The sequence below is a fragment of the Pan paniscus genome, chromosome 1 (assembly GCF_029289425.2).
Source record: "Pan paniscus chromosome 1, NHGRI_mPanPan1-v2.0_pri, whole genome shotgun sequence".
In the NCBI taxonomy this organism is placed as follows: Eukaryota; Metazoa; Chordata; class Mammalia; order Primates; family Hominidae; genus Pan; species Pan paniscus.
The window spans coordinates 125,699,682-125,771,770 of NC_073249.2; the positions used below are offsets into that span (position 1 = coordinate 125,699,682).

The 72,089-nt window shown below is 42.0% G+C and overlaps 1 long non-coding RNA gene and 1 pseudogene across 1 annotated transcript; both read left to right on the top strand.

Annotated features, from left to right (window-relative positions):
• The first annotated feature begins 20,554 nt into the window (after positions 1-20,554).
• Positions 20,555-33,588, top strand: LOC103784423 (uncharacterized). Its single transcript, XR_001338402.4, has 5 exons — positions 20,555-20,663; positions 22,041-22,242; positions 28,763-28,864; positions 29,713-29,928; positions 31,099-33,588. It is a non-coding gene; the product is annotated as an uncharacterized LOC103784423 (long non-coding RNA).
• Positions 33,589-47,476: 13,888 nt separating this feature from the next.
• On the top strand, positions 47,477-58,063 carry LOC117979840 (peptidyl-prolyl cis-trans isomerase A-like; annotated as a pseudogene).
• Positions 58,064-72,089: the final 14,026 nt, after the last annotated feature.

Genomic DNA, 72,089 nt, shown 5'->3' on the forward strand with positions numbered 1-72,089 from the left:
GTTCCCCTAGGCCCAATTTGTTATCTATTTTCTTCTTAATGTTCAACATCCTTTCCTGGCAGGATTTCAGAGCAGAAAACATGGTCTTCCTTGTACCAAGTCCTCGGCAGTTTAGGACTTACTTAGCTCAAGCAAGTTATCAAAGGCAAAGCCAAGTCCCAACCCTTAGTGCTTTGACTCCCAAGTCCCACACTCTTCCTCCGAAAAAAGTCACATCGTGTGAGATTGATTTTACCCTCTACTATGCTTCTGTTCGCACAGTAAATGTCAACATTTCTGTTAATTCGGTTCGTGCATTTTTGAGCACTTTTTCTGTTCTTGCAAGACATTGTGATGAAAGTGAAGGACTGAGGTAGCTAATCAAAGGAGAATCAAAAATAACTCCAAAGTGCCTCTTGAATCTGCCTGCTTCTTCAGAGTCACTGCCCCTGCCTCCATTGAGATCACACCTCAAATATTGCAAGAATCTCCTAAGTGGTCTCCATCTCTAGTTGCTTCAATCCTCCATCATTTGTAAACACTTCAAAAGTTGTCATTGACTTCATTAAAAACCTTGATGGCACCTCAGTCACTTTGTCAGGGTCTTCCAGTCCTACCTATACAGTAGAATTACCAGGGCATTAACTGTCCAGACCCTATCTCAGAGATTCTGACATTAATTGGTCTGGGTGGGGCTGTTATCTTTTTTTTTTTTTAATCTCCAGATGATGTTAAAGTGCAGCCAAGAGTAAAAATTCCTGGCCTACCAAACAGAGCTAGACTTTCTGAACATTGCATTTGAGGCCCTTTACAATTAAGCAACAACCTACTTTTCTCATCTTATCTCCCCCTATTTTATTCCTACCACAACAGCATTTGCTATCATAACCATTTCTTCAGGTCGGCCAGGCGTGGTGGTTCATGCCTGTAATATTAGCACTTTGGGAGGCCAAGGCAGAAGGATCCCTTGAGTCTAGGACTTGGAGACCAGCCTGGGCAATGTAGGGAGACCCTGTCTCTATAAAAATAAAAATAAGTAATAATACTACTAGTAATAATAGCCATCATTAAGGTATCGGTGGTCTTCATTAGACTACGAGCCCAATAAGGCCAAAAACTATGTCATTTATGTCTGCCTCCCTAGTATCTGTCACAGTGCCTGAAAAATAAGAACTGCTTAATGAATATTGGTTGAATGGACAGATGGATAAATGGATGAACAGACAGATAGGTGAGTGGATAGATGGATAAATTCTGAACTAATCTGATCAGGGTCCTATGGGACTGCTCTTCTACAACTGAATTATCAGGCCTAAAAATGAAGGTTCTTATGTCAATATGCCTCTACTATTTATTTCAGAAAATTCTTGCCCAGGAAAGTAAAAGTGTGAATTATTGGTCTACAAATCCTAAAGTGTTATAATCTGAACTTTGTCTGATCCAATCAGACCACTACATTGAAAGTGAACCTACTTTCAACCAGACCTCCAAACCCTATAAATTTATGCCCCTAAGCTCTATCTTCTGAAACCTTAGACATTGTCAAGGGGGTGTTCTCCCTACATCAGCAAGTAATGAATTCAGCTTTGTTTGATCAGTAGGTTATTCACTTGTCTTTTGGAAATATGGAAATAAGCATCTACATTCTTTCCTTGTAGTGCTTTGACTAAGTCAGCTACATTGTCAAATGTCTCTACCTGTAAAATGAGTCCAATAGTATTTGTCACATGTCTTCCTCATATTCTTCTTTGGAAGAATTAAATATGCTATAATTTTCTACAGCACGTTGAGATCCAAGGATCTCAAAGCCTTTTCTTTCTGCCAAGTGCTAAGTATGTTACATGAATAGCACTGCTTCTGAGAGTGGCAGAGAAAAGGATTTCATAGCTCCAAGTACTGTGCTGTCAAACTGGTCATTCTCCAAACACAATGACTTTATCATACCATTACATAAGAGCAATACGATGGGAAGGACTGGATGAAAATTATGACTGTTAACTTGCTGCTAGTTTCCTAATTAAGAACTAAAGAATGCTTCCCAACTGCTGATTTCTTTATTTGACTTCATTAGAAAATCACTCATGGATGGATTCATAATTACTCTTAAATTACAAGTACTTGTTTATTAATGTTACCAAACTCAGAAGCAGTACAACTGTCTATGATATGTCAATTTTAAAATGCTGTGAAGCAAACTGTTACTCTGTGTTAATTATGTTGAACTTTTCACATTTTGGATTCTAAATGGCACTAATGCTTTAACAAACTTGGAACATTCTATCCTTATGCTTCACAGTGAGAAAGAAAAACTACCTACTGTTCATTATCTAACAAATGGGTAGATAGAAAATAGTTAATACCACTAAAAAAAGATCGTAAACGAAGCTGCATTCCATTTCAATAAAATCTGACTAGAGAATAAATTAGCATTAATTTTTATTTTTTTTTGAGACAGAATCTTGCTCTGTCACCCAGGCTGGAGTGCAATGGCACAATCTTGACTCACTGCAACCTTCGCCTCCCAGGTTCAAGCGATTCTCCTGCCTCAGCCTCCCGAGTAGCTGGGACTACAGGTGCACGCCACCACGCCCAGCTAATTTTTTGTGTTTTGTTAGTAGAGACGGGGGGGTTTCACCATGTTGTCCAGGCGGGTCTCGAATTCCAGACCTCAAGTGATTTGCCCGCCTCGACCTCCCAAAGTGCTAAGATTACAGGCGTGAGCCACCGCGCATTAGAATTTCTATGCAAGAAAAAAAATGCAATATTGGTTTCGACAGCGACAGGAGTTAGCCAAAGGTCCCCGGTGAAACCCCTCCTTAAAGCCTAAAGCAGCTTGAAGCTGAAAAACCAGACTGCTGGTCCGGATGAAGCCTGCCCTTTCCCAGCTGATTCTTTCTGAATAATGCCCGCCTGCGCACTGGGAGGACCGGGAGGAGCCTGGTCTCTCCGGTTCCCACGTAGTAACCTGGGATTCAATCTGTGAGATGGGAAACCTGCTAGCAGGACTTTCTCTAGCTTTGCAGAGAGTTATTTTTCCCTTTCCTTTTTGTCCAATACATTCCGTTCCCCCTCACACTTCAAAGTGTCTTCGTGCCTAACATTTCCTGGTCGTGTGACAAGCACCTGGCTTTTTCTACAGTTTCGTAAGTGTCTCTACCAATTCTTGTTGCCTGGGTATTTAAGATGCAAAGAAGAGGTCTAGAGATTTAGTGAATAAGTCTTTGGAGAAGGACTCTACTAAGTTTCTAAGTTTATCCATGCATGTTGGGGTGTGTATAATTCAAAAGATATAATTTGACATTAAAATTATAATGCAGAATTTACTGGACAATACTGAAAAACATGAGAACTGTGAGGTTTTCTACGAACTTGAAGTAATTGCTTTTATCCTTGTCAAGATTCACTGAAACTGGATTTATAATCACCAAAGAGGGTCCTGTAGGAAATAATTATGTACTCTATAAGACCTTTCCAATTTGTACTAATTAACTAAAACACCCATGGTGAATTATAAAATTTTGTGAACTGGAGAAATAAATAATATGATTAAGACCCCAAGGCAATGAATCAAGCCCAGTATCTTCATTGTACATAGAACAATGCCCTTCAATGGTGACCAGACTGTGTCTTAGCAACACAATAAGCTCTTCACTGGTAACAAAGAACATATAATAGTTAAAGCAAATAATTGCTCATCCCCAGTTTTGTATTCTAGTCTTGGTTTTGCTACTAATTTGTAGATCTAGTAAATCACTAATCTACCTTCATGTCTCTAGGTCTCTTTCCATAAAATTAAAGGAAATGTTGTAGGATATTTAGCAAGGAGAGCAAAGATCTGGACTACGTTAAATAATATTAATGTAACTCAAATTTGAGGTCAATCAGAAAAGAAAGAAAGGTAAATGTTAAAGAAAGCTCAAATGTCCCCTTAACATTCGACATGGTTTCACAAAACACTGCTTGTTCTTTGGATAGTCTCCAGAGAGCAGCCTTCAAATCTTTATTATAAAGTATTGTCAAAACCCAGCCACATGGAACAATGGTGATTTTTTCCCCTCTCTCCACTACCCCTTTTGGCTCCGTATTTCCTTCTTCCTGCCTTGACAGTGGGATAATTTCAGGAGCAAATTAGGGCCAAGGGAAAAGATTTTGGTTCCTCATCTACCTCCCTCCAAGCTCCTCTCCTAAGTATCTGTCCCACTCTGAATACCACCTTGTTACAGAAAGGGCAAGCAAAACCCTGGAAAACTCCCACCACTATTACTCCCTCTGCCCCATACCCATCCACCTAAGGAGGCCAGGAAACCCCATTGTGTTTGGCATCCACTCCTAGGCATGTCATAAAAACACACTCTCAGAAGGCATCAGTGACTTCTTTTCATGTCTATTAAACGAATATGAAGTATTTTTAAAACAAAACAAAACAAAGAAACTTCTCTTTGCCCCTCTCCAGGGTGTTATTGGTGGAGGGTGTCAAGGTTCTTGGCATTTTGAACAAAGAATTGGACAAAATGCACAAACAAAGCAAGGAAAGAATGAAACAACAAACGCAGAGATTTATTGAAAACAAAAGCACACTTCACGGTGTAGGAGCAGCCCAAGCAAGCGGATCAAGAGTGCTGGTTACAGAATTTTCCAGGGCTTAAATAGCCTCTAGAGGTTTCCCATTGGTCACTTAGTGCACACCCTATGTAAATGAAGAGGAAATGAAGTTACAAAATTATTTACTCACTGTACACCCTATGCAAATGAAGAGGATGTTTTCTGCCATAGTTAAGGTAAAGTTACAAAATTACTTACGTGGGTGAAGAAGGTTGGGATTTAGTTCTAGGAAGTCCTTAGTTTCCCTGCCTCCAGACCCTATTCCCCTGCCTCAAGGGTATTTATCTTCCGCTGCTAAAGAATCCAAGTCCATACATTGCAATGAGCCCCAGACAACGCAGCTACTAAGAACTACACTCAAATCTTACCAAAGGTGTCACCGTGGTGGCCATTCTCGTGGTCCTTTCATCAGATGAAAATCCATCTCAGAGACAGGCAAAGCACTCATTTACAAATTAGTTCCCTTGCAGTTAATATATTGTTGCTAGAATTTAATGCTATCCTTATCTTTCATTACTTACAGCCAATGTATTAATATCCCATGTTTCTTCTAAAATGATTTCAATCTTCTTATTTAGCTTGTTCTAAACTCAACCACTTTGCAGTAATAAACCTGCTCCCCCTAATTAACTGCTCATGGGGGGCCCACACTACCCTGCAAGGAAGTGATTACTAATGTGAAGTGTTCAAATGGCCCCAGTGGGGGGCCAGGATGCCAGCAAGCTCAGTATTCACAGTTCCATCAATTTCTTCATAATTATGAGCTTGGATTCTCATAATTTGGAGTAGCAAAAACCTTCTAACTGGTACCTTAAAATCCACCAAATAAACATTTACATGTCGCTTCACTTCATGGCCAGGACTGCAACAATGAACACTAGAAATGTATTTATTATTACTAAATTAAAGAGCTCTTATTGATATGCTTACCAAAAAACATCACTATGCAGGGCACTGAAGATTAAAGCACACATAAGCCACAGTCAGTTCTCCAAATCTCACTGGCAAGCAGGGGAACTTCACAGGAAAGGTATTTCCAACAGAAGATAACATTAAAAGTCCTGTGCACATAAAAATATCATAAACCGTTACAAGATTAATTGCCAAATAAGTAGATTCAATGATTCACAATAGTAAGAGATCATTTTGGGATAGAACGGACTGGGAAGGTTTCAAAATTTTGAAGATGCTTAGGCAAAATATTGACTAAAGTGTGGGAGTTGAGTGGTTACCAATGGAGAAAGACATTCTTAGTAACTGCAAATTGCTCATTTAATAACTATTATGTGAATACCAATCAACTCAGGGCATTATTTATACAAACTTATTTATACTTCTAAACATGGACAGGTAGGTTTTATACCTTGATTTTTTTTTTTTCGAAAGAAAACAGGCATAGAAAAATCACACAGCTAATTAGTGGCAGCACCATAATTTAGACACTCTGACCCCTAAGTCAGTTTATTCACTCAGCTATAATATGTCACCGTTTAAAGTTAGGTGGAAGAAACTGAGTGAGGAAGAACCTGAAGACCAGACACTTTAAATAGATCAGTTTGACGGTACAAAAGGGCCCATGAAGTTGAATCAAGAGAAATAAGAATATAGAGGCAGACTTTGGAGAGCTCTGAACACTATGCAACATGGAGTCACTGAGTAAGTTGAAAAGCTCACTTTGGTTGTTGGATCAAAATTCATTACAGGGGAAAAGACTAGACATAGAAAAACAACTTAGAAGACAAATCATTCAGCAAACATTGTGGTATTCCACATACAACACGATAACGGCTTGCACTAGTGCAGTAGCCATGGAAATGGGCAAAGGACATGGATGGGAAAGACTACAGAAGAACAATCTGCGTGATTTGGCAACTGGAAGAGACTGGCCAGCTTCCTTGCATTTGTTCCTCTTCCAGGACACACAGCTAAACTATACATTCCAATCACCTTTACAGTTACATTGGTGAGGTGCCTGAGTTCCAGCCAAAGGAGCATAACATAAGTGAGGGGCAAGGCAACACCTCCAGGTCTGAGCCGAAAACCTCCCACACCTTACCCTCCTTGTTCTTTTCCCCTTCTATCAAGCAGCCACAGAGCCTAGGACATGATAGAGTGAAAGGATGGAAGGAGCTCAGGTCCCTTCTCCCTGTTTAAAGGAGAGCTACCCAGTGACTAGGGACTCTTATTAGGGATGTAATATGATTGAGAAATGTGCTGCTATCACGAGCTATTATCCATGTTTTTACTTATTTTCTATATCAATTAGCATTATCTTAACTAAAACTGCAATAGATCAGATATAGATATGAGATTAAGTGAGAAAGATAATTCTAATAATTTGCACCTAGTGCCAGGAATGATCATTTTAAACACAGAATTGATAAAAGGTAAATAAAGAAGTGGGAGCATTAATTAATTAATTGACAGTTTCATGTCAAAGAGAAGGCAACAGCGGAGCAGCTAAATTGAAATATCCACCTGATTGTTCATGTTATAGGTAAGATAGAGCAAGGCTAGACAGAGATATTTGGGAGTTGCTGCAAAAGATAATGGTTAATGTCCTAGGAGCTGTTGGGCTCCCAAATATGTGTAGAGAAGAGGATAAATGAAAGATAGCATCCCTGGGGCAGAGGTAGGGAGGGTGACAATCAAGTAAAAGTTCCTGAGAGGCAAGTGAGGAGAGGTTTAAGAAGGTAGTTGTGTTAGTCTGTTCTCATGCTGCTAATAAAGACATACCCAAGACTGGATAGTTTATAAAGGAAAGTTTAATGGACTCACAGTTCCACATGGCTGGGGAGGCCTCACAATCATGGTGGAAAGCAAAGGAACAAAATCATATCTCACATGGCAGCAGGCAAGAGAGCTTGTGCAGGGGAACTCCCATTTATAAAAACCATCAGATCTTGCGAGACTTATTCACTACCATGAGAACAGTATGGGGGAAACTGCCTCCATGATTCAATTATCTCCACCTGGCCCCGCTCCTGACATGTGGGAATTATTATAAGGTGAGATTTGGGTGGGGACACAGCCAAACCATATCAGTGGTTAAGTGCTGGGGTGGGATGAGAGGCATACACAGATCTTACATAATAAAAACAAGACTTGGCCGGGTGCTGTGGCTCACGCCTGTAAACCCAGCACTTTGGGAGGCCGAGGCGGACAGATCATCAGGTCAGGAGATCAAGACCATCCTGGCTAACATGGTGAAACCCCATCTCTACTAAAAATACAAAAAAAAAAATTAGCCGGGTGTGGTGGCGGGCACCTGTAGTCCCAGCTGCTCGGGAGGCTGAGTTGGGAGAATGGCGTGAACCTAGGAGGCAGAGCTTGCAGTGACCCCAGATCGCACCACTGCACTCCAGCCTGGGCGACAGAGCAAGACTCCGTCTCAAAAAATAATAATGATAATAAAAAATAAAAACAAGACTTTGCTTTCTACAAGGACTGAATTGCATGCAGGAAGGAAGAAGGCTAGGGCTCACCAATAAGTTTCTGGGGTCACCATACCCCAGTCATTCACACAACAAAAGCAGAGGGTTATTTTTAAACACATGAATACAACATAAGACCCCCTCCAGGAGCTGCCTTTGGATCAGAAGTCGGGGAGAAAGTATGAAACCTCATGACAGGTGGTAGAGATGAAGATGGAACTCATAGTCACAAGCCAGTGGAACCTCAGGAGGGGCTACTTGACAAGGATCCAGTACCATCTGAGAGAGATCATGGTATTTGTTCAATATAGGATCTCTAATGGGATTACAATATTTAATCATGGGAGAGAAACATTAAATATCTCTTTATTAAGTTTTTGCCTTTTATGGCCAAGCGCGGTGGCTCATGCCTGTAATCCCAGCACTTTGGGCAGCTGAGGAGGGCAGATTACCTGAGGTCAGGAGTTCGAGACCAGCCTGGCCAACATGGTGAAACCCTGTCTCTACTAAAAATAAGAAAATTAGCCGGCAGTGTTGGTACTCACCTGTATCCCAGCTACTCAGGAGGCTTAGGCAGGAGAATCGCTTGAACCCAAGGGGTGTAGGTTGCAGTGAGCCGAGATTGTGCCACTGTACTCCAGCCTGGGTGACAGAGTGAGACTCTGTCTCAAAAAAAAAAAAGAAGTTTTTGCCTTTTAGAATATATGATGCACAGTTCTGTTAATAACAGGAGTTGCTTTCCTTATCACAAGAGGTCACAGATGAACTAGCAATATTTTATATTAAATTTAATGAATCACATGAAGACATAAGTTTAATATTACTATGACTTTTTTTATTTTTTTAAAAAAGAGGCCATTGAAAGTTGTATTTTATTTTTTTCTTCTATCTTATTTGCTATATCATTAGATTGGGCTGGTTTCACAAAACAGACTTAAGACTCTTAGATTTGAATTCTATCATTTATTAGGCAAAATGCTTTAAAGTTATGCCAGGCACAGTGGCTCATGCCTGTAATCCCAACCTTTTGGGAGGCCGAGGCGGGCAGATTACCTGAAGTCAGGAGTTTGAGGGCAGCATGGCCAACATGGTGAAACCCCGTCTCTACTAAAAATACAAAAATTAGCTGGGCATGGTGGCGTGTGCCTGTAATCCCAGCTATTCGGGAGGCTGAGGCAGGAGAGTTGCTTGAACCTGGGAGGTAGGAGTTGCAGTGAGCCAAGATTGCTCCACTGTACTCCAGCCTGGGTGACAGAGTGAGACTCCATAGCAAAAAAAAAAAAAAAAAAAAGTTATATGATATTATCAACACTAGCCTAGAAAAGGGGTCACTACAAAATAGTCATTGGATTTGGTAACTGTATGTCACTAAAGAAGGTACATAGCAAAAAGGCGGTAAGGAAGGAACCTGTCTATAAAGGACAGGTAAAGGAGTGAGATACTCCAAAACCCTAGTCAGTGTACAAGTGTTGACATAGATAGAATTGAATATTTGTGTGTGATAAATATACAAGAAAGAATACATGCAAAGGTGTTGACATGGGAGTGATTGTGGGGAAGCGAGAAACCAAGACAAAAAGAAAAAAGTTTGCACCAACAAGAAATCTATATTTTTGCATTTAAACACTTAAGAATAATTATCTATGCATAAACATTGATAAAACTAAATTAAACTTACCTTGGAGGCAGTGGCACTCATTGCAAATGTTTTCCAGATAAAGAAAATGGCAAAATAGGATGTTAATTATAGGGGAAGATTGGGTAAATTGAAGGGTTTAGCCTTTCAACAGATGAGCTGGCAATATTTTATATCAAATTTTATGAACGTCATGGAGAACATAAGTTTAATATTAATATGACTATTTTTCATTAAAAAAAGAAGTCTTCAAAAGCTATAATTTATTTTTTCCACTATCTTATTCGCCATATCATTTAGACTGAGCTGGTTTCACAAAACAAGCTTAAGACTCTTAGGCTTGAACACTATCATTTATTGGGCAAAATGCTTTTTAAGTTATACGATATTATCACCACTAACTTAAAAACGGGGTCACTGGCTTGAGTCCCATTTTACAGATAGGCATACAAAGGTCATTTAATAATTTGGGATCCTTCAGAGCATCTTTGCCCCATCCTTTGCAGAGTCTGCTCTGAAATCTTGGAACTAAGAAGTTTCTCCAGCTCTGAGCCCTCAAGCAATGTTTGCTACTGCTAATATACTTAAAAATAAAAAGGGGTGAATTGAGGAGATGAAGTCTTTTTCTGAGCAGACCCATAACACACGATTATGGAATGAAGTTCCCAAGAAAGTTCCCAAGCCACAAGTTTTCCAACCAAGTGCAGGTGCCATGTAACTTGTGTAACTTTGCTATTATTTCTGCTGCAGAGGAGAAAAAAATAGTATCTTTTCCTAACCCATCCCAAAGTTCACAGCTGAGAACCCTATAACAAAAGACAGAGTAACACGAGAAAAGCATAACGAATTTAATAAAATTTTTACATGATATGGGAGCTTTAGAAATGAAGACCCAAAGAAACAAGGGAAAGCTGTATTTTTGTGGACAGGTGTGTAGAAGTTTGGAAGACAAAAGGATATGATCTAATGGTAATAAGCTTAGGAAACATAGCAAGGCCTGTTTGTTCAGATTCGTCTTGCCCTCTGGGTATAAGGAAGGAACCCTCCAGAACAAGGGTCTTAAGACCTCCTTTTAGAGAAGATAAATAGATAATTCTCTTATGGTCTGCTTCAGGGGAGAAAGGCAGAAGAAGGTCAGAGAGTGACCATCCTGCTTCTGCAGTTTCCAGCAGCTTAAAATAATATACCAAGGTGCCATATTTGGGGGTAGCATGCTCTGCACCCCATCACTGCTCTCGAAGCCCCCAAAAGCAATCAGCCTAGATAGTTTAAAGGTGCTTGCTATATGATACAAAGCCTCAGAATATCAAAGCTAGAAGGACTCAGAGAGATTCTCTAAGTCAAGTCCCCTTATTTCTGGGTTCTCTCTGTCTCACGCAAACCTCTACATTACCTGCTAGGGTCAATAACTAGATGCAAGACTATTCCCCACACTGCCCCTTTCTGGCCATCTGATCTTGAACCCAGGACTTATTTTTTACCTAAATCTCTCTATCTATAGTGTGATCTCTATACTTGCTGCCCAGACAGCTTACGCAATCTCTAAACACCTCTTTAGACGTCTGATACCCTAGCTCCCAAAATGTTCTTGAAACTTCTTTACCCATCTGGGGAAACTACAGAGTACAATTTCCAAGATATTTTGCCTACAAGAACCCTTACCTAACATTAAAAATTGTTGATACCTCTCCCCCATTATAGCAGATGTTTGTTTTGTATCTATTGACTGAAAAAATAATGGCCAGAAGCTTCTAGTAATTTAGCTACTTTTGAAAATACATTTGCAGCCAGGCGTGGTGGCTCACGCCTGTAATCCCAGCACATTGGGAGGCCGGGGTGGGCGGATCACTTGAGGCCAGGAGTTCGAGGCCAACCTGAGCAATATGGGAAGCTTCGTCTCTACTAAAAATACAAAATTAGTCAGGTGTGGTGATGCACGCTCGTAATCCCAGCTCCACGCCTGTAACCCCAGTTACTTGGGAGGCTGAGGCAGGAGGATTGCTTGAACCCAGGAGGTGGAGGTGGAGTGAGCCGAGATCATGCCACTGCACTCCAGTATGGACTACAGAGTGAGACCTTATCTCAAAAAAAAAAAAAAAAAGGAAAAGAAGAAAATACATTTGCACTTTGCTATTTGAAACAGTATCTAGTCACAGTTCAAAAATAAAATGACCCATCTGTGGGAGTCATTGTATTTATTCAGACCGTCGACGTAGTGATTGTCTAATAGATTTGCCACACCTCGCACTGACGTTTATGCCCTTCCAAAGATATTCAGCCCTCTCACTGGGAACCACCAACCAGAAATATTTAACTTAATTAGGTAATTATGATCTTCAGAAAGTTAATTTTTCCTATAGATTCCTCATTCACTGAAATGGGATGTTAAATGCCACTGCTGTTACAGGAGCCACGCCATCTGACCTGTTTGACGTAAGGCACCGTAAATTACAAATATAGAAATTCTTTACTCACCTTGATAGTACAACTATATTCTGATAAAGAATTTAGAACGCAATTGCTTAAAGGGCAGAACTCATGTTTTGCTGTTTGCTAGTTTTCCCTTCTGAAAAGCCTCATTAAGCACAAGAAGCTGAGCAGCAGTTTAGAAAAAAAAAAAAAAGGGGGAAGCAAAACTGCCTTCCCAAATCCAAGAGTTCAAATGAGATTGCATACAAATTGCTGGGGTCTCTCTTCCTTCAGCCTAGCAGCTATTATTCCTCCTTCTATGTGACTTGCATGGCAAACAATGGAAAGAACTCGGAGACAAAGAGCCGCGACTGGTGAAGACAATAAAATCGCGGTATACGTTGCTCGGGCAGTCTACCAGGCTAGTCACTGCCTCGCACATTTCTTCCACATGCTGCTGTCCATCATACAGGCGGCTTTTATGAAGTGGGGGAAAAAAGCCATCAGTTGTCATAGAAACAATAGCAATTTGTGCCACCTTTGTGCAAGCAGATAGGAGAGGCTTGCTGCTGCTGTTTGACCATTGTCCAAGGACCCAGATTGAGAAACATCAACCGGCTTAAAAGGGAGCCCCTGAATTTCTGCCAAGCAAGCAAATCTGCACCCTTCAAGTGGGCTATCACATATTTGCTTAGGATTGAGGGTTAATTAAAATACAACCCTCGATGTGGGAACGCTTTGAGAAAGACTCAACCCCCAATTCCCCTCTACAAGGGCCATTGAAGCAATGGTAAACTTTTTACACCAGCGTCATCCTACGGGGAACAGCAGGGGTGACTGCTGTTAGAATTGTTAGAATATATAGCAGGGGTAACAACAACAGAGGTGTGGACCTCAGCCTGATGGGATCTGTTCTCATCAGGAGAAGCTATAATCATCTCTAAGAAACCATAATTAAATTGGTGATGAAGGCTAGCATTGGGAAAGGAACAGTTCCCAAGGGTGAGGCTGAACGGCCAAGGATCACGCTGATAGAGCCCAAGGCCAGGTGGCCGTGGCTTTCTCTCAACTGATGGCCTCTTTGCGTCTGTTGCAGAATGGTTTCCCCATAAATCAGTAACCCCATCCTTCCACAGCAGGCTCTAAATGGCTGGCAATCCCTGGTGGCTCACCCAATACTGAACGCGTCTGCCTGAGAGATGGGACAGAGTGGCCTTAACTATATTAACCTCATGTCAAAATTCAGGTCTCTTTGACTCATGGAGAAGAGATATGTTAGCAGACCTTCTGGGAGTCTCTCTCCTGCTCTTTATGCTGTTTTTATTTGTCAGTACTGAAGGAAGCTGAGAGTATCCAAGGTATGTACATACAGATCAGTGAGCCAGGAGTGGAGACTTAGGGTTTGGTGTTAAAGCCATGGGTGACACAAGCTGGGCAGTGGGTCTGTCACCAGGCAGAAAGTCAAATCCAAATGAAGGGCAGAAGAAACTAGAGACCTGAGGGAATGAGGTTGGGAATCACATGGAAACAGTAGGAGGCAGGAGGGCAGCCATTCACAGGGCAAAGTTTCCAGAGGCTACAAAACAACACAGCCTCACACCAGGCAAGTGGGTTGGTTTGAGGCTCGATTCTGAGCCATGGTCCAAATTCATTCAGAAGCTTTTCGCATGCTCCTGCTAGGACGAGAACAAATTGCACACCAGATCAGTCGGATTTGGCTTAGCTGCATGAGACAGAGAGTCAAAAAGAGCCCTATCTTCTTGAATTCTAGGTGTTTGGTAAGAAATAAAATATTAAATTAAGTTAAAAAGAGCCCTGACAAAAGCCAGAAACTGGCAGACCTGGGCTGCTATGGGAGTTTTGCCGTAGTTGGGGACCCAGGCTCCTTTCAGCTTTCCTTTCCACTTTTAGGCTGAGGGCCTCAGCCTCAGGGTCCACAGTGGTTGTTATTTCCACAGCAGTCACAACCACATTCCAAACAGCAGGAAAGAGGGAAAAAGGCACACTCTTCCCTTTCTACAAAGGTTTGCCAGAAGTACCAGCCAACACTTCCATGTAAAACTCACTGGCTGGAATCTAATTATATGGCCATACCTAGCTGCAAGGTGTATGGAAAATACAGTCTTTAGGCTGGATTCATTGCTACTCTGAATAAATTACTGCTGCTAAGTAAAAGAGGAAAGAGATATTTATAGGTAACTAAATGTCTCTGACAATCAAGGTATTTCTTCTAGCACTTCTGATGAGCCTCTGAGAATAGCTCAGTCATAGTCACACATTCTACAGCAAGAAGGTCTTTGCACAGTCCACAGAACAAAGCACCCTCTCCCTGAGCTATGGAGGGCAGTGCTGGAATCATGGATCCAATGGGAGGAAAGAAGTTTCAGAAAATCCCGTCTATCAGAAGAGGCTCTGGAAGGTAAAGCCCCAGCAGTGAGTCATCACCACCCAGGGACTGAGTCAATGTCAGAGCAGCTCCCGGCTTGAACCACTCTGGGTCATGCTAAAGGAGGGTCAAGCTTGGCTCCTTTAATAGCTGAGGAAACCAAGGTCATAATCATAACTTTACAAGCAATGGAATCCTTTCACTGAATGAGTATTCACTCTCTGCAAACACTGTTCTAGGTGCTGTAGACTCAAACACTGAGAAGCATCCCTTCCTCTGAAGATGACTCCTGTATTGCAGGTGAAACAATAGGTCAATTACAGGTTAAAAGATGGCGTGATAGTAGATGTTGCTTCTGCAGTATGGTAGAATCATCTAAATCATATAGGAAGCAAAAGAAGACTTCTCCTAAGCCGAAATCCTGCTGGGTTTTGAAAGACAAGTTGTTGAAATAACACATAAACAGGTATAAACATAAACCATGATATGTTCAAGGGGAATACTGGTGGTTCACCCTAGGTGGAACATGTGGTAAAAGTGGACAGTTAGAGATTCAATCTTGAAAAATGATAACAGCTAACAGCCTATGATGTGTCAAATTCTGTTCTAAGTGTTTTAGGTATATCAACTCATTTAATTCTCTTGACTGCCTTAAGAGTAAATATCACCATTTTATAGGTAAGGAAACTGAGTCCCAAGAGCAAGTTCACACAGCTAGTATATGACAGAACTCGGAGACAAAGAGCCACGACTGGTGAAGACAATAAAATCGCGGTATACGTTGCTTGGGCGTTCTACCAGGCTAGTCACTGCCTAGCACATTTCTTCCACATGCTGCTGTCCACCATACAGGCGGCTTTTATGAAATGGGGGAAAAAAGCCATCAGTTGTCATAGAAACAATAGCAATTTGTGCCACCTGTGTGCAAGTAGATAGGAGAGGCTTGCTGCTGCTGTTTGGCTATTGTCCAAGGCCCAGATTGAGAAACATCAACTGGCTTAAAAGGGAGCCCCTGAATTTGAATGTAGGCAGTCTGAACCCAGGATCTGTGCTCTTAGCCACTACACAAAACTGTATCATACTACAGTCTGGTAAAGGATGATTATAACTTGGAATTTGAACTTTCTTTGAAAGGGAATGAGGAACCTTTGAAGGGTTTTAAACTGAATGGTGCTAGGGACAAATTGGTGTTCTAAATCTTTTCTAAAGAAAGTGTCTCTAAGCAAGGTGCAGTGGCTCACACCTGTAATCCCAACATTTTGGAAGGCCAAGGTAAGAGGGTCACTTGAGCCCTTGGAGTTCAAGACCAGTCTGGGCAATATAGAGAAACCCTGTCTCTCCAAAAAAATAAAAAATTAGCTGGGCATGTTGGCACATACCTGTAGTCCTAGCTACTTGGGCGATTGAGGTGGGAGGATCTCTTGAGCCCAGGAGTTTGAGGTTGCAGCGAGCTATGATCTCACCACTGCACTCCAGCCTGAGCAATAGAGCAAGACCCTGTCTCAAGGAAGTCTCTCTGGAGGTGTGTGAAAGTCAGAAGGGGTGAGACTGAAGTGATGAGCCAAACTAGGACAGCTGGGACCTGAAGGCACACAGACCTGGTTGGGTGAAGTCAGTACTAGGAAGAAGCCCCTGGGAGTATTGACATCGTGAAGTCCAGTTGCATCCAACAGGGTAGACGGGCAGCTGGAGCACTGCCTCAGAGAGCCAAGTAATTGTATCAGAAGAACCCAGAAATAGACACCCAGCACAGTGTCCAGCATTTAGGAGCAAGACTCTGGTCCCAGGATAACTGGGCACGAGGCAGGCGAGAGAAGGTGATCAAAAAATGCCAGAAGGTGAGGGCAGGTGCTGTGGCTCATGCCTGTAATCCCAGTACTTTGGGAGGCTAAGGCAGGAGGATCCCTTGAGCCCAGGAGTTCGAAGCTACAGTGAGCCATGATCCCTGTACAGGGAAAGGGTTCAGGAGCTCAGGCCCTGTAGGGAACAAGACTAGGACTCAGTTACCAGAACAGCAGTATAAGCAGAGCTTAGACACAAAGAATCGGGCAAGAACCTAGTTCCTAGAACCTACTGTTAGAATTACTACAAAGTGAAAGGGAAACCATCACAGGCGAACTCCATGAAGTAACATCAAAGCTCCCAGCTTAAAGATCCCACTGTCCTAATGTTCTGGACAAGAATTTCAGGTCAGGCTGAAAAATTGGTTCAGGAGGAGGCTCAGGGGCCTTGCCCGGGCTGCTGGAGGAAGCAGCCAAGTAGCGTGTTCCTGAATTTCCAGCCCAGTCCTAGCCCTAAGCCAACCCAACCCCCCGAAACCAGAAGTTTTCACCACAGGGCATGGGACACTAGAAACACAATGACTTAAATAGATGCTAAAAGGAATCTGGGCGAAACCACTGGAAACATTCAAATGACCGAGCCCAAGAATCTTGTATTTAATCAGGGTTCTCCAGAGGAATAGAACCAATAGGATATATACAAGGGCAGGGAAAGACCAACGTCCTTGCTCAAGCAACCAGGCAAGAAGCAAAAGGTGGCAAACTCCTTCCCCTACCTTTGTTCTACTCAGGTACTCAACAGATTATTGGATGATTCCCACCTACATTGGTAAGTATGGACCTTCTTTACTTGGTCTTCTGATTCAAATGGTAATTGCACCCTCATTGACTGTTGCAGAAATAAATTACAAATACATATAGGAAAAAGGACTTCAAAAGGCTGCGGTATCAAAGTGGCAGTTAAAGAGAAGGCAATACTCAGAGTTGCAGGTGGAGCAGCGGAAACTATGTTTATCAGCTTTACCCAGCCATCCCTCAGCCCAGTCAAGTTGACACATACAATTAACCATCTCAGAACCTGTGACCAACAAATGGATTTTGGATGCTGTCATGCCCAGTAGGCTTTCTTATCCCTGGTCTTTCAAGCGAAGTTTCATCTGGCTTTTCTCAGTAGGACCATCAAGTCCACAGAAGCCACGTCTTCCCCACTTTGACATGAGCAAGGAGATCCCAGGCATATAGCCTATAAAGGGGGTCAGACAGGGAAAGAAGCTGGAAGTGGACCAGCCAGGGTATCCCACTGGGATTTTGACAGCTGGAAGGCATGAAAGAGATCTACTGTGAGCTGCACAGTGCAAGCCATCTGGATCTTGAGCAAGCAGCACAATCTTCTGACTCCCAAGAGGAGTTTAACCTCTGGGTGGTTAGTGAGGGGGAAGGTCCCTACCCAGAAAAGGTGTTGAAAAGGTGTTGCCATGTGAGAAGGATCAAGATGCAAAAGGAAGTTGGCACAGTGGAAAGAGCACAAGCCTTGGGATTGTTTATTTATTTAGGAAATGTTTCTTGAGCTCCTAATATGTGTCGCACTCTTCTGGGGATGCAGCCGCAAGCATTGACTTCTTGGCATGAAGTGGAAGGGAAATACCTTTACCCTCAATTTGTGGAAATGAAAACAAAATGAAGGTAGGAAGACATGGTTCCCTGTTATCCAGAAAGTGACAGAGAAGCTTCAGAATTTTAGACCATTGTGAGGGAGGGCAAAAACCATAAAACAAATAAACTACACAACAAAAAAAAAAAAAACAGATTGTATCACAATGACAAATCAAGAACAGCTGTGGAGTATCCCTTGCATTTTCTCTATTTTCTTTCTTATTATTCTAAAGTCAAGATAACAACTCTGCAGTTACAAACCATCATTTAAATGTGTATACACTACACACTGGAGACAACCTGGCCCTGAGGAGCACAACATCATGTGTGTTCATTGCCTTGAATCTGTCACCACAAAACCAAAACCCGTGCTCTCAACGATTTCACTCTTCCTCTTCCTGTCTCTCCTGCACAGTGAAGACTTTTCCATTTGAATTTCTTGTTTAGAATAAATATATGAGCATCCCAGTGTAAACTGAGAACAGATGTCCCTTGTATATTCTTAAAATTATAAAACATGTCTCTCCTACACCTATAGGCATTTGTTTCCTAGTACAGATCTCCACACAATCCCCTTCCCTGCCCCCCTCCCCTGAGAGAAGGAAATGCTCTGGTCATTTAAAAACGAATGAAGCCTTATTATTTTGAACTACATTTTTTGGAAGATGCAATTTTCTGTTGGGATGAAATCTGCAGAACACGACTGCAGGAAGGTTTCTAAACTGCTCAATAGCACATACACACAGTATAATAAGGCACCTGGTATGCTGATTCTTTTCAGGAGTTAAATATTTCTGTTTCACTGTAGCTCAAACAAATGCAAAAATCCCCCAAATCGTCCTGTGCCCACTACCCCCAAAACCAGACTTCCTGATGGGGGTGTGACTTGGTGTCAAGATGAATATGCAGTGCTAGAGAGAGAGAAAAGGACCAGTGGGGAGGTTTTGTTTTTCTTACCCCCATTCCCCGCCCCAGTATTCAAGGCTGTATTAAGTTCTGGCCCTCACGGCCTCTTTCGTGCAAAACCCCGCTGTGCAGGGACTGGGGCCGTGAACAGCTCCACAATGAGGGACTCCAGGGAAGCTGGAGGAGAAACAGGGGGGACACAAGTGCAACACAAGAGATCAAAAGGTGGTCGCCGGCTAAAGGTGACGGGTCCGAATGAGGAAGTAGGTAGGGGGCCTTCCCTGCCCACACGTGGCCGTGACCTCCGCAGAGGGCTGCAGGAAGGAGCTCAATGCGGAACCGCGAAGGCTGCTGCAGCCCTCAGATCTAACGCCTTTGACGCGTTGGAGCTTGTCAGCGATAAAACCTGACGTGTGAAAAAAGAACAAAGGGAAGTCGGAAGGCTAGTGTATATCAAAGGAAAGGGGCTCCACGAAATGCTACAAAGAAATACTTCAGCCCAAAATGTTTTCGCAATTTGAGACGCTGATGCAGCCGCCGCTGCTCCACCTGCAACTCTGAGCGTTGCCTTCTCTTTAACTGCCACTTTGATACCGCAGCCTTTTGAAGTCCTTTTTCCTACATGTATTTGTAATTTATTTCTGCAACAGCTAGAACTTACTGTGGCTGCTGTTTACCCTCTAGTTGGGCTCTACTGCGAGGCAAGGCAAAAGTCAGGTCAGTCGGCGCCCTCTCCTGGTAAAGCTGCGAAGCTGCAGCAAACAGAGCTAAATTGGTATTTTCCCGTTTGCTGCGGCAAATTTTTATTAAAGTATACCCTATATTTATGATTATTAAACTTTAGTGTTCGCCAGAATCGCCTGCAGGCCTCCTTAAAACAAGATGTCTAAGTCCCCACCCCCACCTCCCCGCCGGATTTCTGATTCACTAGGTCTGGAGTGGAGCACAATACATTTGCATTTCTAGCAAGTTCCCAGGTGATGCTGGTAGAGCACACGCCCAGAACCACCGCCAGGTACACAAGTCACTGGACAAGGTGGGAAGGCATCTCACTCAATCAACGGACCTTATTCTAAAACGGGAAGGGCACTGAGAGTAAGTAAACTGAAAAAGGTTGCTACTTGCCAGAGTCGTAAGGGATGAAATATGTTTTCTCAGTCGCTGCTCAGGGGTTTGTGGCTGAGGCCCCAAAAACAAAAGACAGATTAAAAAGAGAAAAGCATACGAATTCATTTAAGTTAAAATTTAGGCCAGGCGCAGTAGCTGACACCTATAATCCCAGCACTTTGAGAGGCCAAGGTGGGAGGGTCGCTTGAACCCAGGAGTTCAAGACCAACTTGGGCATCACAGGGAGACTCCATCTCTACAAAAAATAAAATATAGCCAGCCCTGGTGGTGCGTGCCTGTGGTCCAAGCTAAATGCGAGGCTGAGGCAGGAGGATGGTTTGAACCCAGGAGTCGGGAGGTCAAGGCTGCAGTGAACTGTGTTTGTGCCACTGCACTCCAAGCCTGGGTGGCAGAGCAAGACCTGTCTCCAAACAAATTTTTTAAAAAAGTTTTACCTGACATAGGAGCCTTTGGCAATGTCCCAGAGGAACAGGGAAACCTGTGTGTTTTCATTCTTAGGTTTGATGAAGAGAGTACAGTGCTGTGAAAGTATGATTGGACAAGGGGCTGTGATCTAACGGCAATAAGCCGGAGGGAATTTAGCAAGGCTTGTTTGTTCAGATTCTTCACGGCATTTCTGTGTCTTCTGCTCCTTTCCTCCAGGTATAGGGAGGGTATCTCTCAAATGAGGAGCCTATGACCTGCTTCAGGGGAAGGCCAACAACTTCTTGGATTTTATGACCTGCTTCAGGGGAGAAGGACAAGGGAAGGTGAGAGAGACCTTCCTGCTTCTGCTGTTTCCTCAAATGCCACAGTGTCATATTTTGGGGTATTGTGTTCTGAACCCCCAGCAGTGTCATTCAAGGTCGTAAATGGTGCCACCTCAATGAGCAATCAGGCCTCTTAACCCCAGCCAGTGCACTTTCCAATACGATGTGCTGGGGGCTTCAACCCTGAAATGACGTTGATTTAAATAATTCCTGTGACTGCCACCTAGGAGGAAAAACAGACCTCAGAATGTTGCTGAGACAGTCAAACTTACCATCTCCACTGCCTGCTAATCACATTCCCCTAGTAACATCCACCTCTCTCCTGAAAATCTACAGCCTGAGAACACAGCTCACAAGAGTCACAGCCATAGGGACATAGTCAGGTCGTCAGGAGCAGGTGTGAGAAAGCCAATCTTTGTTGCTGCTGTTCCAGCCACTGCTGGTTTCCCATTGCCCTGAGGATAGGCTTTCTTGGGGGCCCTAAAGTAACACCCTCTGATTTCCCTTTTTGTCCCACTTTGTGCCTTACCACTCTAAGTAATTTCTAGTTTCTTCTCTTTCCCTATTGAAGCTTTGCACTTGTGTGTCTTCCACTTGGAATGCCCTCTCTGCACCTGCTCAGTGACACCCCTTCCTATCACCACACTTGTCTGAGGAACTCCTAGTCATCCATCACAGCTTCAACTTTATCTTTGGACAGCCTCCCTTCATCCCTGCCCCCGACTCCCATACTAAAGTGCTTTGCAAGGAAGAAAAGATTGATTCCTTCATGTATGGCAAGTTTCATGACTGAGCCCCCATAGCAAAAGACAGATTAACGAGAGAAAACCATACACATTTATTTAAGTTTTATGTGACATGGGAGTCTTCAGAAATAGAAACCCAAAGAAACATGGAGACCTGCATGTTTTTATGGACAGTCGTGCAGAAGTATGACTGGAGGACAAAAAAAGGGTGTGATCTAATGGTGATAAACTGGGGGAAATTGGCAAGGCTTGTTTGTCCAGATTCTTCTTGGCACCTCTATGTCATCAGACATGAGGATATCCCTTTTCTCTGGGTAGAGGGAGGACTTCTATGGAACGAGGGTCTTATGACCTATTTTAAGGGAAATTCAGCTAGGTTTTATGGCCCTTTTCAGAGGATAAGGGATGAGGAGGATTCTTTCTAGAGTCTATGGCCTGATTCTGTTTCCTCAAGTGCCAAGGTGCCATATTTTGGGGTAGGATGGCCTGAACCTCATAAGCTCCCACAACACCCAAGCAGACCATGACCCTCAGCACTCTATAGCAATTGCATGTTCATGGTGGTCCCTCCACTAGACTTCCCTGAGGGCAGAGACCATATCATTTTCATCTTTGTTTCCTTCAAATTTAGTACAGTGCCTACAACAATGCAAAGGCTAGAAGGAATGAAGGCAGGGACATGGAATGGAGAATTTCCATTTCACAGATCCACATAAACTGAAAAGGAACAAGAGTCGGTGAGACCAAAGAGCACTGAAGGCCATGAACCATCACCATTCTCAACCCCTGGGCCAGGCAAGAAAAGCCACAGTTCCTGGAAGGGATGACGACAGGTACGTTATGCTGAATCCTGGAAATCCTGGAACAAATCATAAACTTTGAAATGTCATGGTTAGGAAGGACCTTGGAGATTTCGCAGAGACACAGAAAGGTGGCATGAATTGTCCACAAGGTCCAAAATTATTAGCAAAGCAATAGGAAATGGTACTCAGGTAGTCAGATTCGTAATCCATTATATTTTCACCACACCTTACGATAAAGATACTGGATATAGGCAGGGCATGGTGGCTCATGCCTGTAATCCCAGCACTTTAAGAGGCCAAGGCAGATGAATCACTTGAGGTCAGAAGTTCAAGACCAACCTGGCCAACATGGCGAAACACCATCTCTACTAAAAAATACAAAAATTAGCCAGGCATGGTGGTGCATGCCTATAATCCCAGCTACTCAGGAAGCTGAGGAAGGAGAACTGCTTGATTATGGGAGGTAGAGGCTGCTGTGAGCTGAGATTGTGCCACTACACTCCAGCTTGGGAGACAGAGCAAGACCCTATCTCCAAAAAAAAAAAAAAAAGACATTGGATAAGTCCAAGGACGAAAAAGTGAGACTGAGAATAGCAGGAGGCTCCCAATAACAGTGCCAGTTGTGGCAGCCATGGGGTGTGCTGTTCATATCTCCCTCCAACAAATCACTTGCTGGCAGCTGCCAGGAGTGTAGCTAACTGACAGCTTACAGCTGTTAGAAACTTCAGACTTCACCTAGGCTTTTAAGTCTTGGCTATGCTCATCCTCAGAGGCTCCCAGTCTCAGCACAGCAGGTGGACTATGGGACCATGATAACGGGCAACCTTTGAGAACTCCCAATTGGGTTGGCCAAGACAGTCAGATCTGTATAGCAGTCTGAGGCTTTCCCTGCACTATCCTGTTGCTTCTCCCTATCTTTCACAGGCCTTTCCTCTCATTAAACCTTTTGTACTCCTAACTCCATCTTACCATCTGTTTTATGGAGGACCTAACAGACACAGTGACCAAAGCTACAGGGGCCTCCAGAGGAAACGGTGAGAACCACAGGAGAAAGGGGGTCTTTGCTGCTGACGGCGAGCACCCAAGCCCAAGCTCCCAGTGGTGATCTCTCACAAGACCACACAGCCGATTTCCCTGGAGACAGCACAACCTGTTAAGGGCAACTTCCATGCCATTAAGGGTCAGTTCTCATTTTTTTAACCTAAATCTCCAGAACTATATATCATGTGACCTTGCTTTCCTACCATGGAAGAATTTCCATGACTCTTTCTTTTTGTGTGAGTGGAATTTGGATAAAGAAAGAGAAATCAGGGGTTCCAAAAGAAAGATCCCCAAAATTTCATATTTAAAGGCAAGCTCACATTTAACAATGGAGCTAAGGGATTCTCTCCAAACGTCATACCACAACCAGGCACACAAAATCATCTCCTTAATCCCAGTGAACATTACCAGTGCATAAAGTAAAAAACACCAGGCGCTCCATCTCACAGCATAGCCTTTCACCCATGTACCCTTTTTTAACCTATTGCCAGTTTCAGAGTTCTTTCCATTTAGGTGAAATGCTCTCAAAAAGTGCTAAGAGGCCAGGTGTGGTGATGCACATCTATAGTCCCAGCTACTCAGTAGGTTGAGGCAGGGGGATTGCTTGATCCCAGGAATTTGAGACTGCCGTGAACTATGATCGCACCACTTCACTCTAGCCTGGGCAACAGAGCAAGACCCCATCTCAGAAAAAGAAAAAAAAAAAGAAAACTAAAAGAATTAAAGAATTATCTTCTCTTATAACTTCAAATGTTCTCAAATCTACTGGCAAATTTTCAAATTTTCTGACATCCTAGAACATATTGGTTAAAAAGCTGGAGCTGAGATGGGTAAAAAGGCAATACAGTGAGCAGGCTTACCTTGGAAAAACTCACTCAAATATCTGTTTACCTTTGTCCACCAGCAAGCCATCTTCAAAGCCTGCGACACGAGAGATTTCAAATATATCTATGAGTATCTTCCCAGCAACTCCAACCTTACAGGGCTAAATCCTTTCAAGGTTCCAAAGAGAGAAGAGCAATTCACCTCCAGTTGGGAGTAAGGGTGGGCTGGAGTAGTTCATTTCAGGGAGAGGATTGCCCTTTGGGAGTTAACTAAAAAATCAACCACAGAAACCAGCCACATACTTCACACTTGATAGATTTTTCTTAGCCCTCCATTTTATCATAAATTAATTTTTAATCCAGATTTTTAATCTTTAGCCAGCTGAAATTTCAGATGTGTGCCTATCTTTAAATGTGTCCCTACTGGCACTTGCTCCATTCATAGTGATGCAGGATAGGCGAGCTCCAAAAACTAGGGCTCAGCCCAGGCGGGTTCTTGGCTTTGCCCAGGAAAGAATTCAAGGGCAAGACAGAGGTGTTAGCAACTTTTATTGAAGCAGCAGTGTACACAGCAGCAGCCGAGGCACTGCTCCTTGTGGAGCAGGGCTACCCCAAAGGCAATGTGCCCAGAGCAGCAACTCAGGGCAGTTCTGCAGTCACATTTATACCCACTTTTAATTACATGCAAATTAAGGGGTGGATTATGCAGAAATTTCTAGAAAAAGGGTAACTTCCAGGTCATTGGGTCATTGCCATGGAAAGGGGTCATAACTTCCGGGTGTTGCCATGGCAGTAGTAAGCTGACATGACAGGCTGGTGGGCATATCTTATGGAAAGCTGCTTCTGCCCTGGCCTTATTTTAGCTAGTCTTCAATCTGGTCCAGTGTCTGAGTTCCCACCTCTGGAGTTCAGTCTCACCTCCTCCCTCAATAGCATCTCCAAAACAGCAACATAAGTATACCTTTAAAATACCGTGTTCCACCGCAATCATTATTTGTTGTCCCATCTGGCTCTCAAAGACACATTTGCTTGATAGATGAGGTGATGGATATGCCAAATACCCTAATTTTATCATTATACATTATATACATGTATTAAAATGACACTATACTCTATACATATGTACAATTATTATGTGTCAATTAAAAACAATATTAAAAGCAAAAAAAAAAAAAAGACACATTTCTTGGTCAAAGTAGACCTAGGAACAGATACTGAACTGGATAGTTATTCTATTTTAGCTCTTACTGTCAAAGACAGTTTAGAATTAGGTTCATTTTCTTTGCCTCCAGGCTTTTATAGAACTCTGGGAATCAGAAGGTGGCTAACAGGGCACCTGGTTCGTCTACCATGTTTAAGCAGGGCCACACTTAAACCTTCCAGACAGAGGAGAATCTATGTTTTAAAATAATTCTCAAGATACTAAATGAATGAAAGAGGTCATTTCATGAATTATATGGTGAGTAATGGACAGTTGTGCACATAGATGATACAGCCATTGGCTGTACTGCCTGTAGAGATTCAGACTGCACAGAAGTACTACACATAGGCACGTAATCTCATCTGGGATGCATTATCAAAAGATAACCACATAATGGGGCAGAAGTTATAGAGCATTTCCCAGTTTCATAAATGAATTGAATTGACTTTCTAAAGTCCTCTGAGAATGCGCATAAAAACCTGAGAAAAGGAACATCCTTATCTCACCAACTGTGACCAACTCTCAGGGTATTTCCCGGGAATTCACAGCCGGCAAGTCCACTCACTGACCCAATTGGGCATGTCATGCCATTAACTCAAAACTGGACACTCATTTCCAGGAAATCTTTTGAGCCTGAATCATCATCACTATAATCAGCATAAAAGAAGAGGGCACAAAGATTTCACTTGGATGAAGCTTTTGACCTAGCACTAGAGAGTTGTTTGCAAGGCCTCAGCCTGGGAAATTCTTCCAGTCTTCATGACTCTTCTTAAAAGAAGATAATGATTTGTTACAGACTGCACTGGGGAAAAAAATAGAATCTCATGTGTGCTCCTGTGGCACTGGACAGAAACTCAGCTGACATTCCAGGTGGCTCATTTATTGCATGTATATCTATGGGGAAGCTGTTTAACCTTTGGGAGACTCAGTTTTTTTATCTGTGTAGTAAAGGTTATATCCTCTACCTTATGGGGGGCTGCAAAGATTGAATGACATTTAGCATAGCAGTAGGTTTAAGAGCTGCTCTTTGGCACCAGATTCCCTGTGTTCAGAATGTCTTCTTACCAGCTGTGTCAGTTTGGTCAAGTTACTTGCCCTCTCTTCATCTCAATTCCTCATAATAATAACATCTGCTTACGGTGCTGTTATAAGAATGACATGAGTTAACAAAGGGAAAGTGCTGAGAGCAGTGCCTGACACATATTAAGCACTCCCAAAGTGTTCACTATCATTTTTACTGTACATTACGAACCAAGCAGGGCTGGGTGCAGTGGTTCATGCCTATAATCCCAGCGCTTTGGGAGGCTGAGGTGGGAGGATTGCTTGAGGCCAGGAGTTGGAGACCAGCCTAAGGAACATAACTTCTCTACAAAAATTTTTTGTCAATTAGCTGGGCATGGTGACATCACCTGTTGTCCCAGCTACTTGGGAGGCTGAGAAGGGAGGATCACTTGAGCCTAGGAGTTCGAGGCTGTAGTGAGCTATGATTGTGCTACTGCACTCCAGCCTGGGTGACAGAGCGAGACTTCATCTCAAAAAAAAAACAAGGCTGGGTGCGGTGGCTCACACCTGTAATCCCAGCACTCTGGAAGGCTGAGGTAGGCGGGTCACTGGAGCCCAAGAGTTAAAGACCAGCCTGGGCAATATGGTGAAATCCTGTCTCTACAAAAAACACAAAAATTAGCTGGGTATGATGGTGCATGCCTGTAGTCCCAGCTACTCAGCGGGTCTGAGGCGGGAAGAGGACTTGAGTTTGGGAGGTCAAGGCTGCAATGAGCCATGAACACAGCACTGCACTCCAGCCTGGGTGACAGAGCGAGACCCTGTCCCCCCGCCAACACACACACAAAAGCAAAACAAAAGAACCAAGCAAAATCAACGCCTGCACTGCACATTCTAGACACTCAATAAACATGAATTGTCTCTCTCTCCACTACTCTTTTGGCCAACTCCAGGGGGAAATGTTAAGCAACGTTATTCAGCACTAGTTATTTGTCAGCTCCTCTCATAAATTAGGGTTACAGCCAAAGACAGCACTCTCATCTTCATGGGCCTAGGCTTCTCTGTCTCATTTTACAATGGAAACATATCAAATGTGGCTGACCCCAAGCCCAACAAAAATGACCTCTAAAGCACTCCTGACAAAAAATACACATCCCTATAGCCCACCTGGCTCCAAACGAAAAACACACATCCCCCACTCACTGACCCACACATGTGCTTCAAATCCCCATGATTCCATAATTCAACAAATACTTGCAAAGCACCTGCCATATGTAAAGCCATAAGAGGAACACAAAGAAGAAGAGGTCAGCGACCTGCCTCAATGACCTGATTGTTAGTAGGGGAGAGGAGAAACAAAAGACTGCAAGCATTAACCACCTTGCAAGATAAACTGAGTGCTAAAGGAGAAACACAGTTCAGTAAGGGGTCAGAAAAGACTTCAGGAAGGAAGTGAAGTTTGGACTTCATCTTAGCTCATGTGTGGAATTTCAAATGGGAGTGATGTGAATGGGGAATTCCAAAAGGAAGGAAAGTGGGAGTAAAGGTTTAGCTGTTGGAAAGCTTGGGGAAAATATCAGGAAAAGTATGTCGTCTCACTATATGTCATATCAGGCAGGAACTTGGGATAAATAAAAAGTTGGCCCCGGGCGTGGTGGCTCACACCTGTAATCCCAGCATTTTGAGAGGCTGAAGCAGGCGGATCACCTGAGGCCAGGAGTTCGAGACCAGCGTAGCCAACATGGTGAAACTCTGTCTCTACTAAAAATACAAAAATTAGCTGGGCATGCTGGCGCACACCTGTAGTCCCAGCTACTCAGGAGGCTGAGGCAGGAGAATCCCTCAAAACCAGGGGGCGGAAGTTACAGTGAGCCGAGATTGTGCCTCTGCGCTCCAGCCTAGGCAACAGAGCGAGACTCCATCTCAAAAATAAATAAATAATAAATTTAAAAACCTAAACGTTGTAGATAAAATGTTAAGGATGTTTTAGGGCAGAGCTGAAAGAACATCAGAATATATTTAAAGTGGGGAGCCAATAAAGCTTATTGAAAGGCAAGGAGGTGGCATGATCAAAGCTGGTCCTTGGATGGTAAATCCAATGTTATGGAGGCTGAATTTGAGAAAAGAGAGAAAGGAGTTAGGTGACTATCACAATAGTGTAAGTGAGAAATTAGACTGTTTGGTGGAAGGAATGGGAGAAGAGAATGACATTGGATATAGTATCCACAGACCTTGACCAGTGATTTAATTTGAAGTTGAAAAGAGAAAGAAATCAACAATGAGCCCCGGATTTTACACTTAGCTGCCTGATGGAACAAAGAAACAATGTCTTCTGCAGAAGTGGGAAACAGGAGTCTGGTTCTGGCAAGAAATAATGACTTAGGTTTATCCACCTGAAAGAGCTAGTACTGCCTCTTCTAGGCATCCTTCTATGAAACTGCAAATAGTGGGAATTTATTTTCTCAGCTTTCTTTATTTACAGGAGTCCCTATGAAAATCATGGAGTCTTGGGACATCTGAGGCGAGAGGAAAGACGGCAAAAGCAGAGGCAAAGACAGAAATAAATCTTCTCTTCTTTTCTTGGGTTTGTCTGACAAGCTTATCTTTTGATCACGAGGGAGAAAGAAATAGATGACAAGAGGAATTTCTCCCACTACACTATAAGTTCCGTAAAAGCAAGGATTTATATTTTCTTTCTCTTTTGTTCACTGATGTAACCTCAGTACCTTGGACAGTCTCTGGCAATAGGGAGAGCTGAGTAAATGTTTGTTGAATGAATGAATGATCTCCTTCTCTAGGCATATGAAGAAATAAGGAAGAGTGGTCACTCACAGCTAACTCAAGATTCCCCTCCCACCCCAATCATCTACCCTGTTAATTCTTTTTCATCCTTGTTCAAAAAATACCTAGAGGCTGGACACGGTGGCTGGTGCCTGTTATCCCAGCACTTTGGGGGCCAAGGTGGGAAGATGGCATGAGGCCAGGAGTTCAAGACAAGACTAGGCAACATAGGGAGACCCCATCTCTACCAAAAACAATTCTTTTTAATTAGCTGGGCATGGTGGTACACACCTGTGGTTCCAGCTACTTGGGAGGCTGAGGTGGGAAGACTGCTTGAGTCCAAGAGGTCGAGGTTGCATTGAGCCATGATTGAGCCACTGCATTCCAGCCTGAGCAAGACCTTGTCTCAAAAAAAAAAACAAACCCCTAAAAATAATTCTCAAAGAGCCCTGCTTTGTATTATCACACTGTAGCAAAGTTATCAGGAATTGACACTTGCGGGTAGATACAGCCAAGGAAATGGCAGCTCCCTGAAGAGCAGGAAGCAGTTTATGACACCAAGCAAATCTGGTTTCTCGCTGGGAAGGGAGGCTGGTTTTGGAAGTATGCAACAATTTGACTTCTTTTCTTAATTTTATTTTCTATTTATAGGCTTACTGAATTATTTTCATCCATGCCCTTTTAAAATATGGTTGGTAGAAATTTGCCGTTTGAGACTAGAATCCCATTCGGAATCATGTAAGTCTCTTTTGACTCCACGAGGACATCTTTCACCCAGTTTTGGGAAATCTGAGGAATGGATTCTTCTACAGACTCTGATAAAATATCACAAGGCCCAAGAGTTGGTGTGAGAAAGAGGACATCAAGGTAAAATATTTTTAAGTGGATAAAGATGGAGAAGTAGAAGGATGTTATTCAAAAGTGTAGTTTATGATTAAGGTTGGTCTTGACATCAGAAGCCTTTAATATCAGGCCCACCCATCCGGATTCATTAAGCAGATTGTGTCTTATCTTGCATTTCTGTTTCCTGAGACTTAATCATGGTTTCCTCAGTGAGTATCATCCGCTGCCTAAACTTCATAAGAGGATGTTTTCTTTTTTGGAAGCTACTACTCATGGGCTGAAACTGACTTTCAAACCTACAACTTTAAACTATATAATACTTGATATGAGCAACTCATCCCACTCTTTTCAGATTATTCCCTAGGATCATTTATTATGTGCCTACTGCATGCAAGGCACAGTGGGAATACAGATACAAAGATAAATAAGATTGTCTCTGCCCTGAAGAAAACTATAATTTCTGTGTGTAGAAAGACACACAACTGACTCTTCTATCACAGACCATCCAAGTTCTGACATAGAGTCACTAGAGGTTTCTGAACAGTAAGTATGATCATTCAGGCTTAGCCTTTGTAGATGTGTTTTGCTTTATCTCTGTCATGACTAAGTTCATCCCTACCAAGAAAGTACATGGGAAAAGATAAGTTATTTTGTTCATTTCACAGATATCTATTGTTCAATCCATTTTGAGGAGTTATGTAGGCACCGACTTCTAGTTAAATCCTAATGAGAACTAACACCATGGCAGAGCTAGAGCTGATGGTGAGAAAAGTAGTCAAGGCCAGGAAAAAAAAAAAAAGTTAACCAGGTGAGGAAGCCAGGAAGAAACAGGGGAAATGGGGGTCAGGGAAGAGATGTGGAAAGATATAGAAATGTGAAATCTAGGAAACAGAAAAAATAATCTAATTTAGAGTCATGGAAATACCAAGACACATCAAGATGCATGAGTTGGGGCCTCACATATGGTATTGGATAAATATTTCGGACTGAATGTCCTAACAAACAATTAAATGTATCTTTTTATAATCCTTATATTTATGATTCATACTTGTTCTCTTTGGAAAGCAAAGCTTGAACTCTGTCATCTCTGTTTAATTTCCCATGTCATCTTAACATGTACTAGGTTAATGTATCATGATGTATCATTTAGGTAGTTTCCTGTTGTAAATAACCTATGTCTTATGTTACTTGCAGTGATGGATGTGAACGTGGTAGACATACAAAGGAAGGCAAGAAGGTATCTCAACACAGCAGAACAAGACCCCATGAGGAGCCCAGAAAAAAAATAAAGAAGTTTCCTCACTGGTTAGGAATTCAAAAGCAGTCCTGGCAACCTCATAGCATCTTTACCTCAGAAGCAGGCAGCTCTGGTTACTCCACCATTTTCAGGAACAAGGTTTTTCTCTCCCCCTCTGCTGCATTTCCTCTGCTGCTCCTGATCCGTCTGCCTCTACCTTCTTCCTACCATCAAATTTCCTCCCAGGAGACAACATGAATGGGTTAAGAAGTACCTAACGAGGGCTGCTCCAACTGGACAGCATCTTTGAAACTGGGACCTCACAGGTGGTCATCACAGGCCCCTGATGCCTGGGTACCCAGCGACCATCCCCAGTCTAGTCTGTCTATAGCAACATAGGTGAAGGGGAGTCTCAGGGGCTGCCTAAGGGGCTCAGAATGTGGTGAGTACTTAAGACTGCATGGATTTTCACTGTTTACATGAATATAGGACAAGTATTCACAGAACTATTAGCTAGATCTGTGAACAAAACATTAATAACATTGTATGTCCATGTCTGAACCCCTGAAATTCCAACAACCACCACCCGCCTACCAACTTGCAGCAAACCGGCTCTCTCCACAGTCTTCCCCAGATCAGGGAGAAACAATTCCATCCTTCCAGTACTCAGACTGTAAAACTGGATTCATTCTGATTCCTCTCTCACACATCCCACACCTGATCTGACAGGAAATCCTATAAACTCTGCCATTAAAATATATCCAGAAACAGGCCAGGCACAGTGGCTCATGCCTCTAATCCCAGCACTTTGGGAGGTCGAGGCGGGCAGATCATGAGGTCAGGAGTTCGAGACCAGCTTGGCCTACATGGCAAAACCTGTCTCTACTAAAAATAGAAAAATTAGCCAGGTGTGGTGGTGCACACCTGTAATCCCAGCTACTTGGGAGGCTTAGCTAGGAGAATCACTTGAATCCGGGAGGCACAGGCTGCAGTAAGCCAAGATCGTGCCACTGCACTCCAGCCTGGGCGACAGAGTAAGACTCTGTCTCAAAAAAAAAAAAAAAAAAATATATATATATATATATATATATATATATATATATATCTCCAGTAATGTGCAACTTTCACAGTCTCCACCAGGATCATCACAGTCTAACCACTGCTTCCTCCAGCCTGAACTTACTGCAAGAGGCCACTCACTGGTCTCCAGGCATCCACTCTTGCTTCCCCCACGCACCCCACCACCAGTGTCTATTCTCAACAGAGCAGCCAAAATTGTCCTTTTAAACATTGGTTGGATTGTGTCTTCTGTCTGTTCAAAACTCTCCAGTATGTCCACATGGATCTCAAAATAAAACCAAAGTTCTGGCCAGGCACAGTGGTTCGTGTCTGTAATCCCAGCACTTTGGGAGGCTGAGAAGGGAGGGTGGCTGGAGCCCAGGAATTCAAGACCAGCCTGGGCAACATGGCAAAACCCCATCTCTCCAAAAAATACAGAAATTTGCTAGGCGAGGTGATGTGTGTTTGTAGTCCCACCAACTCAGGAGGCTGAGGTGGAAGGATCACTTGAACCCAGGAGGTTGAGGCTGCAATGAGCTGTGATCACGTCACTGCACTCCAGCCTGGGTGACAGAATGAGACTCTGCCAAAAAAAAAAAATTCAAAGTTCTTACCACAGCCTACAAGACCTGCCATGACCTGGTCCTTCCTACCACCTGTCTCATCTTTGCACTCTCACCCACTCTGTACCAACCACACTGGCCTCCTGGATGTTTCTGGAACATACCAAACATGCTCTAATCACCAGTCTTTGCACTGGATTTTTCTTCATTCTGGGATGTTCTTCCCTTGGAACTCCACAGGGCTAACCCCCACAGTTCCTGCACATCTATCAGTGATGTTTAACAAACCACCCCACTTCGCCTCTGCAGTATTCCCAATCGCCACACCTGCCCTGTGTGGTATTTTATCACATACCATGTAATTAACGTATTTGCTATCTTTAGGAAAAGGGGTTTTTTTTTAATTTTTTGTTTTCATGTTTTGTTTTCTTTTTGCTTTTGGTATCTCTTCCCCTGGTAGAATGAAAGCTCCGTGAGAAAACCTAGGCGAATCTCTGAAACTTAATGCTCAATAAATATTTGTTGGTGAATGCCTGATTTACAGGACAGCTGAAGCAGTTTATTAATTTAGAAGAGCTTATTAATTTAGAAGTTATCAACTATTGTAAAACTTCCACTGCAGTTTGAAGTTTGATGTGATGGGTTGAAAAAAACCACAATTAGCAAAGTGCACTCTCCTTTTTTTCTATTTATCTTCTAATCACCAGTCTGCTCTGATGCTGATTGACACACAGATACTGATGTGTTGTTTCCCATAAATTCACAAGCCAGTGAGTCAGTCCTTCAGGTAATAAACAGATGGCTGTCGGCCAGGTGAGATGAAAAGGCATGGTTGCCATCCTCGAGGAATTTACGTGTAGCATGCCTGATTTATTGCACTAAGGTATAAATATAAGGTATAAGAAATATCTTACTGGTTTGTTGTGGTGGTTTCTTGTGATTTTTTCTGTCTCTAAATAAAATTAAATCTGCTCCATTCCCTCTGAACCAAGCTTAGGCTGAGATTCTCTGCTGTGGGTCCCAAGGCCACTACTCTTAGCGTGTACCACTCTGGCTTCTATATGTCCTCCTTAGTGGTCCTCTTAACTCCTGAGGTGCTGTGAGGGATGTGACACAGCTCCATGACACCCTCAGAATGTTCTATTAACAGACACCCTTCCTACATTTCAGGGAAGCTAATCCTCCACAAGGTAAACTCTTTTTTTCAACAAAAGCAACTTCTCGTCCCTCCCTCTCAATAATCCTGAACTCCAGGCTGGCCGAGGAGACTCACGCCTGTAATCCCAGCACTTTGGGAGGCCAAGGCAGGCGAATCACGAGGTCAGGAGTTCGAGACCAGCCTGGCCAACGTGGTGAAACCCCATCTCTATTAAAAAAAAAATACAAAAATTAGCTGGGCATGGTAGTGCGTGCCTGTAATCCCAGCTACTTGGGAGGCTGAGGCAGGAGAATCGCTTGAACCCGGGAGGCGGAGTTTGCCATGAGCTGAGATCCCGCCACTGCACTCTAGCCTGGGCAACAGAGTGAGACTCTGTCTCAAAAAAAGAAAAAAATAATAATCCTGAACTCCCAAGGATTTGTTACGTCAGCCTAAAAGGTGTTGGGCAGGGGAGGTGCTCATGTGACACAAGGAATTAGATCTTAATTCATCTCTTTACCTGATAATATGTCTGATAAGACAAAATAGCTTCACAACTGTTACAACAAAAGAAATTCTATAATGAAACTTCTAGGCTTAATGTATAAATTCTCAGACAATAAAAATTAAATATGCTAGAATTTTTTTTTTTCTTGAGACGGGGTCTCATTCTGTCACCCAGGCTCTAGTGCAGTGGCATAATCTCATCTCACTGCTACCTTCATCTCCCAGGTTCAAGAGATTCTCCTGCCTCAGCCTCCCAAGTAGCTGGGATTACAGGTGCCCACCACCACATCCAGCTATTTTTTGTATTTTTAGTAGAGACGGGGTTTCACCATGTTAGCCAGGCTGGTCTCAAACTCCTGACCTCCAGTGATCCACTTGCCTCGGCCTCCCAAAGTGCTAGGATTACAGGAATGATGCACCATGCCCAGCTAAAATAGGCCAGAATTTATCAGAGAAGTATTCCTGGAAGAAGCTGATTTTGAAACAATCCTGGAATCAATGGAAAGAGAAAGAAACTTTCCAATAAAGAGGGGACAATTTAGGGAAAATTGTTACATTATAGGGAAAATAGGGGGAGGGCACTAAGGCAGGAAATAGTGTGTCACAGATGGGGGAGGAGTTAGAAGGTTACAATGTGGGGTACCACAGTCATCAGGGGGATTCTTCACCACCGCAGAAAGGCAAGTCTGTGGTGCGTAGACTCGCCTGGAAATCAGAGCACACCAAATATGACTCAAGACCAGTTTAGATTCTGGGAAGATAAATAGGGCAATGAAATGTTCTCATGAAGCATTAGTAAAATAAGACCCACAGCAAAAAAAGAAAAGTAGACCAAATACCACAATGAAAAGTCCTGAGCATGGCATTGGGTGCTCCCTTCCAACTGAAGCATAAAATTTCAACCACATTGCTTTCCCAGAGCCACTGCAACCACTGGGTTCATCAAATCCAATTCCTCCTTTTGGTGGTCAAAAAATTGAAACCACAGAGATGCACTGACGTAGAGAAACCTGAGGCCATCTATCCCAATTTTCTGAGATGCTGCTAGACTTTGTAGCACTTTTTTCTGCTGCAGGAGCTCAAAGCCCTTTTGAAAATACATTAATATCACAGAGGATATGCTTCTAGCAACAGGAAGGGCCTTTAACAAAGAAAAGTCACACTGCCCCCCTTCAAAGTATTTTACTGGGAGGTTATATACTTAGTCCCAGCTGCTAGTGCTTAGGGATATATCATTTCTTTAACTTTTTTTTTTTTTTTTTTTTTTGAGACAGTGTCTTCCAGGCTGGAGTGAAGTGGTATGATCTCGGCTCACTGCAACCTCCACCCCGCCATGGCTCAAGCAAACCTCCCACCTCAGCTTGCCGAAGTGCTGGGATTATAGGTGTGAGCCATCACGCCTGACACATTTTTTCTTTATTCCTAAAATTCATTGAATCTTTATCCTTTAAGATGAATGATTGTGTGAAATAGCTTAAAGTCCTTTGTTCCTAATTACGGTGATTAAAGTAGTGATCAGGCACGGTATAATACCATTTTTAAATAATAAACTAAATAAACTGGACATGGTGGCTTATGCCTATAATCCCAACACTTTGGGAGGTCAAGGTGGGAGGATCGCTTGAGACCAGGAGCTCAAGACCAGCCTGGGCTTGACCTTGTATCTACAAGCAAGACCTTGTATCTACAAAGAAACTTTAAAAATTAGCCCAGTAGGCCGGGTGCAGTGGCTCACTCCTGTAATCCCAGCACTCTGAGAGGCCGAGGTGGGCGGATCACCTGAGGTCAGGAGTTCGAGACCAGCCTGGCCAACATGGTGAAACCCCCTCTCTACTAAAAATACAAAAATTAGCTGAGTGTGGTGATGGGCGGCTGTAATCCCAGCTACTTGGGATTACAATTGTCCTGCTGAGGCAGGAGAATTGCTTGAATCCAGGAGGTGGAGGTTGCGGTGAACCGAGATGGTACCACTGCACTCCATCCTAGGCAACAGAACAAGACTCCATTGCAAAACAAACAAACAAACAAAAAACAAACAAAAACAAACAAACAAAAAACCATAGCCCAGTATGGTGACATGTGCCTGTGGTCCCAGCTACTTAGGAGGCTGAGGCAGGCAGATCCCTAGAGCCCAGGAGGTTGAGGCTACAGTGAGCTATAATTGTGCCATCCAGCCTGGGTGACAGAGTGATAAATAAACTAAATAGGTAAACTCAATAAATACATAAACTAAATAAATTGATTTCCTCACTTGGTTCCTTATGGAGGCTCTTCATAGACAGCTGTCAACCTCTTACTGTGTTGGACACTGTCAAGAAGCGTACATTAGAAGGGAATACTTACTCAAGCAAACATGCTTCATTACCAGCAAAAGTGAAATACTATGACATGTGAGAAGAAAGCAAGCCATCTTTTTGATTTGAAGGATAAGGTAAAGCATCATAGGAAAAGTAGCATCTTAGTTGGCCATTGGAGGAAAAACAGAATTTTAATAAGGAAAGAAAGGCATAAAAAGAGCAATCCAAGCTGAATAAGAATAACAAAGTCATGGAGATGTGAAAGTGCAGGGTAAGTTCAGGAAATAGGAAACTGCTGTGTGGTTAAAGCAATGGGCACGTGGGAGATGGTGGTGGAAGATGCAACCCGATCAGGCAGGAGCACAAACATCAGACTCTGGATTGCATCAGACCCAGGAGAGCGTTTTCAGTCAGATTTTCAACAATGACAGCCTTGTTAGAATAAGTGGGTGGCTTCCCCTGATAACTACTTTGAAGGACAACATTCACTGAGGTGCTTAAGTTCTAGGACTGCTTAAAACCAAATCAGGTCCCATTGCTTGATAATTACAGCTGATAAAATCATGTCTCAGTACAGGAAAATTTAGCACCAATTAGTTAAGTCATCAGGCTTCAGAGCAGAGTCATCAGCAAAGCCACAAAGGAGGAAGGGGCTTAGTCCTGCTGGGCAGTCTGGCAAATGAAGTTACTAAGTATAAACATAAAGTCTTCCAGGCACTCCCCTTGGGAAAATCTGTTTCTGGCTTGGGGGAATTGGAGAGGTCTCTCCTAGGATCAGGAGTTACAGGGGATGAAGATGGTGGGGGTAGGGGTGCATGGACTGAGTTTGGGAAGGACCTAGCATCGTGGAGTGCTCAGGTGCAAAGGAGAGAAATCAGAAAGAAGCCCAATTTATCTCTAGCACCAAGATAAGATGGAAATGGTGGGGGCACTGAAGGAAGGTTGCAACTTGTTCAGCCTCTGGGTGCCCAACATGCATACCAAAGCCTCAAGATAAAGCACCCATGACAGCACAACTAATTCCAAATGCTACAGGCTTGTGGTTCAAGGCTACCAATAGAATACCCTTAGTCCCACCCACAAAGTTTCTAATTTAGTGAGCTAAATTAGACCTGAGATGGGCTGAGAATTTGATTTTCTAAGAACTTCTGAGGTGGTGCTGATGCTGCTAGTCTAAGAACCTCCGACCTAGAACTTATGAACCACAGCCCTCAGGTGACATGTTTAGTAGCTGAATCTGAGAGAAACTGCAAAGGGTAGGAGTTGACAGTTTCCAGCTCAGACTACCTGAGGGGGATCTGTATGCTCCGGAGACTGATAAACATCAAAACAAGCAACAATCCAAGACAGATAGTGATCATGCAATAAAAAGAAGGCAAAAAGGGAAGGTTAAAGGAAGGAAGCAGAGAAGGAATCTGGGCCATTTGCCTGGAGACAACCACCCAGTAGAGCAGAAAGGAACTGCATCACTAGCCAGTCACTCGGAAGCTACAACTCTGTTGTCACCTGGCTGCATCTAGAATCATCTACGGAGCTTTCCAAAAATGCCAGGTGCTAAGCCTCACCCCCCAAACAAATTAAATCAGAATCCTACAGATGGGGCTCTGACTGTGGGAGTTTCTGAAAGCTCCCAGATGATTCAAACGTGCAATTAGGGTTGAGAGTCGCTGTTCTAAGGGAAATTTGATCCTGTTTAAAGAAAGAAAGAAAGAAAGAAAGAAAGAAAGAAAGAAAGAAAGAAAGAAAGAAAGAAAGAATCCAATAGAGAAATCTGTGGAAGAAGCAGTCTATCTCTACTTAACTTAAAATGTAACAAGATTTCTAAAGTGATTGCTCCTCACCTTCTTACTCTATCCTTCCCAAACCTTCAAATTGGTTTACAGCTGTGGATACATCCAGCACTGTGCCTGAGCAGTTTCTTTCATATTTATTTATTTATTTATTTTAAAATAAAGATGAGGTCTTGCTATGTTGCCCAGGCTGGCCTCAAACTCCTAGGCCAACCGATCCTCTTGCCTCAGTCTTCCAAGTACTGGAATTACAGGTGTGAGCCATTGTTCTCAGCCTATGGAGCAGCTTCTGTGCTGTTGTGCTCCCCCATGCTTTGCTTACTGTGGGTCATGATTATGGATTATGGTTAACAGCAGTCAAACAAGCCTTGTAGCTGAAAATACTGAAAGAGGCCTTCTCCTAGGGCTCACTCTCTTCCTGTCTCTCAGAGGTCTGACACCAAGACAAATGGTTTTTGTCTCTGCATAGCTACAAATTTATGGATCATTTATTTTATATTAGATTAAAAATGTGAGCTTAAGAGTCAATGCTGCCAAGCATGGTGCCTCATGCCTATAATCCCAGCAACTCTGGAAGCAGAAGGATCTCTTGAGCCCAGGAGGTCAAGGCTGCAGTGAGCTATGATCGCACCGCTGCACTACAGCCTGGGTGACAAAGTGAGACCCTGTCTCTAAAAACTTTTAAAAGAGTAAAAGTAAAAAAGAGTCAATGCCCTTACAAAAGAGATTTCTAGAGCATCTAGTCAAATTTTATATATCTATGTCTGAGCATACTGAAGAATAAGTGAAATGTTATATGAAACTGCAATATATAAATAGATAAAAAGAAGCACTATAGAACTGTGTATGATGTTATTATTTGTGTTAATAAAAGAAAGAGGTGGGGCAATATGGGGGATATCTCCAAAAACATAGATAATAGATTGTGACATTGGTTTCCTCTAATGTGGGGCAGATTAGTGAGGAGACTTTTTGCTATGTGCTCTTTTCTACCTCTTGAATTTTGAATCACTTACATGGATTACCTATTCAAAAATAAAATTTTTTGAATTAACTTTTATAGTGGGGCCTGTTCTGGTTAAAACAGTCTGGACCTTCCTTTTCAACCTCTTCCCCTCATCCCAAGCCCTCACACCCAGACAAAGATCCATGAAGATTTCTAAACCCATGATGTTCCTCAGACAATGCCTCCCCAGCATGGGGTTTGGTGGAGAACTGCTAAACCATTTACTCCCACATTTTTGTTTTCTTATTTTTTGTAACGACAGGTCTCACTATGTTGCCAAGCCTGGTCTCGAACTCCTGGCCTCAAGCAATCCTCCCTCCTTGGCCTCCCAAAGTGCTGGGATTATAGGGGTAAGCCACCACATCTGGTCCAACCCCACATTTTTGAGCAGCCAGAACTGATATAGAGAGAGACCCAGTGACTTGTTCAAAGTCACACAGCTAACATATACATCAAAATCTGATTATTTCTCCAGTGTTTTTTTTCTTTGCCCCCTCAAACATTTAATCCTTTCAACACAGCCTCTCAGATACTTGATGAACTTCTATACCTATGCCAAAGAGATAGCATTAGTACAAACACACAACAGTGGCAGAAAAAAATGTACGGACCAGACACCAACTAAGTAAACACAAGCCTCCCAGTCACAACATTAATTATACAACAGCAACAGTCCTCACCACTTGTGAGCTGTTTACCACTGCAGTATAAAAAGGTTTATGTAGCTTATTTGAGTGTTTTGTGGCATGCGTCAAAAGACAAACATTTGGAAGATGAAAGCTCCATACACAGATTTCTTTGGTGCTGGCACAGCCCTAATGACCACTAGGTGGCAGTAATGTCCTAACAACAATGCTGCTGCTGGCCTAGAACCCTTAGAAAGTGAAACAATGAATTAATATCACACAACTGACTGCATATCTGAATACACAGTCTTAGTACAAAGCTCCAAATAATTCATTCGTTTGATAAGTTATGCTACCATTGTAACAGCTAAGAATGTTTTAGTTTATGTCACAAGTAGGCTCAAATCAACAGCCTTTGGGCAGAATCTGGTCAGCAATGTATTTGTCTAGGGTAGTATTTGGTTTTGTTGTTTTGTTTTAATCTGTAATGCTTTTTGGCAAGCCCTCTCTAATTTGCCAGAACTCCCATCATTCTTCAATATCTTATTCCATGCCCCACACATGTGTATGGCCCTGGAAGGCATTTGAGATTGGGATCCCTGCTAGAATATCTTTGTCTGAAATACACAGTGACTGTGCATTGCAGTCTAGCTGGTCTGGTCAACTCTCTTGGGCTTTTCCACCTCCATTTATTTATTTTGGAGACAGAGTCTCACTCTGTCACCCAGGCTGGAGTGCAGTGGCATGATCTCGGCTCACTGCAACCTCTGCCCGCAGGTTTCTAGAGATTCTCCTCCCTCAGCCTCCTGTGTAGCTGCGACTACAGGTGCATGTGCATGCTTTTTTTTTTTTTTTTCAGATGGAATCTCCTGTCCCCCAGGCTGGAGAGCAGTAGCGCAACCTCGGCTCACTGCAACCTTCGCCTCCTGGGTTCAAGCAATTCTCCTGCCTCAGCCTCCTGAGTAGCTGGGATTATAGGAGCCCGCCACCACCCCCAGCTAATTTTTGTACTTTTAGTAGAGACAGGGTTTCGCCATCTTGGCCAGGCTGGTCTCGAACTCCTGACCTCAGATCATCCACCTACCTCGGCCTCCCAAAATGCTGGGATTACAGGCATGAGCCACCATGCTCGGCCCTCCATTTATTTTTCCCTAAGTCATTTTGGAACTGTCCTCACAGGGTCGACAAGAATTGCATGCTGGGTTCTGGACAGAAATATAGGTGTAATAAAATATTAATCAAGCTGTAATTTGATCCATTTTCTTGTTGCTGAAAATAACGTAGCACTAGATATTGATCATTGGCATCCCCATCGTTCCTATAGATAGGATTTCTTTTTTTATTATTATTATTAATTTATTAATTTATTTTTTTGAGACAGGGTCTTACTCTGTCACCCAGGCTGGAATGCAGTGACACAATTGCAGCTTGCTGCAGCCTTGACCTCCTGGGCTCAAGTGATCCCTCCCACCTTAGCCTCCAGGGTAACTGGGACTACAGGTGCATGCCACCATGCTCATCTAATTTTTTTTTTAATTGTAGAATTAAGGTCTTGCCACGTTGCCCAGGCTGGTCTCAAACTTCTGGGTTCAGGCGATCCTCCTGCCTCAGTCTCTCAGCCCAGCCTAGATAGTATTTCTGGCATTAGGATCATAAGACTTTAAGAATTGATTTGCATCTCCACTGCTCCTGTAGACAGGATCTCTGACATTAGAATCATAAGGCTTTTGTTTAGGAACTGTTTAAGATGTTTTTCAGATCCCAAATTCCAGCAAAATAGCTGATGCTAACCAGTTTGAAGACCCCCACTGAGGAGGAATGGAATTGGCATGAAAATACAGCTTCTTCATCTCCTTGCCCTGACTTCACCCTCCACTCTTTGATCAATCAATGATCTCCAAATTTCAGCCTACTCCCAAACCTCTATAACCCCTAGCCACAAATTCCTTTAGGAGGTGGATTTGAGGTTCCTTCCAATGTCCTCATTTGGTGGTCCTGTTATTAAACCTCGTTCTCTGCTGCAACCCCATGTCTCCATCTATTGACTTGCTGCACATGAGGGGCAACAGGTGGCAAGGCAACAGACCTCCGATGGCTGCAATTTCTCTATCTATCTACAATGTTCTTCCCCATGGTTTTCCTTTTTTCTTTTTCTTTTTTTTTTTTTTTTTTTTGGCAATCTTTCTCATTCCTGAAGGCTCAGGTCAAATGTCACCTCCTCCTTCCATCAGGAAGCTTATACCAGGCCTCTCTCCTCTAACATCCCATGGCACACAGAGCCTCTACTACTTTGTTGGTGCTTGTTTTCTGCTCTGTATTGTTAGTTGTCTTTTGTCTGTCTCAGCTCTTTGTAAGTTCCTGAGGAGAGCAGAGAAGTCGGCTACTTCTTTGTGTGTGCAATGGTTTCCAGTACAGTGTCCTACTCATGCTTGTATTTCTTCTGACTCAACAACTCTGCCAGCATCTCCTCCACATGGACTAAAGGGAGGCAGGATGATTTAGAAAAAGCTTTTTATAACATAGGACTAAAGGAATACAAGTCTATGAAAAATTAAAACTAAGCTAACAATTCCACTGTCTCCTAAAAGTACTAAGAGGATATATCATAGGGTACAGGATAAGCTCTAGAGTCAGACAGCCTGAGTACATAGCTTTGCTCCACCCTTAACAAGTTGTCTCACCCTGAGTAAGCCAACTTACTTGAGAAAATATTAATAGCACCTAGTTAAAAGGGATTTTTATTTGTTTGTTTTTTACTGTGGTAAGAGTACTTACCATGAGCTCTGCCCTCTTGACAAATTTATAATTGCACAATACATTAATGTTGCACAGCAGATCTCTAAAACTTATTCATCTTGCATAACGGAAACTGTACACTCATTAGAACATGAAGGTTTTTTTAAGAAATTCTACTTTGAAATAACTTTAGACTTACAGTAAAGTTGCAAAAATTGTAGTTTCTATATACACTTCACCCAGTTTATTGAAATATTAGTATCTTACATAAATGTAATGCAATTATCAAAACCAGGAAATAGACATTGATACAACAATATTAACCAAATCTACAGACCTTGTTTGAATTTCACCAGTTTTCCCACAGATTTCTTTTTTTTGATCCAATCCAGGATCTCATATTGCATTTAGCTATTATATCTTCTTCATCTTCTTCAATCAGTGATAGTTTTGGAAAATCCAGGCCAGTTATTTTCAAAATGTCCCCCAGGTTTTCTCATGAATAGATTGAAGTTATGCATTTTGGGCAAGAATAGCACAAATAGGATATTGTGCCCTTCTCAGTGCATCATATCTGGAGGTACATGATCTTGGTATGTCCTATTATTGATGAGGTTATTCTTGACCACTTGGTTAAAGTGATGTATGTTGGGTTTCTCCACTGTTAAGCTTACTATTTTTTCCCTTTGTAATTAGTAAATATCTTTTAGGGAGATACTTTGAGACTATACAAATATTCTATTTCTCATACTTTCACCAACTAATTATAGTATCTATCCATGGGGCTTGCCTACAGCAATTACTACTATGGCATTTGCCAAACATTAATCTTCTATTTTTCTGATTCCTTCTACATGTATCAACTGAAATTCTACTGTAAGGAAGAGCTATTTCTTCTTCCCTATTTGTTTATTTGGAGGCATTTTATGAGGATTAAATGAAGTAGGACATTTACATGGTGTCTAGCACACAGTGAAGGCTCAGTAGGTGTGAGTCATCTTTAATATTATTATTACTGAGACAGTATGGAAGTTATGTAACTAATTGTTATGTGACTAATATTTTCCAGTTAGAAATGAGTATTTCTAACATGTTTAAAGGTGTTCCAAAATGGTCTACTATATTAGTTTGCTAGGGCTGCCATAACAAAAGATGACAGATTGAGTGGTCTAAACAACAGAAATTTATTTCTTGCAGCTCTGGAAGCTGGAAGTCCAAGATCAAGGTGTCAGCGGGTTTGGTTTCTCCTCTCTCCTTGGCTTGCAGACGGCCACCTCCTTGCTGTGTCTTCACGTGGCCTTTCCTCTGTTATGTTGGCACCCCTGCTGTCTATCTGTGTGTTCTCATTTCCTCTTCTTCTAAGGACTGGTCAGATTGAATTAGGGCCACGCTAAGGGCCTCATTTTAGCTTGTTCAAGTCTTTAAAGGTCTTGTGTCCCAATACAGTCACATTCTGAAGTACTGGGGCTTAGAGTTTCAACACATGAATTTGGGAAGGGGGAGACGTCATTCCACCCATATCTACCTATTTGCTTTGAAAAACCATTGTGAGCAAATCATTCAACATGTGAAAGCACTTTCAGAACTGGAAAGCACCATACAAACATAAGGCAATAGTATAACAATACGACAAATCTTGGTAACCATTCATGCACTTTACATTTCAGGTACTGAAGCATTCCTTTACAATGTTATTGCCATTATTCATTTAACTTTCCTTTCACGGCTGCCACGGAACTCTGGAAGGCCCACTTCAACCTGGGCACTGTCTGTGTTATCGCACATCCTCAGCGAGTGTCAACCACATCAGTGTGTTTTGCTTGCTTTTTGTCTTTCTGAAGCGTGGGCTTTCAGCAGCTCATTTCAGGCTATCCCAGCTACCTCTTCAGAGGCCCGAGGCACCTCCTTCCTCACAGGGAAAGCTGCCTGCAAGGCGGCCGGCAACGGCCTGATTTCCCAGTCTACCAGCTGCGTAGCCTTGGGCAAGGCCTCTCCGTGCAGCACTTCGTCCCAATTCCACGGCTGAAAAAGAAGGATAACAATCCTCACAAGGAGGCTGAGGATTAATGAGTTAATCTTTATAGAGCATTTGGAGAGCACACAATGGACAAACCCCTATTTATCTCTTTGTAGAACTAGCCTACAAACTAAACTCCCACTAGGAAACTAGGACCCTTTTATATAATGTTTACTTGAAGGAGGCAATTTGCAGATTCTAATAAATCTTAGCTTCCCAGAAGTGGGAAAAAGCACACATTTCACTATATCTGAGTAAGTAAAAAAGTAGAACAATTTCTCCCCACCGAAGGTTTTGCTTATCAGAGGCTAACAGAGGCCAGGGAGAAACTGTGACCTGTGGTCTGCCTTGCCTGTCATGGATAAGGAAGAACCAGAGACTCTCCCCAGGGCTGTCAAATGTTTTTAGAGCTGACATCCTTGCGGTCCACAGCCTCCAAACTCAGAGCGTGTGGGAGGAGGGGATGGATACAATTTAATTGCCTCCTGCAACTTGCCAAGCCCACCACCATTTTCCCAGGCTAGCAGTAGCCATTCCTTGCTTAATAGTAGTGCTTTCAAGCCCTTCAGAGACAGGAGTACTTCAGCAGCCAAAGTGGGAAGTCCTTCTTCCAAGTCTTCCAAGGCCTTTGGCCACTGCCAAAGCACCCCAGAAAAGTGTGTCTGTAGGAACTGTCTCTGTTTACCATGTTGCATTACCTTTTTGCTCAGAATCAATCACTCCACCTGTGATTGATTGCCAGGGGCCACCAATACTGCTTTAGGGGGAAGCTTTTCTCCACACCACATCCTTATTTTCCTTGCCTCACTCCCAGGCAATTTTCACCACAGGTCTGGCAACAGCCTTCTAAATGATCTCCATAATTCTGCTCCCTAATCCCTACTGCATGGTCTTCCCCGCTCCTCTCCACCTATCCAACTTCTAAATCTGAAACAATAAAATCTTACAAATCCCACCTATATTCTCATATCCCTTGGAAGTTCTTGTTTAAAGGATCAGTAGAGATTAGCCAGGCCAAGAGAATGCCTGTGTGTGAGACGGGGCGAGGAGGGAGAGAAGAGGGCCAGAGAGCAACAGGGACTGCAGAACAGCACATACAAAGTCGTGATGTGAGAACGTGGCTCACGTATGCAACTACTCGGGACTCAGCAAAACTGGAACCTAGAAGGAAATAAAGCTGGCGAGGATCAGCAAAGCCAGGCCCCCCGTGAAGGAGTTTGGACTTTATCTAGGAGAAAGTGGGGGCCATTGAAGGGTTTTAAGTACGCAAGTATCACAAACAAGTTTGCATTTAAGAAAGATTTCTCTGGCAACAGAGCGGAGAATACATTAGAGGAGAAATACTGGAAGCAGAGAGACCATCTGAGAGGCTGGTACAATTATCCACAGTTGATGACAGCAAGGGGTAAGAAGGAGAGGGGATGTTAACTTCAGCAGCGTTACTCAAAAGTGTTGTCCTTGGGCAAATGCCAACTTCTGGACCAATGTCTGTCCTCCAACTGTTTTTCCTGATCTGTTATGAGATAAAGAACTTGTGCCAGAATGTAAAGTCAAGGCAGGCACTTATTGCTTCATCATAAAAAGTCTTGCTTTAGGGGGGAAAATAAGTCAGTCATACTACACAGTGTGCTTAGTGAAGTATTTGATTTACATTCTGGCCCAAGTCCCTTATCTTTGTGAAACGGTAACAGTCTGCAGACCAGCACTGTAAGTGGCACTGACTCCAAGGACTTTCTGGATTGATGATGATTTGGATCCAAATGAGAAGTTTATAATCATGGTGGGTTCGGTAAATGAGGGAGACAATACATGCTTATAAGAAAAACAAGTAACCCAACTGTGGACAGGGTGATAACCTGAATGAGTGATGCATTATCTCACTCATTCTTTGAGGACTCCAACTGAGAAGCTGGATCCCTGAATGGATCCAGGACCGTAGGTTTTTGCATAAGTCAGAACTGAGTTCAAATCCTAACTTCATGACTTACTGGGTAAACTTATGTTAGTTAGCTGACTCCTCTGAACCTTATTTCCCTGCGTATAAAATGGGAGAAATAATACCTGCCTCACAGCGATGTGAGCTCATGACCTAGCACATGGGAGGTGTTTGTTCACTGTTCCCCAGATGTGGCACATGGTGTGAATTCTTTGAAAAAAAATGTGCTGAATATCATTTTTAAAATAAACAGAAAAGTAATGAGAAGACAGTTTTTAAAAAGTGATACAAAGAGTTGGGAGTGTGTAATCAGCTCTTCTGGAATATCAAACTGTAAAAAGATAGTAAAACCATGCAGCTAAGATCTCTCTGCAGCCGAGTTGTAAAATCTACTTTTCTTACCCCATCTTCCTCTCACAGACACTTCTTCCTACCTCCAGCCTCAGCCTCACATTCTGGGGCCCAGCTTTGAGTCATCTTGACTAAGGATCCATCCTCAGCCTTGGGTCTTGGTCTGGTAACAGGGCTCTGCCTTGGTGCCTGTTTTGGTCCTGTTCATGCTGTTACAGGTATTGTCCCAATACTCCAGGTCCCTCTGCTAGAACACCTGGGCTGCTCTTGCCAATCCCCTCCCAAAGAGATTCCTAAGTTGTCAGGCCTATGGCTATTGCCCGGGTGCCTACTTGCAGACAACTGTGCTTTGAGAACATACCAGAAGCCCACTGCCAGCTTGTATGGATCTCTTTACAATTTGCCTGCTGGATTCTGATGCAATATGCTGTCCCCTCAGGCCCCAAACTTTGCAGTCAGATGGAAACTTTCCCAGAGCCTGAGGAGTCCAGGGGTCCCCCATCCCTCAGTGCCTGCCTTAGCCCTAGTATCAAATTCAGTTCTATAGCCAAGCTTTTTGCTACATGTACCTGAGACAAGAAAACAAGACAAACGGAATGTATTTTATGTCTATATAGCAGTTTATAATTTACAAAATTCTTTCACATTATCTCATTTGACCCTCACACCAAACTCACGATATAAAAAATAAGAAATTTCCGTATTTTATAGATAAGTGCAAGTGACTAACTGGGGCGATCAACTGTCCCAGTTTGTCCAGGATTGAGGGAGTTCCCAGACTGCAGGACTTTCAGTGCTAAAACCAGGACAGTCCTGGGCAAACTGGGATGATCAGTCACCCTAGGTCACATAGCTAGTAAATGACTGAGCTAGGATTTGAACCTAAGGCACCTAGCCTGTACTTATTATACTTTTTGAGTTATTGAACTCAATAGTTATTATTGCTAATATTATTTAACAGTTATTGAGTTATTGAGCTCAATAACTGTTAAATGAATGACAGACACCTAGTCTGTCTCCTTTCCACTGTGCCATGTGCTTCTCCTAAACAGCAGTCTCTTCAGACTAATACATAAAGGTGTTGCTTGCCTTCTTTCTTCTTGAAATGCCAATCAGTGGAAAGGAGAAGGGAAACACTGCTTTGCAAGAGAAAAGCATCCTTGCATTAACTCCATGTCAGAATAATCACTGACAGTAATAATTTCAACAAAGGGATTAATTACAGAGTCTGTAATTATCTTAGCAAGAGCTTGAAATCAAAAATGATTGTGATGGGCCACTAACCCAATCAATATATGCACTCTGCCCTGGGATAACCTAAGACTGACTGCATATATGAATATTCAGTACATGTAAATTTTAAATCCTACCATCAGATAAAAACAGAGTTGTAAGAGATTTAGTGGTCAGTATATGTCCTTCCATTCAACCTTGACTTCACTGAAACCATCTCAGAAAAGATAACAATTGGTGCTCCTTTTAAAGATGTCCCTCTGAGGCAAGCCCAAGAGCTTTTTCAGGTGCCACTTTCAGCCACCACTGAATGATGAGTACAGCTTAACCTAAGCTTAATCTTTACTTAGCTTAAGCTAGTAAAAGGAGTGCTGGATATCAGAGCCTGTTTACTTTCCCTCTACCAGACTCTCTGTGCAGGACACAACCTCCAGTTTCCTATCCCCTCAAACCCCTGCCAACTCAAGCTCTCCTCTGTCACCCAGGATGCCACTATCCCCCAAGACTGTGTCTAGCCTTTCTTTTGACATATTTCCTTAGTTAACTTATATAATCTTCTGGGATAATTTTTTTAAGAGATAGAGTCTTCTCTGTTGCACAGGCTAGAGTGCAGTAGCACAATCATAGTTCATTGCAGCCTCAAACTCTTGGGCTCAAGTAATCCTTCCTCTTTCAGCCCCCCGAGTAAATGGGATTACAGGTGCATGCCACCAAGCACAGCTAATTGTTTTATTGTTTGTAAAGACAAGGTCTAGCTGTTGCCCAAGCTGGTCTGGAAGTCCTGGCCTCAAGCAATCCTCCCACCACAGCTTCCTAAAGCGCTGGGATTACAGGTGCGAGCCAACACACCCACATCTTTCGGGATAGTTAATTCCAGAGATTTGTATGCACCCAACATTTAACTTTTTTTTCTTTCTGGATATCCATCATTCATTCAGCAAACATTTAGGAAATGACTATAATGTGTCAGACACTGTGCTAGGTACTGAGGTTAGTCGCAGAAAAGTTATAGGACTTCCTAAGGCAGTTAAGGGAACACAGAATAGAAAAGTCATTCCTGGAAAAGAGGACAGCATCACATATACAAGACAATATGCTCAGACAACTACAAAATAAGTTCAAAAAAGCAGGAGGCAGGAAGACTCTAGGAGTTGGCACCCACGGCCAACTGGATAATTCGGTACTTTTCCAGGAAGTCTTCTCTGGCTAATCTCGAGAGAACCAATAGCTTCTGCCCCTCACCTTGAATAAACATAAGGCATTCAAGACCTCCTGAGGCCATCCTCTCTTATTTTCCAGTTTCCAGTTGTTTTCCACTGTGAAAATATCTTAGCTCCTATTTGCATTTTCTTTTCCATCACTCTCTGTATATACCCTATATACTAATCGACATCAATGTTTTCTGCCAGCAACCACTGGGAAGGGTGGAGTAGCCGTCGCTTCCTGAGACCCAGGAAGAAGAGAAAACCATGAGGTTATCATCTCTGTGCTATGATTAAGCCACTGTGTGTTTCCTTCAAAGTCTGGTTAACCTATCTTAACACAACCTCAAATACCTGTCTCTGTGAAGCATGCTCTATCAACTGAAGGAACAGAATCCCTTACACTCCCAAAGATGCTTTCCAATGGCAGAAAGGGAGCTAAGCAGAGGACTGGCTTAATTCAGGCTGTATTAAAAGCAATACCAAGAAAGGGAAGGGAACTGAAAGAAGGCTAGGAAAAGCAAGGGAGGAGGAAAAAGTGGCTCCCTAGAAAATGTTCCTGGTTTTCAACACTATTACGGGCATGACAATCATGTGCCTGCTCCACACACAGGCTTAGCTAGAAGTTATTCCCCAAATCCTACCTGCCAAGCCTAAGCTGATTGGAAAAGTGGTAGGATCTGATCCAAGCTCTGTCACCCCACGGGCTGGACAATGGCCTGTGAAGCAGCCTCAGCATGATGGTACTGATGGCTGTAATAATCGCAGCTATGATGCATTAGGGCTTACGATGTGCATGGTAGATAATTTATCTCGTTTAATCCTCGCAACAACTCTATGGGGTAGATACTATTATTATCTCCCTTTCACAGATGACAATACATGTTTCAAGAGGTTTCACAAGTCTGCCAATCTTAGAGGATTGAGTCAAACTCTGGTCTGTCTGATTTCAGAACCAAACCCTTCCTCACCTTTCAGTATTGCCTTTCTTTCATGTATTTATTTATTTTAAAAAAATTTCTTCTATACCCGCTATTAACCAAGCACTGTGGCAAGTGCTGGGGATACAATGGAGGCCAAGACTTAAAAAGACCCTGCCCCCTGGGGCTTATACTGCACAGAGGAGATAGATACACAGTAAGCAAATAACACAAATAAGTACAGGCTGCATTCAGTAGTATGAAGAAGACGAAGAGTTTGTTATGATAGGTATAGGGGAGGCCGGGTGTGGTGGTTCATGCCTGTAATCCCAACACTTTGGGAGGCTGAGGTGGGCAGGTCACTTGAGTTCAAGAGTTTGAGACCAGCCTAAGCAACATAGCAAAACCCCGTCTCTACAAAAAATAAAAAAATAGCTGGGCGTGGTGTTGCTTGCCTGTCATCCCTGCTACTCAGGCGGCTAAGGCTCAAGGATCACTTAAGCCCAGGAGGTGGAGGTTGCAGTGAGCCGAGATCGTGCCACTGCACTCCAGCCTGGGTGACAGAGCGAGACTCCGTCTCAAAAGAAAAAGAAAAAAAGAGAAAGAAAGGAGAGGTGTAAGGAGACTTACTTAGATAGGTGGTTAGGGAAGCCCCCTCAAGGAAGGGACATTACACTGAGATCTGAAGGATGTGACAGAGCCAGTTATAAGGTGACCTGAGAAAAAGGCAAGGGAACAAGATGCAGAACACGCAAATCAAAGAAGAGACAGAGGTCAGTGAGGCTGGGTGTCTAGAGAGCTTGGCAGAGGCTGGATGTCACGGGGCCTTAAAGACCACCAGAGGAGTTAGAACTGGCTTCCAAGTGCAATGGCAAGCTACGGGATAGAGTAAAGCAGTGGAGAGTGGAGATGGCTGGTTTACTTTTTATTAAAAAGAGAAGGGGCATAATGCAGTAGTTAAGAAGATAGACTCTGGACCGATAATGCCTGCACTCAAATCCCTGACTTGCTGCTTACCAACTCTGTAACTGACAACCTCTTCTGTGCCTCAGTTTCCTTATCTTGGAAATACAGACACTAACCAAACCTGCCTTAGAGGGCTGTTGGAATGATTAAATTAATTACTATTTGAAACCACGTAGAATACTGCTTGGTATCTAGTAATAAACATGCTTACAAAATACATTAATAAACATAATTAATAGATGTCTTTACAAATATAACCACATAAATTTGTTTTGCAGACGTACAGAAACGTAATATCAAAAGCATGCTTTTCTTTCAGTGAAGACTTACTGCATTGTTCTTTCTCTTTCTTCCTCTTTCTCCCGCTCCACTACATCAGCAACTGCTCCCCCACATCAACAACTGCTCCCCCTTAAGGTAATTTATGTCAGGAACGCCATATGTTTCCGACCACAGAATTCTAAACAGGCAGACATAAGATTTATGTGCGTACACATATGTGGCATTCTTTTATCTTTGTTTTGCAAAAATTAAATTATTATGTACAATTGACCCTTGAACAACTCAGCATCTAGGGACGCCGACCCTCTGCACAGTCAAAAATCCATGTATATCACCACCACCAGAAAAAAGAAAAAGATATTTTGAATGTTATATGGATTATATATGTATTCTTACAATAAAGAAATAAAGAAAAGAAAATGTTATTAAGAAAGTCATAATGAAGATAAATATATTTACTATTCTATTCATTAAGTAGAAGTCAACCGTCATAAAGGTCTTCATCCCTCATTGTCTTCATAAGTAGGCTGAGGAGGAGAGGAAGATGAGGGGTTGGCCTTGCTGTCTCAGAGGTAGCAGAGGTGGAGAAGGTGGAGGAGGTGGAAGGGGAGGCAGGAGAGGAAGGCACTTCCTTGGTGTAACTTCTATTGAAAAAAAATAAAACATATAAGTGGACCCACACAGTTCAAACCTGTGTTGCTCTAGTGTCAACTGTATATCTTTTTCTCACTCAAACCAGTATAACTCCATTTCATCATTTAAATGAGTGTATTCCGGTCCATGGAGGCAGATGTACCATAATTTATTCAGCTGTCCTCAACCGATGGACATTCATTGGTCCCCACTTCTTTTGCTGTTACTAACACTGTCTCAGTAAACATTATTGTTTAAATGACCTTGCAGTCTAGTGGTTTCACCTCTATGAAGTAGATTTCTAGGAGTGAGTAGATTTTTAGGAGATTGCTAGACTAGATGACATAATTATTATTTTCTAAATAGATATAGATGAAAGATCGCTTGTTTAAAAGACTAATACTGTTTTCATTTCCTGCAGGAAGATATGTGAATGCTCATTTGCCTACATCCTTGCCACAGCAGGTCATTTTTGGATGGGTGCAAACTTATGTTACTTTTTTTATAAAAATGTTTGTATTCAGTGAAAATGTACATGTAGTAAAAATACACAGATTATAAGTATACAGTTTGAGGAGTTTTCACACATGTTTATACCACGTTATACCATGTCACCAATACCACGATCAAGATATAGATATTTCCAGCACCCCAGATAATCTCCCTTGCAGCCAAACCCCACCCTCTGTAGGCAACCACTGTTTTGATTTCTATCAACGTAGATCAGTTTTGTGTGTAATTAAACCTCCTATAAATAAAGTCATGTAATGTTCTTTTTGGTGTCTGGCTTCTTTTGCTCAATGTAATATTTTTGAGATACATCCATGTTGTTGCACGCATCAATAAGTAAACAGTAGATAATCAGGCCTGGGCATGGTGGCTTGCACCTATAATCCCAGCTACGCGAGAGGATCACTTGAGCCCAGGAGTTCAAGGTCAAAATTTAAATGGAACAAAATGTACTATTCCATATGTTCCATTGAGTTTTGACAATTGTATACACCCATTTAACCACCATGCCAAACATTTCCATAATCTCAGGCTCTCCTGGCCCTTCATGGTTAATTTCCATGCCACCTTACTCCATCCAGAGTCTGTTCTAGAGCTTTATACAAATGGAATCATAGAGTATGTACTCTTTGTATCTGGTTTCTGTCACTAAACATAATGCTTTTTTAAATTCATTTGTGTTGTTTCAGTTAATGGTAGTTCATTCCTTTTTATTACTGATTAGTATTTCATATAGCACAATTTGTTTCTCCATTTTCCTGTTGCTGGACATTGGTGTTGATTCTCATTTTTTAGATTTTCTGTATAAGACTGCCATAAACTTTCTTGTGCAAGTCTTTTTGTTGACGTGTATTTTTATTTCTTTTGTATAAATACCTGGTATAATTGTTAGATTACAGTCTGATGTATAAATTTGTAAGAAAATGACAAGCAGATTTCCAAATGTAACATTTTGCACTCCTACCACAAATGTATGAGTTTCAGTTGCTCCACATCTTCCTCAACATCTGATGAGTCATAGGATCTTTTTATATATTCTAGAAATAAGTCCTCATATTCATATATATATTCATATTCATATACATGTACATATAGAGAAAGAGAAAGAGAGAGAATTATGAGTATTTTCTCCTGGTCAGGGCTTGCTCTTCCATTTTCTTATTCATGTCTTTTAACGAAGAGAGGTTTTTCCTTTTATGTAGTGCTTTTTTCCTAAATATTTGTCTGCCCCATGTTCACAAAGATATGCTTATTTCTATGCTTGCTATGTTTACTTATAGAAGTGTTCTACTTTTAGTTCTACATTTAGGTTTTTTATTCATCCTGAATTAATGTTTGTGTATGGTATAAGGTAGGAATCAAAGGTAATTTTCTCCACATTTATAGAGTTTTTACAAAATGATTTGGTGAAAACTTTTCTTTCCCAGTTAAAACTGCTGCAGTGTCTTTTATTAAAATTGAATTGAACATACATGCGTGCAAATATTTCTGGATTCTCTAGTGTATTGATCCTGTTTGCCTATCCTTATGCCAGCACAATGCCACATTTATTACTGTAGCTGTGTAGTCGGTCTTAAAATCAGATAGTGTATTTGTTTTTTTATTCTAATGAAGATTTGTTTTGGTTATCCAGTATGCATTATGCATTTCCATGTAAATTTTAAAGTAAACATGTCAATTTCTACAAATAAAATCTGTTTTCATTTTGACTGGAATGACATTGAATCTATTAATCAATCTAGGTAGACTTGACATCTTGACAATATTTAGTATTCTGACCCAGTTATTTAAGTCACCTTTAATAGCTCTCAGAAATATGTAGTTTTACTGCAGAGGTTTGGCATATCTTTTGTTAAATTTATTCTCTAGTATTTTATGCTTTTTGGTACTATTGAAAATCTTTCATTTAGCAGGGTAGAAAATTTAAAAAGAAAGAAAAACGAATTTGAGTTGTTCTCTTCTGTATGCTTTCCAATTGTTTGCCGCAAGTATATAGAAATAAAGACAACATTCAAATTGTCCCTGTTTGCAGATGACATGATTGTATATCTAGAAAACCCCATCGTCTCAGCCCAAAATCTCCTTAAGCCGATAAGCAACTTCAGCAAAGTCTCAGGATACAAAATCAATGTGCAAAAATCACAAGCATTCTTATACATCAATAACAGACAAACAGAGAGCCAAATCATGAGTGAACTCTCATTCACAATTGCTTCAAAGAGAATAAAATACCTAGGAATCCAACTTACAAGGGACATGAAGGACCTCTTAAAGGAGAACTACAAACCACTGCTCAATGAAATAAAAGAGGACACAAACAAATGGAAGAACATTCCATGCTTATGGGTAGGAAGAATCAATATCGTGAAAATGGCCATACTGCCCAAGGTAATTTATAGATTCAATGCCATCCCCACCAAGCTACCAACGACTTTCTTCACAGAATTGGAAAAAACCACTTTAAAGTTCATATGGCACCAAAAAAGAGCCCGCATCGCCAAGTCAATCCTAAGCCAAAAGAACAAAGCTTGAGGCATCACACTATCTGACTTCAAACTATACTACAAGGCTACAGTAACCAAAACAGCATGGTACTGGTACCAAAACAGAGATATAGACCAATGGAACAGAACAGAGCCCTCAGAAATAATACCACACATCTACAACCATCTGATCTTTGACAAACCTGACAAAAACAAGAAATGGGGAAAGGGTTCCCTATTTAATAAATGGTGCTGGGAAAACTGGCTAGCTATATGTAGAAAGCTGAAACTGGATCCTTTCTTTACACCTTATATAAAAATTAATTCAAGATGGATTAAAGACTTAAATGTTAGACCTAAAACCATAAAACCCCTAGAAGAAAACCTAGGCAATACCATTCAGGACATAGGCACGGGCAAGGACTTCATGTCTAAAACACCAAAAGCAATGGCAACAAAAGCCAAAATTGACAAATGGGATCTAATTAAACTAAAGAGCTTCTGCACAACAAAAGAAACTACCATCAGAGTGAACAGGCAACCTACAGAATGGGACAAAATTTTTGCAATCTATTCATCTGACAAAGGGCTAATATCTAGAATCTACAAATAACTCAAACAAATTTACAAGAAAAAAACAAACAACCCCATCAACAAGTGGGTGAAGGATATGAACAGACACTTCTCAAAAGAAGACATTTATGCAGCCAACAGACACATGAAAAAACGCTCATCATCACTCGCCATCAGAGAAATGCAAATCAAAACCACAATGAGATACCATCTCACACCAGTTAGAATGGCGATCATTAAAAAGTCAGGAAACAACAGGTGCTGGACAGGATGTGGAGAAATAGGAACACTTTACACTGTTGGTGGGACTGTAAACTAGTTCAACCATTGTGGAAGACAGTGTGGCGATTCCTCAGCGATCTAGAACTAGAAATACCATTTGACCCAGCAATCCCATTACTGGGTATATACCCAAAGGATTATAAATCATGCTGCTCTAAAGACACATGCACACGTATGTTTATTGCAGCACTATTCACAATAGCAAAGGCTTGGAACCAACCTAAATGTTCAGCAATGATAGACTGGATTAAGAAAACATGGCACATATACACCATGGAATACTATGAAGCCATAAAAAATGATGAGTTCATGTCCTTTGTAGGGACATGGATGAAGCTGGAAACCATCATTCTCAGCAAACTATCACAAGGACAAAAAACCAAACACCACATGTTCTCACTCACAGGTGAGAATTGAACAATGAGAACACTTGGACACATGAAGGGAAACATCACACACCGGGGCCTTTTGTGGGGTAGGGGGAGGGGGGAGGGATAGCATTAGGAGATATACCTAATGTAAATGACGAATTATTGGGTGCAGGACACCAACATGGCACATGTATACATATGTAACAAACCTGCACGTTGTGCACATGTACCCTAGAACTTAAAGTATAATAAATATATATATATATATATCTAAAATTTCAAAAAAAGAAATAGGGTTAATTTGTGTATTTTGACCTTGTATCCTACAATCTAACTATTCAGGTAGACTTTGTAGGTTTTTATAAACAAGTTTTTTTTAATGTAACAATTCATGTTGTCTCCAAGTAAATACAGTTTCATTTCTCCCTTTGCAATCACATGTATTTTATTTATTTTCCTTGCCATATGGTATTGGCTAGTGTCTCCAGTGCAGTGTAAAATAATAAGTAATAAATGCAAACTTTCTTGCATTGTTTCAAGACTTACAGTGAAAGAATTTAATATTTCTTTATTATTATTATTTCTTAAGACAGGATCTTGCTCTGTTGCCCAGGCTGGAGTGTAGTGGCACAGTCATATCTCATTGTAACATCAAAATCCTAGGCTCAAGTGATCCTCCTGCCTCAGCCTCTTGAGTAGCTTGGACTACAGGCATATGTCACCACACTTGGCTAATTTTTGCATTTTTTTGTAGAGATAGGAGTCTCCGCATGTTGCCCAGGCTGGTCTTGAATCCCTGGCCTTAAGGGATCCTCCTGTGTTGGCCTCCCAAAGTGTTGAGTTTACAAGTATTAGCCACGTGCCCAGTTTACATTCAATATTTCATCAATAAGTATAATGTTAGCTTTGCAGACACCACCACCACCGGGAGCCCAGTACTACCCACCATAGTCAATTACACTGTGTTCTTTGACATCACCATCAACAGCCAGTCCTTGGGCCTCATCTTTTTCAAGCTGTTTGCAGACAAATTTCCAAAAACAACGAAAACTTTGATGCTCTGAGCACTGTAGAGAAAGGATTTGGTTATAAGGGTTCCTGCTTTCACAGAATTATTTCAGAGTTTATGTGTCAGGGTGGTGACTTCCCATGCCATAATGGCACTGACGGCAAGTTCATCTACAGGGAGAAATTTGATGATGAGAACTTCATTCTGAAGCATACAGGTCCTGGCATCTTGTCCATAGCAAATGCTGGACCCAACTCAAACGGTTCTCAGTTTTTCATCTGCATTGCCAAGACTGAGTGGTTGGATGGCAAGCATGTGGTCTTTGGCAAGGTGAAAGAAGGCATGAATATTGTGGAGGCCATGGACTGCTCTGGGTCCAGGAATGGCAAGACCAGCAAGAAGATTATCATTGCTGACTGTGGGCAACTCTAATAAGCTTGACTTGTGTTTTAACTTAACCACCAGACCAATCCTTCTGTAGCTCAGGAGAGCACCCCTCCACCCCATATGCTTCAGTATCCTATAATCTTTGTACTCTCATTGCAGTTCCCTTTGTGTTCTCTCTTTTCCTTATTCCCTTTCTATGCCTAGCTGGATTGCAGAGTTAAGTTTATAACTATGAAATAAAAACTACATAACAATAAAGAGCATAACATTATCTGTAAGTTTCTCATAGATGCCCTTTATGAAATTAAAACATTTTCTTTCTATTCTATTCTTCCTTTAGTGAAGGTTTCTAATCATGAATTGATGTTTTATTTTGTCAAATGCTTTTTCTGCATATATTGAATATAACTATCATAGTTTTCTCTTTTTCTCTTTGATGTGTGAGTTACATTGATTGGTTTGAAGAAGACCTTGGAGTAAGCTTGCATTCCTAAGATAAGCTCTACTTGGGAATAATATATTATCCGTTTTAGGCATTGCTCAATTTGATGTACTAATATTTTGTACAGAATTTTTGCATCTGTGTTCATGAGGAATACTCATCTGTAATTTTTTATTTCTTTGTTTTATTATCTGTTTTTAAAATTTATTTGACAGGCTTTGATGTCAATATAATTCTGGCCTTGTGAAGGAAATTTGGGGCAGTTCCCTTCTCATATATTTTTTAAGAAGTTTGCAGGCTGGGCATGGTGGCTCATGCCTGTAATCCCAGTCTGAGGGAGTCTGAGGCAGGAGGATCACTTGAGTTCGGGAGCTTGAGACCAGCCTGGTCAACACAGGCAGACTGTCCCTACAAAAAAATTTGAAAATTAGCCGACATGGTGGCATGCACCTGTAGTCCCAGCTACTCAAGAGGCTGAGGTGGAAGGATTCCTTGAGCCCAGGAGTTTGAGGGTGCAGTGAGCTATGATTGTGCCACTGCACTCCAGCCTGGGCAACAAAGCAATAACCTGTCTCAAAAGAAAGAAAAAAAGTTTGTGTTAGATTTGTATTATTTCAGCTGGGCATGGTGGCTCACACCTATAATACCAGCACATTGGGAGGCTGAGGTGGGAGGATCACTTGAGATCATGAGTTTGAGACCAGCCTGAGGAACATAGTGAGACCATGTCTATACAAAATATTTTTAAAGGCTGGGTGTGGTGGCTTACACCTGTAATCCCAGCACTTTGGGAGGCGAAGGCAGGTGATCACTTGAGGCCAGGAGTTCAAGACCAGCCTGGCCAACATGGCAAAACCCCATATCTACAAATACAAAAATACACACAAAAAAATTAGTGAGGCACGGTGGTGCACATGTGTAATCTCAACTACTTGGGAGGCTGAGGCATGAGAATTGCTTGAACCCGGTAGGCGGGGTTGAAGTGAGCCGAGATCTCACCACTGCATCCCAACCTGGGCGACAGAGCAAGACTCTGTCTCCAAAATAATAATAATAATAATTTTTAAAAAGTTAGCATGGTGTGGTAGCACACGTCCATAGTACCAGGTACTTAGGAGGCTGAGACGGGGGATCCCTTAAGCTCAGCAGTTTGAGGCTGCAGTGAGCTATGATCAGTGCCACTGCACTCCAGCCTGGGCAACAGAGTGAGAACTCATCTCCATTAAAAAAAAAAAAAAGATTTATATTATTTCTACCTTAAATATTTGATGGAACTCATCATTGAAACTATCTGGGTCTATGAGATCAGCTACTTCTGGATGATGCGGTATGAGAGAAAAAAACATATTCATGGGCTCACTCCTGTGCCTCCTTCTTTGAAGTGGGTTCCCTGCTCAAATGCTGTGTTTGTGAGAGTCCAGGCATAGATGTCAGTAATTCTGTAAGCCCCCTAGAGAGTGGTACTAGCTGAGATTTTGCATTCCTGGAACCAGTATTTATCTCTGTGAGAATGAAATTCTGACCGTTCCAGAATTTAATAGTTGATTTGGTGGAAAATCAACTACTTGGATGGAAGGGGCCCAAAGTAGCTGACTTGCCACCAAGTTACGGGTTGTCTTCCTGGAGGATCAGTGCCATATATTGCCATATTAGTGGTAGGCACATTGGTCTACGCCACTGAAAATTTGAATATTCAAAAGAGGCAATAGCTATATTGAACCTGGTAAAAAGTCCATGCTGTTGACCTATACGTAGCTTCCATATCTGCCACTATAGCATTTCTTGTGCTGGTTGCAGGGTGGCCAATGACAAAGACTAGCTAACATCAACTGGCCAAATAATGTTAAATAATTTGTTGCTCAGTGCCTCTTTGCTGGTGGATGTGTGCAAGTGAGGGTTAATGTGTGATACAAAAATCTTTACACTTTATGCCCACTTTCATATTTCCTCTGCCTCCATATATCTACCTGAGACTTCCTTGTCTTCAGTCTTCTAGTCCTTTTCCTTCCAGCCCCCTTAACAGACAGTTAGGCCATTTTCCACTATCTAGGATTTTTCATATATTTTTGTTTCAGGCGACTTCTTTCACAAAAAGTGGATGGCTCAGTATACTTACAACAGGTCTGCCCATTGGAAATTTCTCTCTCCACTTTCAAGGCCAACTCGGATTGTACCTATAATACAGTCACTGTTTATAGTCAGCTTGCACACACATACTGAGACCAATCATTGACAAACCAAGATCATGCTCTTTCCTCCTCCATCAGCTGGTCGTATGAGACCCCTTATGTGGCCATAGGTGTAAGCTGGGAAATAAACACTTGTGCAACTATGGAGAGTGATGTACTGTATACTCATGCCCTCTGATCATACTTGGGCTTGACCTCGGAAAAACTATTATGATGAACAGCAGCTGGGCCTGCTCTAATTTGTGATTTGGTAAGTCCCACCTCTGATATTTCCAGCAAATTTGGGGTCAGTCATGGGCCCGGATGACAGAACTGCTTGCACCACAGCCTTGCTTTAGTGGACAGCTTTTTCCCGCTCTGGGCCTCACTCAAAGCTAGTGGTATTTCTAGGTGTATAGTGTGTTATCTTATATACCCACAAATGAAAGATGCCTGTCACACACTGAGCTTCCTTCTTTGTGATAAGGGATGCAAGATGCACCTCTTAATTTGAAGGGGATAGTCCAATGTTCCCCAGACTACTAGATCCATACAAACTACATCAAAGTGAGAGGTCAATAAATCTTCATAGTGTTTATCTTGCATGTGTCTTATGAAGTCTTCTAGAGTATTATCCAGTCGGCATAATGTCATTGATGGAATGAATCAATATGACTTGTAGCGAAATTTCAAGATGATCCAAATATCTTCAGATTATATTGTGGTAAAAAGAAGAGGGTCAGCATAGCCCTCGATCAAAGCTGCAGTTGAATATTACGTCACATGAATGCAAATTATCTCTAATCTTCTTTCTAATTGGAATAGAAAAGAATCCATTTCCCAAATCAATGACCACACACCACGTACCCGAAATCTCATTAACCTATTTTATCTTATTTATCTAGCAATAAAACCACATCCAGCACAGTAGCTACAACTGGGGCTATCACTTGTTTGAGCTGTGGTTTTCTGCTGTTATTCTCCAGAATCACCCAGTTTCTGCAGGATCCAGACTGGTGCTGCTAAATGAGGATATGAGAGTGAGTAGTGACCACCATCCCTGCATTTTTAGATCTTTAATAGTGGCATTAATCTCTGCTATTCCTCTACTCCAGGATGCAATTTTTCTCTATTTGCTGCCTTGCCTGGGGGAAGGGGTGTATGGACGGTTTCCAGAGGTTTCCACTTGGCCTTCTCCACTATGATATGGCCTTCCCCACAGGTCAATGATACAAAGTGGGGTTCCTCTGACTGCCAGTATGTCAATCCTAGTTATGCACTTGGAGATTTGAGAAAGGATCAATGGGAGTGTCTATGGACCCACCGTAGCTAGAATTTACACAGGCATTTATTTGTTACCTGGCCTCATCAAACTCCAATCTCACGGGGGCAGAAGGAGGACCATGATGACACTGTGTCTCTGGAGATGAATCAAATTAGACAATGTGTCCTTTCTTTGAGGCAGGGACTTCTGAATTAAGATGATCCTTCAGTGCTATCCCAAGTTGAGGTGAGAGAGTGGTGCCTTTGTACCCCTACTGGATTAGTCATTAGGTGTTAGCTGCCCTGAAGAGGCCTTATCTCTGAATATGTTTGCCCAAGATTCCCAGCACCATAGCAATTAATTCCTTGTTCCTGAAGGGACATTTGGGCAATGGATCACAGTATCTACTAAAGGAATGTCCTTAGAAACAATGTCTGTAAGAGTAAAAAAGCATGATTGGGCGGAGGGAGAAGTTGAAGTGTGATGCAGTTGTAACAGAGTCCTCAGCAAATCCAGGGAGCTCTGGAACTGGCATGACCCTTCAGAGTTGTCCTGAACTCTTGTACTCTTTGTACCAGAGTTTGTACTCTTGCTTCAATCAGCATTGAATGCAGGCTGCCCATCAAAAAGGGATATAAAGCCGGTTGCCGTGGCTCATGCCTGTAATCCCAGAACATCAGGAGGCTGAAGAGAGCAGAGATCATTTAAGGCCAGGAGTTCGAGACCAGCCTGGCCAACATGGTGAAACCCCATCTCTACTAAAAATACAAAAATAATCTGGGCATGGTGACACACGCCTGTAGTCCCAGCTACTCAAAAGGCTGAGGCACCAGAATCAGTCGAACCCTGGAGGCAGAGTTTGCACAGAGCTGAGATGGCACCGCTGCACTCCAGCCTGGGTGACCCTGTCTAAAAAAGAGTGAGACCCTGTCTAAAAAAAAAAAAAAAAAAAAAAAGGAAAGAAAGAGAGAAGTAGAAAAAGAAAAAGGGATATATAATCTTAAACCGAGGACAATGCTCAAGTAGGGAATCCTTGTGAGCTGCCAACAGTCAATACTCTCAACAGTTGGGAAAATGAATGCCTTAGTCTTAGAGGGAGTCTCTGGGTGGTGTACCACAATCTCCATAACAGGAATCAGCAGCATATAGACACTAACTCATGCCATGAATATGGATGAGATCACTAGGGAGAAAATATGGAGAGTAAAGAGAAGAGCATCCAGAACCTAGCCCTAAATCAAACCAAACCAGTAGAAGTCAGTTAGAGGAGAGCTGGCAAAAAGAGATGGAGAAAGAGCAATCAGCATGCTAGGAGAAAATCCAGGAGAACAAAGTGTAACTGAAGTCAGAAAAGATAGAATTATCTACCAAGTGGAATAATACTGAAGGGCTAACAAATAAAAGACAAAAAACATGTCCATTGTTTTGTCAACATGAAGTCCACTGGTAATTTTGAGCAAAAATTATTTTAGCAAATGCAATACACAGAAGCCAGATTACAGTGTGTTGAAGGATGAAATGGAGTTCAGGCAGTGAAGACAGCATACATATTTATACAACGTTTTTAGTTTTACTGTACAAGGGAACATAAAAATGGGGGGAGGTGGTAGCTGAAGGGAAATAAGGGTTTACAGAGGATTCTAGGTCTTTTTGTTTATTTATGCTTGCTTCTTAATTTGGTATCTATTAGAGTATGTTTGTAGTTGGGGAAAGAGACGAATGATGGTGGAGAAAAAATAAGAGAAGAAATAGGGACAATATTTGGTTGATAGAACAACTCAGTCCCAGGACAGAATTGGAGAGGATAGCCTTTGGTAAGCACAAAACTATGAGAAAAGAAGATGGGGAGAGATGCAGGCAAGATTGTTGATTTGATGGTGGAGAATGAAGAAGTTCCCAACTGATGCCTTTTATTTTCTCAAAGAAATATAATAGTCTTGGGTAGGTCTCTGCTTTATGCATTGCAGATCTGTCTCCATCCTAAACTATGATGGCTCAAGGCTCTGGTTCTCATCATTACACAGGAAGAGAGAAACAAGGTGTGGCTCTGAAGAGCTGACAGCCACTTGGCACATGTCACTTCAGTTTTTTGCCTTCTTTCTTTTTACTTCCATTTAGAGTCATGTGTGCCAGCTTTCAGACTGGTAAACAAAGGGTGGGGCTGAAGGTCAAAAGGTGATGAGATCTCAATCTGAACTTACTGGCGTGATCAGCTGTGCTTCCTCATTATAATCAGGAAATCCTGGAATGACCCATCCAGCAAGAGCACATCTGGAGAGAGGGGGCAGGGTGTATGGTAAGGAAGGGAGGGGCTCATCTCCCTTTTCTAGGCTCAAAATGGATGGTCATTTCTTTCATTCATATCTGTGCATATATTCCTATAAATACATGCACATTCAATCTCTGCAATATTTTGTTTGCCCTTTAAGGCTCTGTTGTTTTTATGATCTCCTTCCCCACTAGAGATTTCACTGAATTTATAGATAAGGTCTGTTGATTTACAGATAGAGCAAAGATAGTCAATATTCTGTCTTATGTCATAAAAGCATACAGATATTAGTGGCAAAACAAAGAAAATAAAGCAAAATATATTTCTTTTTTGTTTTCTGTTTGTTTCTTGAGAAAGGGTGTTGCTCTGTCACCCAGGCTGGAGTACAATGGAGTGAACATGGCTTACTGCAGCCTAGGCTTCCTAGGCTCAAGACAGCCTCCTGCCTCAGCCTCCTATGTACCTGGGACTACCATACAGGCTAATTTTTTTTCTTTTTTTCCTTTTTTTTCTTTTTTTTTTTAATTAGAGACACGATCTTACTGTGTTGCCCAGGCTGGTCTTGAACCCCTGGCCTCAAGTAATTCTCTTGCATTGGCCTCCTAAAGTGCTGGGATTATAGGTGTGAACCACCATACCCAGACACAAGATACATTTCTTGACATGAAAAAATATTCCCAATATATTGCTCAGCAACGAAAGTAGATTTTTTAAGTGGATATAGGCTGGGTGTGGTGGTTTACACCTGTAATCCCAACACTTTAGGAGGCTGAGGGGGGAGGATAGCTTGAGGCTAGGAGTTTGTGACCAGCCTGGGTAACATAGCAAGATCCCTTCTCTACAAAAAATTTAAAAAGTATTCAGTCTTGGTGGCATGCACCTGTAGCCCCAGCTACTCAGGAGACTGACGCAGGAAGATCATTTGAGCCCAGGAGTTCAAGATTGCTATGAGCTATGATTGTGCCACCACACTCCAGCCTGGGCAACAGAGAGAGACCCTGCCTCTCAAAAAAAAAAAAAAAAAACAAAAGAGGGCCTGGCACGGTGGCCCACACCTGTAATCCCAGCACTTTGGGAGGCCAAGGTGAGTGGATCACTTGAGGTCAGGAGATAAAGAACATCCTGGCCAACATGGTGAAACCTCTCTCTACTAAAAATACAAAAATTAGCTGGGTGTGGTGGCGCACACCTGTAGTCCCAGCTACTTGGGAGGCTGAGGCAGGAGAATCGCTTGAACCTGGGAGGCGGAGGTTTCAGTGAGCTGAGATCACACCACTGCACTCCAGCCTGGCAACAGATCGAGACTCTGTCTCAAAACAAACAAACAAACAAACAAACCAAAACAGATATACATATATATACGAATATACACTTTTAAATGGCTAACATCTCTTAAGTGATTATTATGTGCCAGTTATAATGTTAACTCTGGATATTAAAAATGAAGGTTACATTTTTTAGATTTTAGCAGTAGTTATTAATTTTTCTATATGCATTGCTTATGTAAATAAAAGTTAATTTTAGAGCCAATATCAGGTTGCTGGTAGACTTTGCCATTTACATGCAGATTCCATGGTTCCTCCCCCCCATTTGCAGCCTATAATTGTATCAGACATGAGGTTTGGGAGCTCTTTGCTCTAGCCTGACTGAAGCTTTTCTCTGCTCTTTAACACTTGCCATGGTTTTGGGGCTAAGTTTGGAATGCCCTGTAGAAGCTGATAATTTCCTGAGCTCCGTAATTTGCTAACAACAAATTTCATGTGTTCAGCAACATTAGCTTAATCTAATTCCTGTTCTCTTCTAAAAGAAGCTCCCGGGCTTCAGAGAGCATATGCATGGCTTCCCATTACTTCAGGGTTTGTGGCTTTGACCTCAGAAGTCTCTTAACTGCTTGAATGCCAGAAGCAGTTCCATCCTGTGACTGCTTGCTGTCAGAAAGAAGGCAATAAATGCCTCCTCCACACTCTTAATGGTCTCGTTTTCCACTCTACAACGTCTCTGTGTACAAGAAATAAAACTTCACCTTTTCTCTCTTATCAAGTCTGAGCCCAAGAGAGATTGTAAAAGTGTGCTCAGAGGAACCAAGTATGTTTTCGCAACTTGTCTATCTTATTCCAATCAGGAAGTTACCCTGACAACCGAATAACTGCTTTTTTTTTTTAACCCTACCCTTTGTCTTCTATAAACTGAGTTTCTTCTTAGGGAGTTAGCCTGCCTGCTAAACTCTGAAAACCATGTGATTCGTTTTTAAGCCTGCTGACAATGACAGGCATATTGTTAAAATTGTTGGAAATCTTTGTCCTGATTTCCCTCTCTTGAAGTTGAAAATGATCTGAATGTTGGCATCCCACAGTTCCTATTAAACCTCCCTGTTTCCTTTGGAGATCACAGCTGAAGGAAGGGGGCTGGCAACACATCCCTAAAGGTGATGTTTTAAAAAGAGTAATCCAGGCGAACAAAAAAGGGACAGAAACCCACTATTATCATGTTTCCTGATTCGTCAAGGAGGCTTTCTGACCACCCTATTGGCTGATCTTTTGGATATTGTGCTATTTCGCCATAGTTTCCTAGGGAGTTTCCTGAACAACTAATTACGCTTGTTTTACGTAACAGGAAAAGAATACTCTTTTTAATTCTAAACTTTTTTTTAATAATTCTAAACTTTTCTTTCTGAAAGCTACTTAAACTCTTAAAATAAGACCCTAATTTGAATTAAAAAGAAAAAAAAGTAAAAGTACAAGAAGACTCAATCAGAAACTAAATTGTTGTCTTTTATTTCCTAGCTTTTTTATCTGCTCCGCATCCCTGTTCCTGATTACTGATTTTCCCTGCAGTTATTTGGATCCAATTACCTCCACCAGTTGTTGATTTTCCTCTATTTCAATCCAAAGGGCCACTATTGACCAAGGGCAGGGCTGGACCTCAGGAATGGGAGGCACAATGGTTAAAGCTAGGCCTTGATCACAACTAGAAAAATGACTCAGAATGCACGTCCTTTTCCAAGTGGGTTGGTGACCGCTTCTTTGTCTACAAAGGTCGGCATATTCACTGCATTCTTTTTCCTTTTCTCTTCTTTTTTCTTTTTCTAGGCAACTGTGGCAGGGGGAAATGGCATTTCTTCCAAAGAGTATAAAGCAGAATACTTGGGGAAAGGACCAGAAGCAGATCTGCCTGGACATCTCACTTTTCTGCTTGGTGGATCTTGAGAGTGAATAGTCTCAGCCACCATCTGAGATCTGTGCACCACCGCCTGTCACCTCAGGCTGATATCGTGATTGCTTTAAACGCTTAAGGATCACCTGCACACGTTGTTCTTCACGGGACCCATGAGTCAAATGACATGTGCAGAGATACAGAGGCTATGTGAGTCAAGGATATCCCTATGTTTATACAAACAATTTCTTAAAATTTAACAGTTAATAAATATGATGTATAGAAATTGATTATTATTAATACCTTATGCCCATCAATAGCTGCAGTATTACACATTAATCAAATGGATTAGCAAGGATCATTTCTTCCAAGTGCCTCTGATATCACCAGTGAAAAGTTTCTTGAAAGTCACAGCAGCACGAGGGCAAAAAAAAAAAACAAAAAAAAACTCTATTTCAAAATGACAGAAACTCTAGGAACTAACATTGTTCTTTTTTAAGATAAAAGGATGTATCCCCATCCTCTGAAACAGGAACCTGTGAAATCTTTCTTTATTATGAGATAGGAAGCTCTAAAAGAATCCTCTTCATTTTCCCTTAAAGACAAACCAATCAAGGAAATCAGAAGGAAGAAGGATATGTCAGTGTGAGAGGAAAGAGATTAAATATGCTTTAGTTTAGTTTATATAATTCTTTGAAGACACTCCTTCTTTTATTCCTTTCTCCTCTCTAATTCTTAAAATGCCAGCCCCATAACCACTCTGAATCATCATTTTAATCTGATAGAAAGTTCACTTTGATTCCAGAGGATGCTGAGGAGTACTTCATATCAAATACCTACACATTCTTTAGGGAGAATTCATCTCTCTACACTCTCGAAGATACCCCCCACCATACACACACAGGAAAACACACGTACATGTTCATGTCCACACACTCAGTCACTCACATTTTTTTTTCTTTAGTGAGTGCTTAATCAGGTTTTTCCTTGACCCACCCATTATCATTTAGCAAAACCTCAGAGAATTAAAAAAAACAGCAGGGCTCTGTACACCACCTCCAAATGCCACAATGGCACAACTGTGACTGATGAATGAATTGTCCATCCTTGCACAGAAGTTGAAAGCAAACTCCAAAGAATCCTAGTTGTGATGGCCAGGATTTTAGAGATTAGGATTCCAGTACATTTTATTTTCGGTAACCTAATGGGGCAGAGCACTATGAGCAAGAATGCACAAAACAAAGCCAGAGACAGGGAAAAAATATGAACAAGAAAAGGGAGAAAATAAGGATAGATGGTAGCAGATGCTTTAAAATGGAAAATTAAATATGATATTTTAAATTAAGAATAATCTAAACAGAACAGGGGAAAATAATTTAGCCTGCAAGAACAAAACAGAGGCCAGGCATAGCTCATGCCTGTAATCCCAGTGCTTTGGGAGGCTGATGCAGGAGGATCACTGGAGCCAGGAGTTTGAGACCAGCCTAGCCAACACAGCAAGACTCTGTCTCTCAAAAGACATTTTTAAAACTCAAGAATGGAGGAGGAAGTGGTGAAATTAGCCTAGGGGAAAAAAAAAGAAGCTGGAACCAAAATAATATGGAGACCTTCACTGTTAGCAATTTTAAGTGGCTAAAATCTGTATTTTTTTTTCCATTTCCTGGCATGTAAAGTTCTCTTTACCAACACCAAGATCAAAATAAGTAGTCATCAGACCATTAGTCAGCACTTCTAATAGAATTGCATCAAGCATTAATCATCTCTGAAAAGGAGTTCCCCATTCTTCCCTTCAAAGTGATAGCTTTTAGACCAGTCATCATAAACTAAGTTTTGAATTTCATGTTCAAGGTTATTATAGGATAATTCAATTTACATAAAATCTTTACTCAAAAACCTACATTTCTGTTCATAATGATTTTCTTTTGTGGAATGGTCTTTAGGGCCAATGAAACCTAGATTCAAGTCCCTGTTCTGCCAATTACTAGTTCTGTATCCTCGAACACCATTTTTAAAAACTTCCTTGAGCCTCGGTTTCTTCCTACACACAATGGTGATTCTAAGGATTAAATGAAAGAGGCAATATAAAAGGACTTTTCTCATCACTAGTATATAACAGGTGTTCGATAAATTACAGCAATGATTATCATCATAGTAAAGAATCAATATTCACATATATAATAAATGGATGAAAGAGAAAATCCTGGAAAAAGAGCTAAAGCCACAGGGGACTGTAAATGTACATATACGAACAAAGAGGAGGTGATGATGTATGTTTTTGTGTGTATGCGTATGCCTGTATGTGTGTCCAGTGTGGGAGCAAACTGCAAGTGCAGGATAAAGAAAGAGAGAGAGAGATCTGACAGCAAAGATGGAGAAGAGGATAAGGAAAAATAAGAGGAAGGGAGAACCTTTTAGAGAAAGCGAAGGGCACATTGGGATCAAGAGGAAAGGTTTGACTTAAAGGTCTGCAACCACTGTCAATTCCAAATCAACAGACAGACAGACAAGTTCCAGGGCCGCCAACACCTGGGTGCAGTCCAGTCACCTGGATAGTCAGAGAACCATAAAGCTAATAAACAGTGAGTTCCTTAAGGCACCAGCCATGCTTCTGTAACAAGTAAAATTTTGAATATTAAAATGCATTTTTTTTGCCTCCTTGAGTAGAAACCTTCACATTAGTCTGCCCTAGCCAATGACTTGCCCAGATGGAGAGTCTGAATTTATTATAGAAGAAGAACAAGAGAAAGAGTAACATTCTGCTTCTGTCTTTCAGAAAGTAGGTTTATACAAGCCTCTTGAAAAGGGATTTGCTGAACTCCCTTGTGAGGCATTAGTATTTTAACAACCAAGCATGGAGATTTCAGATCAATGTGGTTTAAAAACAAAAATAAAAAGAAGGTAACCTGCTTGTCATTAAGATTAAGCTAGGAAGAGTCAGGAAGAAGATAGAATAGAAAGAAAGAAAGACTAGTCCTTTGTTAGTGTGGAGAACTGTGGAAAGCAGAGAGAGAGGGAAATGAACTGGTGAAGGTTGTCCTAATCTCCCCTCCCCCAACTCTTCTGAGTTTGGCCCAGGTAGGGAAAGGGGCACAAGGGAAGCAAAGTTAACTCCAAAGGCAGAGTGGGGGCCACTATTAAAAAGACTCCTCATGAACTCGAAAGACGGGGCTCTGTGTGTGGCATGCTCCCATACAAACCTAGGGACCAAGCCCACCCCTAGGTAGGTCAGACATGGTCAGTCAGAGCGAGGTAGAGAGGACTCAGAAAGAGCAAGCCTCTCTGCTTATCAGAGGCAGGTAAAGCCAGGGCTGGATGAAAGGCCAACCAAACTTCAAAGGGATCTCTAGCACCAGGGGAAACTGAAATGAGGGCAGGTCAGCCAGAGCACACAACAGGACTTTAACCAGACCCAGTGAGACCAACCACAGGTCACACCCACTCAAGCAATCACCCCAGGGCAAGCAGTACCAAATGAGAAGGAGATAATTGGCTGGAGGAGAGCCAAGGCAAGCAGGGAACTGTGGCTGAGGACACCACCTCCTCCCCACCAGCATGAGGTTGCATAGACCTCAGCCCTTCCCCAGGACTCTAGGCAAGCCGAAGAGGAAGAGCCTGAGAGCCTCAGTAATTTTTTTTTTTTTTTTTTCAGACAGAGTTTCACTTTGCCACCCAGGTTGGAGTGCAGTGGTACAATCTAGGTTCACTGCAGCCTCAACCTCCCGGATTCAAGCTATCCTCCTGCCTCAGTCCCCACAAGTAGCTGGGACTACAAGTTCACACCACCACTCCCAGCTAATTTTTGTGTTTTTTGTAGTGATGGCATTTTGCCATGCTGCCCAGGCTGGTCTCCAATTCCTGAGCTCAAGCCATCTGCCCATCTTGGCCTCCCAGAGTGCTGGGATTTCAGGCATGAGCCACCATGCCTGACCTAGCCTCAGCTTTTTTTCGTTTTTGTATTGTTTGGTTTTAGCCTCACCATTTTTATCCAAAGGAGGCAGAACAAGCATTCAAATGGATTAAATTACTGACTGGGACTACATTTTAAACCAGTCATTTAGTTAACGTTATTCCCCCTTCTAACTAGAACGTAAATGTCTGTGAGGGAAGACGGAATAGGATAGACTAAATAAATTCAATTTTCTGCACATCCAAGTTGCAATGTAGGTCAAATTTTGCAATTTCATCATACATTCTTTTTTTGATCTCATGCAAAAAAAGAATCTGAGCACAAAACATAGTTGTTGACTAGCAGAACTTCCAACGGAATGAATTCTTTGAAAAAGCAGGAATATTCATCTAATGAGGCCTGGCTTTAGTGGGGAGGGTCAGTGTAAAGTAGGAAAAAGAAGAGAGGGAACTGACCGTGGCAAGGGTTTTGTCTATTTTGTTCACTGCTCTAATGGCAGTACATGGAGCATAGTAGATGCTCCATAAATATGCGTTAAATGAATGAGTAAATGAACATTTGTTGACTATCATCTATCTTGGGCCAGACGTTAAAAAATATAATTCTATTTATTTATTTATTGAGACAGAGTCTCACTCTGTCACCCAGGCTGGAGTGCAGTGGCACGATCTCAGCAAACTGCAACCTCCACCTCCCAGGTTCAAGCAATTGTCCTGCCTCAGCCTCCCAAGTAGCTGGGACTACAGGTGCATGCCACCATACCCGGCTAATTTTTTGTGTTTTTTTTAGTAGAGATGGGGTTTCACCGTGTTAGCCAGGATGGTCTTGATCTCCTGACCTCATGAGTCGCCTGCCTAGGCCTCCCAAA